This window comes from Neolamprologus multifasciatus, chromosome 10 (assembly GCF_963576455.1).
Source record: "Neolamprologus multifasciatus chromosome 10, fNeoMul1.2, whole genome shotgun sequence".
In the NCBI taxonomy this organism is placed as follows: Eukaryota; Metazoa; Chordata; class Actinopteri; order Cichliformes; family Cichlidae; genus Neolamprologus; species Neolamprologus multifasciatus.
This window is the reverse complement of record NC_140448.1, coordinates 8,865,153-8,937,040: the sequence shown is the minus strand read 5'-3', so window position 1 is coordinate 8,937,040 and position 71,888 is coordinate 8,865,153. Positions and strand designations below refer to the sequence as shown.

Below are 71,888 nucleotides of genomic sequence, written 5' to 3'. Positions count from 1 at the left end.
CAAATGTCCCCTTTTATTCATTCCTTACCCCATACTGTTGGTTTGATCACCATTAGAACAGGATTTTCGAAGGGTAGCTGCTATGAAGGGTACCATCCTCACCAACATCCGATGCACTTTGTTCTGAAAACAGGCCTGAAATAAGACAGAAAAAAGTTCAGAAAAGAACTCCAAAGATTAGTCAGAGTAGGAGGAAAGAGTTCAAACTTTCAGTCTCATAGGCAGATGCGGTTGCAGATTTAAGTGAAAACCTGAGTGATTTAGTGGAGAAGCTCCTATAAACAACTTGAAGCTCAAGCTTTTCTGGCAGCAATCAGTCCCCCAGTGGCTAGCAGACATTATTTATAATGTGATTTTCTTTAGTTTATTTCCCAAAGTCTTTCATGTGTGTACATAGTACAATCTACAACAAACATTTACATGTGCTTAGTAATCTTGCACTTCATTGTCATGTGTCACATGAAATTCCATTGATTAACTTAGACTTTTCCTCACCTGTCACCTTCACACTCTCACTAATTGACTTGTTTCTCTCCAAGTGTCCCGTCTCCTTCGGGCAGCATCTCAGCAGACCTTTAATGGCTTGCCCTGCGCCACTCTTGGGAGGCTCTAGAGTAAGTGTTATGACGAGAGAGACTTTTCCACATGATGTAAAATGACGTGCCCTCATTTTCTCCCCCTGGTCTCTCTCCAAACAATGTGTGCTGGATTGCATTCAAATACTGTTTGAAAGATAAAATGTGATCTTTTTACTAGTGTAAAAATTAGACTTGGATAGTTTTCCAGTTTTCCATAATAATTATATCCCAAAAGTCATCATTATTTGATTTATTCATCAGATGTCCTAAATTATTGCTGCTTTTTTAAGCCTGCTTAGTAGCTTTGTTTAAAGGCACTGTCCTATAAATCATAAAGTCTCCACTTATGCTTCTTAACTGTTCTTGATGATAGCTACTGAATAGTACCAGGCTCCAAAGTAATGCAGCTTAACTCGATGGACTGTGTTGTTGTACCTTTCCATTTGCACAATATGCACTTAAATCAGGCAGGAATCTTTCACTTTATTATTTTTTCCTTTTTCTTACAGTACCACCACACCTTCTTTTCGGTCATTCGCTCATACTGCAAACCCACCCAGGGAAAAGAGGGACCACAAGCCAGTGTACTCCTAGTGGTGGTCCCAAACTCCGATAAATGGGGAGGGTTGCATGAAGAAGAGCATCCAATGTAAAGGCTTTACCAAATCAAAAATGCTGATGAATTTGATTTTCAAACTGGGTCAGCAGGAGTCTGCATTAATTGAGACTTCATTTGGTGCTGTTGGCTAATAGGTTGCCAGTAGAAACTGTCCTACTAAAGACAAAGGAAGAGGAAAAGAGGGAATCCGTGTTCAGAGACCGCAAGAGAGAAGGGAAGGCAGAAGGGTGGAAATGAGGGTAGGGACTTTAAATGTATGGACTATGATTGCTTAAGCAATCAAACTACTCATTAACACAAATATCTAATCAACCAATCACATGGCATCAGTACAGTACATTTAGACACACTGACATGGTCAAGACAACCTTCTAAAGTTTAAAGTAAGCATGGTTTAAAAACTACAGTCTGCGTATTGTTGTGGCAGTGTTCATCCCTTTATGACCACAGCGTGTCCCTCTATCTTGCACTCACATGGCCTCCACATTCACCAGATCTCGATCCACTGGAGCATCTTTGGGATGCTGTCGAATGGTAAGTTTGCAACATGGATGTGGAGACCATGCACAAACCGTGTGGACTGAAATCTCTGAGAAATGTTTCCCGCACCTTGTTGAATCTTTGCCATGAAGAAATGGTCCAAATATGGTCCAAAATGGTACTGTCAAAGTGACTTTCTGGTAAGTGTAAATTTAAATTGCTTTTTGGGCAGCAATCAGTTTTTATTGTGCTTAAGAAGCACCACATTCCTAAAACAGCACAATAAAGCCCTATAAGCTGCTCAGTATGATGAACCTGCTTCATATTACAGACTTCAACACTTCTTACTTTACTTTATAAATCGAAAACCGAATCATCTTGGACAAAATGTTCAATGATGCTTCCTCTCAGGAAATTTGCATTAAAAGCTCATGGTTTATGATATAAAACAAACAAAAAACACCAAAAAATGGCTAAATTAAATCAATTTAGCAAATAAGAGTGGGCCTAAATTCCTCGACACTGAGGTGAATGACTCACTTCCAGGTGTTGCAAAGGCTTGATTGCAGTTCTGGCTGCCAAGGGTGGCACAACCACTTATTAACTTTAGGTGAAATTACCTTTTCATATAGGGCCAGGTAGGTTTAATAAAAGAAATCATCATTCTAAAACTGTATTTTCTATTTATTCAAGTTACTTTCTCTAATATTAAAATTTGTTGGTGATATGATGCATGTAAGTGTGGCAAATATGCAAAGAAATAAGAAATCTGGGGTATGGGGTAAATACTTTTTTACAGCACTATATGAACTCACGTGGCTTACTCACTGTATCCTCAAACCCTCCAACCCTCCTGTTTTCCAGGAATAGGTGAACTGCTTGAGAAAGGTTTGCCTGTTGATCACAAAATCCATTTAACTCTGAGCCAGGTGTCAATGTGCCCAAGTGTCCAAATATAATGAATAATGCTCCATCACATTATGAGCAGACAGGCTTTGGCTAAAGTCAGCGAGACAACATACTACACCAAATTCTGATGGATAGAAATACTTTGACATATCATTACTATGATATGCTTTATGTTTTAAATATAAAATGTTAGTTAAAAAAGAAATACATTTAGAAAAAAAAACTATTTATGCATTAATTACTTCATTTCTCAAGACAGGCTTTCTGACTTGGGAAACACATGTGTAAATAATAACACTTATTATATTCCATTTTCCTGCTGTGATCTGTCACAGTGTCTAGACTGTTGAACTTGCCGCAACAGACAATTTGAAATTACAGCCAGCTTGGGAGTAAGTGATGTATGGTGAGGTTAAGATTCTTAACTGTCTCTAAGTCCTTTGATTGTTTCCCTGTAAAATCTTTTTCACCTCACACACATTACGAGCAGTTTGAAGGCAGATTGACTTGCCCAGGTACAAGGTCGGGTTTAGTAACGTATCGCTGTCTGGGAAAATATTTTCAGAATGTCTGTGGTTTTTGTTTACTGGAGAATTGTTGCAAAAAACAGCACAATCATTAAAATCTGTCTATAAGAATTGTTCATATTTAAGTAAAGGACACACTAGCTATCAAACCAAAGTGCTCTCACAGAGATAGCCCACCAAAACACAACCTGCTGATGAGCTTTTGCCATCCACGGGAAGTAAACTCCTTTTTGTGGTGGTTTTTTGGTAACCACATGTTACCACAGAGCCGAATGGCGTTTAATCCTCCACTAATGTGTCCTCACAAGTCATTCTTGTTTGAGACATCAATCTGACCTCCGATCTCTTATAAGGTTCTTACTGTGATCAAACCTCTGAAGCTTGGATTATAACGCCATAGAGGGTCATCACTGTCGAAGCAGAGGTGAGAAGTGTTGACACCCAGCATGGGCACTCCAGCTGACCTGATTAAACAGTGTGCAGATCTTAAGCTTATAAATCTGTGACCACATATGCTAATGTAATAGAAAATGTGACGGGTTTTATTTTAGTGTTCGCTTTTAGTTTGCTTTTAATATGATACCCATGCTGTGTAGGATTTGACTCCCATTAATTTAATATTCCCAAAGTTAAGACATGTGCTCTCAACAAACTGCTTATCTTTATGGCTAATCTGTCTTTATACCTCAAAATAAAGCCCAGGGGTCAATTCAGATAATCCAAGCATTAGCCAGTTAATCTTTTCTGCTGGAGAAGATAGGCCAGGCAATATGGACTCAGGCTGCACATAAACCCTGTTTCACCAAACCCTGATTTGGCTGGGGGCATTGCTGGAGGCAGAGTGGCTGCAAGATAGGTGTATGCATGGGGACGTCCACAAATATCCCATAGTGCTACTGCAAATTAAATATAAGGTCAAAACACATAGAGTAAAGGCAGCAGTTGGTACGCGTCTAACTGATCTCTTAATTTCGGAAACAGATTAGCCAGAGTTTAATGACCTGTCTGGACCTTGTGTGGGGATGCGTTCATGACCTTTAGTGGCGTGCAGTCTCTGAGTTTGTAGTTTGAGCGTGTAGTCTCAGCTCTGACAAAGGGTTGTGCGACGCTGACTGTGGGGAGGAAGAGACAGGCCTTCTCGTGATGCCCTGCTGGCTCCAGTAATTCACTCCATGGAAGATTTTCCACTAGAGCAGTCTCGTGATGACACCCCACCCTCAGCCTTTGACCAAGTGAAAAAAATTGATGGTGACATGGTGCACCATGATACAGCCCTGACCTACCCGCATTTTGTATTGGTCAAAGAGAGGCTTTATTGAGTGAGTCGTGACACTCTCACAGAAGAGGAACACATCCAGTTGTTGGTGCCTAAAAACCACTGGGAAATTATTTTCCAGGCGGCTCATTATAACCCTCTTTTAAGTTTGTACTCCGTAACGCACTGATGTTTCTATGTGTCTGCAAGTGGCTCTTTGTCCTGATTTTGACACCAAGCTTCTAGTTTGGACTGATTTGTTTTTAAAGAACTTTAACGCAAAGATAAAATACTGTGACTCTGGAAGGACAAATGGACATATTTTAATTCCTAAAGTTCTCGTCCAATAAAAACTTTTTCCAAAGTTTATACAACAGGAGCATCTCCCTTGCTGTTTGTCCTTCACTGTTTTCGCTCATTGTTTCTGACACATCTTAGTACATGCTCACATACAGATGCCCACAGATGCCAAACCATAGAGAGAATTGAAAAGGAATCGTTGACTCATCTCATTCCTGATTTCTTGCTGGCAACAAAAGCGGCACACCACTGACTGAATGTGTGTCGCTAGACTATGTTGTCTTTTCACTTTGGCTTAGGGTGAAAGCAAAGGCGGGAGGACATGTCGGGAGTGCGAGAGCTGTCAAACACCTCCTCTGTCACTGCTAGTGCTTTTAGCACCAACAGTTTCACATACTCAGCACAACCTCCTGTAAAGAAAAGCAGACTTCAAGAGCCAAACAGGGTCTTACACACACACACACAGACAGTTCTAACCTGACCTAAAGACTGTTAAAGCTGGGCTAGGCAACATGTTTTAGACAAAAAACATCTCTCATACCTTTATAGCATATTAGAATTTAAGTGGTCTTATAGGGAACCAGAAATCTGGCCTATCTTTTGGGGCCTAGGCTTGTTTAGTGGATTTACCCATGGGAGAATAGAATTGTGTATTTGTGCACAAATGGCAATTGATAAAATACTCTGCATTTCAAAGACTGACTGAATAGAATAATTTTCTTCCCCCCCCCCCCCCCCCCCTCAATAAAATGTAAGATAAGCTTATTAAGGATGTACTGTAGGGTCAGCAGTAGAGCACTGGTGCACCCTGTAACTTAAACAATTAAGATGGGACTTAATGGGACAGAAATTAAGCCTGACAAGACCCTGACAAGACACAAGTAATCTGGTAAAGTATTTAGAAGTCATTTTATTAAAAAAAAAAAATTCCTCAAAGATGACAATAAGCCATTCATTCATGCATATACTTAAATGCATAAGGCATCTTATATAGACGACAAACATGTGATACATTTTGATCTTACTGTCCACATAACCTTATATCCCGGAGAGATGATGTGGAGATGATCCTATGTCTAAGCCTAGACTGGACTAGATGTAAGGGATTTTTGCATCACATATGTGTGATATGCATCACATGTGTGTCCAAGACTGTGGTGAACTTTGGATGGGCATCATGGACTTTGGCCATAGTTATCAGTTAAGAGTGTGAAGAAGTGCCACCTCTAGCTTGTTGTGTTTGGATGGCCAGATAAAAATTATGGATGAGCATCTTGGGTGAGACTAGAGTGGCTGACCAGTAACCAGATGACTGTTTTGTGTCCTTGTACAGATTTCCCTCATGACCAACCAGTCTGAGATTGCGATTTTGTTTTGTACAAAACAGAATAAAAAGGAACTAAATTAATATCAAACAAATGGTAATTTAATACAAACTGACCAAATTAAGTGTTTCAAGTGTCTCAATTTAAGATCTATTCAAAAGATAAAGAACCTAAAGATAAAAATCACCGTTTGGGTTTTGAAAAAGTAAATTTTTGCTAAGGATACAAGCATTCTTCGATGGTGGATGGGCTCTCCCTTTGAGATGGGATGAGGAGCTCGGTCATTCAAAAGGGACTCAGAGTAAACCTGCTTCTCCTCCACTTTAAAAGGAGCCAGCTGAAGTGGTTTGGGCATCTGATAAGGATGCCTCCTGGATGCATTCTGGGTGAGGTGTTTTGGGCATGTCCTACAAGAAGGAGGCCCCCGGTCAGACCCAGGATTTGCTGGAGAGATTATACTTCTTGGCTGACCTGGCAACAACTGGAAGGCGTGGTCAGGGTGATGTAAGTCGAACCTTCTCTGCTTAGACTGCTGCCCCCATGACCCAAACCTACATAAATGGTAGAAAGTGAACTGGTGGATTGATTTTAAAGGCTCAAGGCACACCATGAGTGATAGGTGGATGCTCAAAACCAGTTATAATATGAAAGGTTTTTGTATGTGTGAGGGAGATGATCTTTTCTTCCGCACAGTGAGCTTTTCTCTTTTGGGTCTTGGGTATTTACGACTAAAGCCTCAGTTATCCTGACATTATATAAATTGCAAAGCTGATTTTACAATAATCATCACTTGTATATATGTTAGGAATTACATGATTGAGCATTGGGATGTATGCGACACACACACACACACACCGTTTTTGCTCACGATCACGTTTTTATTTATAATAACAATGCGCTGTGACAGCTCGTCCCGGTCCAGCCTGCCTCCGCTTGACTCTGCCGTCACTATATAGACATACAGAAGGAAAACACTCATGACACAATCGCCACCACCTGTGGCTCACCTGCCTCCCGGTACCACCCCCCTGAGCTCACCGCTCCACCCCTCCCCTGCAGCTACGCCAGGGACCACACCTCCGCCACAAGTAAGGATGTAAGGATGTAAGGATCCTATTAGGAAGGATCTCAGATGAAATCTAAATACACTCTGATAGAAGAGGTCTCATACAGTAGCTGAGAGATGACTGTCCATCCCCCACCATGGCCTGCATCACTGCAGTTCTAATCTCAGTTATTCTCTGATGGGATATTAATGCTCCTGAGTAGCTCTTCTACCCATTTATATAAGCAACACCCCTAACATTTGATGCTGTAAAGCAACAAACATAACCATTTTTACAAAATTAAATTATTTAAGTCTGGAACAGTTAATCTTTGATCATTGCTAGCAATAAAGCAATATCATGGATGTCTGTAATTAATTATTATATTCCATATTCTATAATATTACAATACCACAATACTAACTGTACAAAACAATACTTTTAACCAATATGAGTTGAGACTAATTCAAATATGTTGCTCCCCTATAAGTCATGTAATAGAAACACGAGTATAAAGTTTGGTATAGATTATTCAGTAAAAGTTCACAGGATGTCAATACCTTAAGATAGTTTAGTGGGTAAGCCTAGAGAGAGATTAGCAAATTAAGCCGTTCGGAGCAGGCACGATCCGTTTTGCTTAACTAATTTTAAATCCCGGTAGCACTGCAACCATGTAAGCTAGCGCAATAATTTTTTTTGCATATGAAACCGGAGGAGTTGTACTTACATCTTATGCCATCAGCTTGTCCTAGGTCACGGTTTCCTTCCACATATAGCTTTGCAAAAATTGCATAAAAAGCGCTTGCAGCAACAAAAACATAATATTCCAGAAACACGATTTGCCGATCCGATCAGCTGTTCGTAACACTCCCTACGTCCATCAGCGCGAACTATCGCATATCCGCAATGACCTGCCTGAAGCCGGAAGTGGCGTCAATTTCGCGGAAATGTAGTTTTTTACCATCAGGGCCTTATGATCCTATACTGGTGTTTTTAAAAGTTATGTTTGACTTTATGACTTTCTGTGTTGTTTCTGGGATGCTTAGAAGTCACATTGCAATGCTGGAAATTTATTATTTTTTTTTTTTGCAAATTTGCATTATAATACTTATTTTCGTTTTTCCTGCAGTATATAAAAATTGGTGAATTTCAAAAATAAAACTATGAAGACACTCAAAATAAATTTCCTGTGGTGGGAAACTATTTTGTACCTATAGTTTTGAGGGATAAGCCTCTCAAATTTCTCTAACTAGAAATATATGTTAAAGAAACCAAAATGATTTTAAATTTTTTGTAGTTTATTGCACTTTTTTGCAATTTATGTAATTACTATGCTCTTAATGCATACATATTATTAAAATTTGGGCTATAATGGTTGTATTGGTGTACAGCAACTTGAAATGCTCCCAAAAATGGCTCTACAGCATGTAAAAATATAATATAAGCTCTGGCGGACTTGGTTCTATGGTAGGTCTTAAAGGGTTAAATTGAAATTCAAGGAAATGTAAGGACAAGCGTTTGACTCGGCTCACCCACTTAGTCACTTAGTCACATCTGATCGACCCCTCCCCAAATGCTCACACTGGTTCAGTTTTCTCACCCATAGGCGCATGCAGTTCCAGACTTTTCTGGCTCACTATAATCCCTTCCTATTGCACAGATGGTAACTTTATGCATACCCCTATTACATAAATACACACAGCAGCACGCAAACAAGGCAATATGTAAAGGAGCATATAGATTTCTTTTTTCTTTAACTGTGATTTTGACTTCCATGCTACTAGCAGGGTTTTATTCTAACATATATGCAGGCCAGATCTGGGAGGGGTAAGCCAGAATTTTCTCGTCACTCACCATGGGGTGAATCCAGTTTTGTTAACTGGATTAAAAACAGGCCAACTTTACGGATTTAAATCAGCTTTGAGCAGATAGCACAAAAGGTTCTGTATACGTGGCCTGCTTGTAAAACAAAAGTTTGCCTTAGCAATATTTCTTATATTCAGTAGAGGAGAAATAGAATTAGAATTCATAAACAAATTCAGAAATGAACAAATACAAAAGAGAAGCTCAGACTAAATTTTCCTATATTGGCTCCATTTAACCGACCTGGCTAAACTGGAGACAATCACTGGGGTTATAGTGGAGATTTTCATGCCCCTGTGCCCCTGCTTGGACCAATGCCATCAGCTCATCTACTAATATGGCTAGGGCAGACAGACAACCTTAGCCTGAGTTACACGCTCCCAGATAAACAATACAGATTTAACATTTAGTAAAGTAGCTATGAGTGGTGTGAATAATGTCTCCTACATGGTACTAGAACTTTAGTGCAGTAAAAATATTGATAAAGGACAAAGCATGCATTAATAAATATGTCTATAATCTACCAATTACTTAATATTATACCTAATATTTTATACACACATACACTTTGTTCCAGTCTATGACTTAAATCACTTTTTGTTATGATAAATTGCCATGGTAAACTTGGTAGAGTGCAGAGTATTTTTGCCATGTAAAAATAGTCTGGATGGCATTACCGTGGCCTCCAGTAACACTGTGAGGAACCTTTTTGACCAGGATATGTCCTTCAATGCACCTATTAAACAAATACGTAGGACTGCTTTCTTCCATTGCACAATATTTGCCCTGTATTGGCTTCCCTTCATTGGATCCATGTTAAATCCAGAATTGAATTCAGAATCCTGCTCCTCACATACAAGGTCTTAAATAATCAGGCCCCATCTTATCTTAATGACCTTGTAGTACCATATCAACCCATTAGAGCACTTCGTTCTCACACTGCAGGCTTACTTGTTGTTCCTAGAGTATTTAAAAGTAGAATGGGAGGCAGAGCCTTCAGTTTTCAGGCCCCTCTTCTATGGAACCAGCTTCCAGTTTGGATTTGGGAGACAGACACTATCTCTACTTTTAAGATTAGGCTTAAAACTTTCCTTTTTGCTAAAGCATATAGTTAGGGCTGGATCAGGTGACCCTGAATCCTCCCTTAGTTATGCTGCAATAGGTGTAGGCTGCTGGGGGACTCCCATGATGCATTGAGTTTTTCCTTTTTAGTCACCTTTTTCACTCACTGTGTGTTAATAGATCTCTCTGCATTAAATCGTACTTGTTATTAATCTCTGTTTCTCTTCCACAGCATGTCTTCTATCCTGTCTTCCTTCTCTCACCCCAACCGGTCAATAATAAGGTCTGACAGAAAATCCCTCACAAAGGTAGAAAAAAGACCCCTACGAATTCCTCACGACCCTAATCTTTTCCTCCTGTTTGGTAGCAGAATGCTGATCCAAAAACATTTATGAAAAGCTTAAGAATAACCAAACATTACTTGGACCTCCAACTTAAAACAGAAAATAATGGAACTAATGACATAAATAGAACTACAGAGCTGGTGTTTGCATTCAGTGCACCCTTTCCTCATTTCATTTAGCTATTTTACATATTTCTATTTCTGTCAGAGGTAAATATTCTGTAGATCAGAGGTTGACGAGGACTGAGACAACCCTGAATGCAAATCTGACACCATCTATTAATAAGTCATTACATTTGTTATGCTGTTTAACCAGTTTCTTTTTTATATGCACTGCTTTGAGGTAATGCCATAGAGATATTACCTGTTGAAATCAGTGTCATCCGACGCTCTCTTACACTCTTAACATACTCAATAACATGGGTTCATGTATGCAGATGTTGTCTGCCTAGCTAAGAAGGCATCACAAACAGGCATCACAAAAGCAGTGATTACGAGGCAGTCTTGTAGCATTAGCCTCCATTCTGCTTCTACTTGTTTCCACCGTAGAATCTGTACATTTTAGTGTGAAGTGCGCTTTGGACTGAATTTCACCAACTTTACTGTCAAGCTTTTTTGTCTTTAACACTTGTGTGTTCCCATTAGAGATTTGTGTTAATATATTTGACTTTCCTTTGGTTGTAATGTTAATTGACATTATATGACAGTGCATCTCAGGCCATGTTGCAATTACCTCAAAAATAACGTAACAAATTACTTTCTACAGGGAGTAAATAAGTAATTTAACACAATACTTACAAAAAACCGAGGATTTTGTGTAATACATTATTAGTAAAAACACTGATGCTGTTTCTAAGTGAGTTATTTCATCCAGTCCTACACATGATTGTAGGTTTACCAACCCACCAGTTCCCACTTTCACTCATGCTGTCACTTATATACTGTATACTAGTATACTATAAACCAGCATTTATTAACCTGGAAAGTAGACCATAGAGTTAGTCAAATGATCTTGGAAAGTGTCTGGACTTCTTTAAGAGCTACCCAATTGTTGATATATAAATGATGATCATAAAACTGACCAAAAATGCATATCTGGTCACGGTAAGGGTTTGAACCTCTTCGTTGCGAGTTTTTGCACGTCTGCAGTTTTTTTTTTAGCTAACACTTCCTTTGTCAAATTGTTGTATTTGTACAAATTCTGTCAACGCAGGCTCTGTAAGTCACTAATAACGTCTAAATGTACAACAATTAAATGCATCAATATTGCCAAATGTACAGAACAATCAGAGGCTGCAACACTGTAGCTATTCTATGCACTTGGGTACTGCACAGCATTGTCATGTAATATTGAGTACCGTTGCGACCTCTTGTCCTGTCAGGTTCCATCTACCTCTGTCATAAGCACATAGGGAAGCTTATGTAGCTATGAAAGTTCCCTGCTTTAGAGACAAAACAACACAACAACAAAAATAATCAAATTGAAAAAACACACACATGGAGAAACAGTTGAAAATATTTTACACAGATCACACTAAGAGTTCTAAAAGAACTGGAAGATAAGGTTTGACCAACCTGAAGCAGAACAGAGATAAGTTAAAATACAGCTCTAGCCTTCTGCTGTCTTCCTCTTATGGGATTTGTGACACTTACAGATCCCAGAAAATGCACAAGAGTGGCAGGCTTGACGAGATGAGGGGTTAATGATTTAACAACCAAGTTAACACAGCAAGGCAATACGAAAGCTCCAGAATGCAAAAAGGACCAGCCCTTTGTAACTTATGTCTCTGCTCAAATATGACCTGTTTTTGACTATACAACCCTGAAGTATCATTATCATAAGTTATATTTTTATCTAAGATGAGAATTCGAGTGTAGTTTGTTTCACTCTGGAAATGCACTGCCCTCCAATTTTCAGAGTTGTGACAGTAAAACGCTGGTTTCTCAATTAAAAACCAGTTACTTCGGTGCCATAGAAAGGTCATCAATGGGCCAATCACTGCTGTGTGTTAGATTTACGCTGCTGTCAAGCTGTGCAGCCGGAAAAGGGTTATTTTAAGTGGCCAGTGCTCTCTTGTTTTTGACACACCTAAGACATGTTTACTAGGGGTGCAACGATACACAAAATTCACGGTTCGGTTCGGTTTGATACTTTGGTGTCACGGTTCGATATTTTTTCGATACAAAAAAAATGTTCATGCCTTTTTAATTTGTCATTTATTAAAATTATAAATCATCAGAATATATATTTTAACTCAAAAGTAAAGTTTTTAAATTTAATGTTGCTAAAACAACAAAGTAATAAAAAAAAATATCTGATCGAGGAATCACTCATCTTTGGAAAAGAATGTTTATTACAGAGAAATGGCTCTTTCCAAAATAAAAGCTATACTATACGCTTCTTCTGGGGTATATTCTCAGCAGCATATTAAACATATCAGGTCCCCATAAGGAGAATCACGTGCTAACAGCTGTCTAAATGACTCAGGTAAAGTTTGTAGCATGCCTGCTTGTTGTTTTTGTCTGCTTCCACTTGTCTTTGCACTAGGATGATGTTGGCGTAAATGTGCAGTCATATTCGTTGTGTTCCCACTAGTGCTGTCAGCGTTAATCTGAAATGACATTAACGCCACAACACGGCAAATCTCCGTTAACGAGCTACTGCGTGGGGCTGGATGGCCAACACGTTAACGAGCTGACTATGCTAACGCACTAGTTCCCACCCATGTAATTGAGCATTGCGTGGCACATCCGACATACTGTTTTACTTTTGTCCATGACGCGCTTACCTTCAGGGTCATACATCACATGAAAACCAAAATAGTTCCAAACGCCACATCTGAATTAGGGTGGGGGAGGTTCAATTTGCCATGTTGCAACAAGAGCTTAACTTCTGTCTCGCTAGCTTGCCCTGCGCTCAGTGAATCTGCGTTCGACTACTCCGCCTAGGCTGCACTGTCAAGCGCAGATCCACTGAGCGCTCAACACAGACAGCATCGTCAGAAGAAAAGTTGATCAAATAAATTAAAAATTTTGTATTGTTCGATACATATGCCTACCGAACCGAAAGCACTGTATCGAACGGTTCAATATCGATACGAATATTGTTGCACCCCTAATGTTTACCCATCAGTAAAGGGAGGACCATGCTTAACCTTAACACACAATAGCTGCATGGACACTGATGCAACATTATGCAATGAAATGTTATACAGTCCTATGAAAAACAAAGCACACTCTTAAGGCTTCAATAGAATTTAAGTAGGTAAGTAGCAACCAGGTGCTGCTAATCACTTGATTGTGTGAGCACCTCCATAAAGCAGACGTTTTGTCAATTTGCTGGTCTAGAACTCCAAAGAACAACTAAGAGCTACATCTGAAATTCTACAGGCCTCAGTTAGCATGGTAAATGTTAATGTTAGAAACAGTGCAATTAGAAAAAAGACTGAACATGTACGGCTTATTTGGAAGGGCTGCCAGAAGAAAACATCTTCTTTCCAAATAGGACATAGCAGCTGGGCTTTATAATAATTTGTTGCCACAAAATAGAGAAGAGCACTTGATACATGTCCCTTTGAAGAGTTAAATGTCCCAGCCAGTTATGTTATATTATAAAAAATAGAACATTTACAATTTTTTGTCTTCTTAAGAAGGCTGAGATATGCTAAACTATACAAGAACTGGACAGGAAAAAAGGGCATTGGTGACAAATCCTAACTTTTAATTTTTGGTTCAAATTCTCATCAGTAGTCAATCAATATTCTGAAACACACCATCAATGAGAAAGATATCCAGATAGAAAAACATGCAATGGAAGGCTATTAGTAATGGATTTGGCCTCCCAAGAGACTGGACCTCAACATTATTGAAGTAGTATGGTATCATCTTCACAGAGAACAGAACAAAAGGCAGGCAGCATCCAAAATACAGCTCTGCATGCCCTTTAAAGGCAATTCAATTCCAGACTAAAACAAAGTGGACAGTTTAGTGTAATATAAAACTAGTGATGTCTTTGATGTAACACCAAAGTGAGAAAGCCAAATCATAAATGCTATAACTGAAATTCTCAAGATTAAAAATCCACTGTCGTAGTAATTTGCTAGTTAGGCTGAAAGTCTCTCTGAAAGCCCCCTAAATGAATTTGTAGGAAAGCAGAGCTTACTGCTAATCAAGTCTAAATAAACAAAAATGGTGTGACAGTGCCTCAACAGGGAGTCAATTCTGCTAGGAATTCTAACATAAGAAGTCTTCCTGCTATGCCACTCATTTAATTTGTGTAGAAAGTAAAATTAATTCTTAATTCTATTGAACGAACAAGCTTTTTATAGTGCCCATTAGAAATTTCGCAGCTACTGCCACTTTGATGTAGAGGTTCGTGAGACTAAAATAGTTGTCTGTTAGCATATGTCTGTTAGGCTTTAATTAAATCTGGGGGCAAAACATTTATAGCCTCTGCAGCAAAAACAATAACTTGGCCTCTCTTTATACCTGTTTGTGTGTCTAGTTTAAGATCATTGGATTAAGTTGGAATCTCAGATGCTCAAAGTCTGTGCTTGAAGCACCCCTGTAAATGGGTTAATGTAACCTAAAATTAATTACTCCGGCATTAGGTTTACAAAGTGTCTGTGTCAGAAGTAAGTTGGTCTATTCACAAGTCATTCACATTATATGTCACACAAATCCTATGTCATATAAACCATATCAATAACCAGTGGGACTTGATTTCTATTTTCAGCCTGATTAAGATGGATTTTGGTATGACGGTAGATTTTGGGAAGAGCCTTCATCCCACATAAAAAGAGGAATCATCAGATTTTTCTGGGCTTAACAATACTTAAGGCTCCCAAACTAGGAGATAGTTGAGAACTGCATCAAGTTTCTAGTAACCAAAATTGAGCCACACAGCAAGAAGGTCCTGGATTTGAATATACCATCTGGCGTTTCTTGTGGAGTTTGCATGTTCTCTCTGCTACTTTGCATAGTTTCTCTCTGGGTACTCTGCCTTCCACCCACAGTCCAAAGACATGCAGTTTGTAGAGCTACATTAATTTGTGATTCTAAATTGCCCATAGGTATGAATGTGAGTGTGAATGGTTGTCTTTCTCTTTGTTTTAGACCTACGACAGACTGGCGTCATACCCGTTGTGTATTCTGGATGGATCTCAGAAAATGCTGTATTCAACTAAAAGACACTGTCAACACTTACTTTTTCCTCTTCTCAGAGTGGATTGTAAAATCCTCTGTGGTGGCCTTTGTTTTTTAATTGCTGAGAAATCCAGCACAAACCTGTAACTTACAGAACAGTTTGTTGATTTTATCATTATTGTCTCATTATCATTATTCTTTTCTGTTCTAGTCTCTTTTCTGTACACTTTTCTGCAAATTGAAAGAAAAAACAGGTTTAGGTACAATCCAAGAATCTCTTTCCACACCAATAAGTCATTTAACAGGACGGAAAGGCCTTGCATCTCTCCCTCTTACTCCACTCATCACAGCTGGCCTGAAGTGTCCTGAATCATGGTGGGTCATGGCTCCAGGCCCACTGTGCAGCCTAAAACATTTGAATTTACTTGTTTGTGATTGCATAGAGGTAGCTTCACTGATACATACCATCTCTATGGAAAATGTTCTGCTTTATTTAAGCCACCTTGAGGATTCTATTATTGGGACAGTTGGTCCTTTGGTGAAATTCCAGTTTACGAGATTAATTACTCTAAGTCTGAGGCAACGCCCTCGACCTAATGTATCCCGGACTTCAACCTGCTCTGATCTATTTAGCTAGTCCCTGTCACTTTTACTTCCCCGGGTATACAAATTACCCTCTCCTTCTTTGACCTGCACAAAGCTAATTTCATGCTGCTAAACCACAAGATTAGGAAAGACCTTGCTTACTGGACAGAGTTGGTGTTGTCTGTCTTGAAGAGTGAACCTCTTTAAGATAAACATGCCTCTGTGGTTTTGTACCCCTTTGAAATAATTTTAACTGAAAGCAAATATCTTCTTTCTTCATTAATATGCAGATTGTCATTACCATTGATCAACAACCACTGATCAAAGACCATTGATCACTGGTCAAAAACTACTGATCAGAGACCATTGATCAATGGCCATGAGTAACATTCACAGATAGTTGGGTAATGACTGCAATCACAGCATTGCAAGATGGAGAAAGATGTACCCTTAGGCCCCCTCCTTGATTTAGAGATGGTCTTTCCCTTTTCACATAAATGGCCTCCTCGAATCCCCGCTCAAGGCATTCCTCCCTGTCCAGGATGTGTACATCCTCATCACTGAAATAGTGTCCACTGGCTTGTAGGTGTGACTAGACTGCTGATTCAATAAATTCAATAAAGTAAAACACACCAGACAGTACTTAAACCTGTGTTTTAAAGCTGAGGACTTTATTCTACAACTTTTGAACATCACATTTGGAATCTGTTTCTCTCTTTGAGCGTGCGTGCGTGTGTGTGGAGGGGGGGGTGTTGTTTTCAAATTTCAGTTTGACGCAAGACGCAAAACTGTTTGTTTATATGCCATATGCTAAAAAGCTCTTGCTAAAAGAATGTTTCATTCACGTTCATCTCTGGTGGGGCTCTGGCAAAACTTTCAGTGAATCATGCCTCTCTAAACTCTTTTATGGTTAAGATTTCAAGTTGTTACCATTTACAATCTTGTGTCATCCATCATTTGTGAGTGAATCACTTCCACTTTCGAGCTTTCCTGTCTCGTAACTAGTTTATTCAATAAGGTAAAGTGACTCCAGACATCCTGAACTGCGTAAATGATGTATTCATTGGATTTCTGTTATCAGTAACACGCGCTGATTTGTAATTTTCATTTTTTTTTACATATCATAGAATATTTAAAAAAAAATTACATTATTATTATTGTTATTGTTTTGTTATTGTTATTATCATTATGCGTGTTTGGTAATTGGTAAGCTACGTGTAACGAGGCTCGTTAGTGTACCTTGTGCATGGGAAAGCAGACGTGTGACAGCGCAAACACAGTCTCTTTCCCTCCCTCTGTTCTCATCCTCGGTACCAGTTGTTTTCAACAAGCTTGTGCAGTCACAGCGTGCACAGCTGCTCTCTCCCCGTTTGCGATTTACAAGCGGATTCTTCTCTCTGTCTCAGTATTTCAAGAGTGGGGAATTTTGCATTCCCTCGTAAGACCAATTATGCCACACAATTCATAAACTTTTAAAATCGGAGTTGCTGTTTGGATGTACGCCATGCGCCTGCAACCTGCGCGGGCTGGCTGGGACTTTTCTGATAGGATGCTGTGCTGAGAAATGCAGTTGGCGCCGTTGTTCCCATGGCTTATTATCCTTTCCAAATTCGCGGACCCGGTGCCTTGTCCTTATCAGCCTTCCTTACCAGCGCACAGCCTTCTTTTCCCGCCGCGCCGACTTTTCCGGACGTCGCGTCCTTCTCCAAGCCTCTGTCAGAGCAGGCACCCCCTGACGCAGGGCTGCACGCAGGTCTGGGGTGCCAAAATGAGGCCGTTCAGCAACGTTCCTTGAAGAGACTTGAGCCAGAAGAATGGTTGGACGAGGACCCGAAAGTTACGCTGGAATCAAAGAACTTGTGGAGTGAATTTCACAAAATAGGAACCGAAATGGTTATCACAAAATCAGGAAGGCAAGTGCAATGCGCATTTAAGTAGTCTACTGAGAATTTTGTGTAGTGTCTTTGTCGTTTCAAATATAGCTTTATTGTAAATAGCCTGTAAAAGCGCGCATAAATGCTATGTTCACGCTTTAACGGGGAAAACAGCGAATAATCTAGTTTTGCTGATGGTCGGAAGTTTAAAAAATGTCACAAGGGGGGACCTCCATAGACAAATAGAAGCTCTATGAGAAAAAAGAGACGAAAAAACAAAAATAACACTGTTAATTATTACATATACAACAATTTCTTTTTTTCTTCATTAACTATCAGGAGGATGTTTCCCCCTTTCAAAGTGCAAGTAGAAGGGCTGAATGAAACAGCCAAGTACATCTTGCTGATGGACATTGTCGCTGTTGACGACTGTCGCTACAAGTTTCACAACTCCCGCTGGATGGTGGCTGGAAAAGCTGACCCAGAGATGCCAAAGCGCATGTACATCCACCCGGACAGTCCGTCTAAAGGAGAACAATGGATGAGCAAGCCTGTTGCCTTTCATAAACTCAAACTCACCAATAACATGTCCGATAAACATGGGTTTGTAAGTAACACTCACTGAAAAGTTGCTTTTGTTCCTCATTACGCATGGTTATGCTGGGTGACTGGGTGCACTGCTTTAAAGCTTGTATTATGGTTGTAGTTGTAGTAATTAATTACCCAAATACCAGTAATTCCAACTCTATTTTTCTAATTTGCAGACAATTTTGAATTCCATGCACAAGTACCAACCCAGATTTCATATTGTGAAGGCGAATGACATAATGAAGCTTCCTTATAGCACCTTCCGGACTTATGTTTTCCCAGAGACAGAGTTCATCGCTGTCACTGCTTATCAAAATGAAAAGGTAACATCATCCTTTAGCCCCTCATACACAAATGACAAATATTCACATGGATTATACAGTGTGTACTACTGTTGTGCCTGTTTGTCACTGCACAATGAATTTTGGATTGATTAATCTGCAGACCTTTCCTTCTTTTCCATCAAGATTACACAACTAAAAATTGACAACAATCCCTTTGCCAAAGGATTCAGAGATACAGGAAATGGGAGACGTGAAAAGAGGTATACATTTTGAAAACAGAATACATCTTTAGGCCATATGTGCATGGTCTCATGCAATCTCGATTTGTGATCCCCAGAAATAAACAGTTAAACATTTCTTCACTGAATGGAAACCAAAGCAAAGCAGACCAGGACTTTGCTGATTCTGATGATTCCTATGAGCAGCCCAGTACCAGTGAGCCTTTTTATTCCCCACAACTAACGAGCAGCCCTCTGATGTCCACATCAACTTGTCAAGGTGGGTTCATTTAGAGTTCATTATGTTATTAGGCAGCCACTGTTGACCTGTGTTCATGAAGTGATAATCTAACTTAAGATCTACTGCATAGTCACTACACTGGAGCAGCTTGAATATATTTTTCTTTTGTTTTTAGTACGTGTTTTCCTTTTAATGACATATTCTCAAGCCAATAATTGCTGTTTGTAGTTTGGGGATCTGCTTTTGTTTTTACTTTAAAAAAAATATTTATTTGATGCAAAATTAACAAAGCATTTTAAACTGTGTTTCAAAAGCACATGGGCTAATAATATGATGGCTCATTCAATTTGACTGCAAAGTATTCCATGACACAGTGTCTGACAGTGTTTTCTTCACGGTTCAAAATGTTTGAAGTGTTTGTGTTTTTTCTCACAGATGAGACCAACGTTGTCAGTGATTCAGACGTTGATCCACTAGATGACTGCAACGCTGAAGGCAGCTGCTCCAGGAGAGAGCACACATTGGGTTTAAGTCTGAGAAGTGAAGAGATACTGTGGAACAAGTGTGATCTCAGAAAGAACAAACAGGATGCAACAAAAGCAAGAACATCAAGCAGCGCTTCACGTGATAGACATTCTATAGGTACGGGTTTAGAAGAGCAAATGAGTGAAATCAAAGATGGGGTCGTGCCTATGATGTTACAGTCATGGAGCACATCATCCTTCAGTGCTGGTCAGCAACCCACTTTGGATTTCTCAAGTGCACACAGCCAATTCTCTAGTAGGCGTGGGACACCTTTGTCATTTCAGTCTGGACAGCTATCAATGAAGCCAGAGGTTTTTTCCAATATGGGTATGGAGAATATGTTTCCCACTTCATCTGGTATAAATGGATTAAGAAATGGAAGCCTGTTTTCTGAAAGCATCACCTCTTCAGCTCCCTTCAAACGTCAACTGTCACAGCAAATGCTAGCATCTCAGGTACGCTTCCCCAGGTTTACTATATTAAGTTATTGAATATATTTTCATCCATTCATTTAATTGTAAGTGCTGTATACAGCAGTAACAGTTACTTAACTTCAGTAGCATCTTTAAAGTCTTTGAGCACTAACAAAGGACTTCACACTGGGCAGCTGCAGAATTTTTACAGTTAAAGAAACTCTCAGCGAGTAAAGCTGAAATAAGTTATATGTTTCGTGCCAATATGTTTCATAGCAAGCTCTGTTTGTAATTTGGAGAACATACTTTTAGATCTTACTTTATGTTTCGTCCTACTGTTTGTGCAATCCTACAAGCCTTCATGCTATATTTTTTTTTAAAAAAACCAAAGGTTCTTTGTAAACCAATTTTCCACTAAAAAACAGAAAAACCTTTGATCACTACTTGGTGTATTATGTGTTGAAACAAAATATAAAAACATTAAATGAATATATACAATATGAAAAACAATGAATATCTTGTTTTTCATTAAACAACTACTGAATAAAGTAAAACAATAGTTGGAATGTATTACTTGAGTAGTGGTACTTCATTATAAGCCTTTGTGAATTCTTTATGAATGGCTTAGAGATCTTTATAGTGTGCAGGTCATTTTCAGTGTAAAGTAAAGCATAGGTGTCAATCCTCTTGTTGTTTAATGGGACTGGATTGATTACCCTTACTGACTTCCTTTCCTAATGCCTTGGATTTCCCCCATAATATGAGTTAAAGACAAAACAAATCTGATGTATTCAGTTGCTGGTTAATAATGTTTAATTTTACAGAGCTGTTTATATAAAGGAAGATGACAAGATCTGTACAAATCTTAACAACTCTACTTTTTAATGCAGGGGATTTCACCATCACCCTATGGAGGACTTTTCTCATATCCATACCGCTACATGGCAGCACCAGGTTCAGTCACACCAGCCCTTTCATTCTGCACTGCAACCTCGTCGCACTCCAGAAACCAACGTTACAGCAACTCTCGACCATGGGTGCGATTCAGCCCTTATCAGATTCCCACATCGATCACCTCAAGCCAAAATCTGCTAACATCCAGACTTCCTGGTAGATCATATTTACAATCTGAGCGAGAGTCAACTCTGGTGTTTGACAATAACAGCTATCTAGTCATAAGACCTAATAAACCAAATCCTCCGTAATAGACTATTCTACAAGTGAAGTCACATATGACAGTCATTTAAAATGTTTTGGCAGAAAGTCTATATTATTGCTTCTCTTTAAATTGATCATATTATCATAAACTTAATAAAGACAGACTTGGTGGTCCAATGACAGCCAGTATATTATACTAGCCTTGGATATGCATGTTTAATTTAATAATTAAAATAAATATTGTACTAGATTCTACTAAAAGCTACTCAATGGAATCCCCAGAACATGTGCTATGCAAAAGTCGGTGCCCAGGGTGGAATTCTTTAGAGGATGATATGATGTAATGTGCTTTAAACATAAATAAAAACACATTTTTACTGCTTTATTCTATGTAAATGTGTAAATAGTTTTTCTCTTGCATTTTGTTTCACAAGAAAGTGACTAAATGAAGCCTTTTTTCAGAATGTTTTATATTTGTTTCACACTTTCACATTCTGATATACCAAAAATGTGCAGTGAGCTTGAAAAAACTCAGGACCTTTTGTTTATCTTCTTTTAAACCAGCACTTAAGAAATTTCCAGGAGATGTGATGTTGTGTATGAAATTATGCAAGTATATTTTGTGTTGTGTGTGTGTGTTTTCAAAATTTACATAAAGATGTTGTTCTAATCTGTAATATTTGACTGAATTATTTAACCTTAATTTTGCTTATTTTGTTTGTTTGTTTGTTTTTGGGCAGGGTCATCTTTTGGTGAGTTTTTGTGCATTGCAACCCTACAATTCGTAAAAATAAACCAACAACAAACAACAAAAAAACAAAAAAAAAAACTTTTGGATGTGGTGCTGTCTATCACTGTTCTTAAATGCCAGGATATTTAATATTGATTTAAGAAGGGATTTTTCCCTTATTTCTTTCTCTAATGGTGATCAGTTTTATTTATGTAGTTTATTTTTTTTAAAAAAAGCTTTACATTTTATTTCTGTACTTCTGTTTTCTATTTCAGAAAAGGTCAGCCTATGTGGCTTCTCCTTATGACCCATCCTTCTTTGTACTTATTTCTAGGCAACTGTGGCATTGGTTGCCCTTTAGACCTTATAGAACATTTTTGTCATCTTCTATTTTAAGTCACAGTCAGATGCATTAGAAGAAAAGGGGAGCTCTTGAACTTATGGTCTTAATTCTAAACAAATTCTTGTGGCAACACATCTTTGCACTTTTGCTCCCCTCATCCAACACCCACACCCTTCCAGGAACAAACACTATCAAGGCAAGAGACCGATTTTAAATTGGACCGTTAGCTGCAGTGCCCTCATTTTACTGCCTGCATATTTTACATCTGTCCGCACACAGCATTACAATAGTCATAAAGCATTTGCAAATTTATAATGGATAAAGGATAAAGGTCTATGGCATATGTTAGCTCAATCGTGTGAAAAAAAATTAGCTGGACAGTGACACTATTTGTAAAGTGACAGTGGTTCACATAAAGTTGAACCACTGTCACTTGGTGACAGTAAAGTTGGCGTTTAATGACAGGGACAAATTTGAAGACACTAAATCATACTGGGAGAGTGTAAAAAAGGTCATATCAGTGTAGGACACACCTATTTGCATGTATACAAACAAATGTAGATAGCTGACTGTGTATTCAAACAAGATGATTCACACTGTTTTTACTCTGAGGTTTGCTGGGGCACACTGACAAATGGCAAAATAAATGTTGTCACTAGTTGTCTTGAGACTTAAAAAAGGAATACTTAAGTCTTCTTAATACATTTGTGTGTTAGTGAATGTTTAGTTTCATTTTCTTCTGCAAACCTAAGTTATTAAAGCATAGAAAGAAAATGTCTTTTTAAAAATCCTAAATCTCGTTTGTGATTGCGATAATGTCAATATTTAATCCTGTCACTTGCATGTTTAGTATTACACTAATTAATTCTACCAATACTTAAAAGAATAATTTTGGTTATGTTAAAATAGACCAACAGTGCACTGAAATATCATGTTTCTGGAGGCATGTGCTAACCTACTCTGAACACTGGGAGAGAAGCATCTATTTCACACTTCACAGTGTGCAGAATATTAGCTAAAAGACTGTTGACTTACAAATACTTCAGTTTTTCAACATCACTGTGTCAAGAGAAGGCAATGCGGGCTCTATGATTGGATTTTTAAATCAATCCTTATCATCACTATGAGCTAAGATAAAAATGTTAACACAGATGGCTTAAATAGATGAGATCGCCTAATGCAGTCATTCACTTAACATGGAAACAATTTAAAAGCTTTTGTTAATATAAATTAAGCTTTTGGCATGTATCTTTATGTTAAAGTCAAGAAATAGAAAGACAAACGTTGCTTCTGCTGAAATGCCATAAATTCAGAACCACTTTGAGTGGTGAATGGTGGCTGCACATTAAGGCCTCTGAAGCCACCTAGTGGATCTAAGGTGCAATAATAATATATTTACACCTTTAATGTAAACTGGTAATCGAGGTTATTTCACTAAGGTTAACTGTCAAATCCTGCTCCTCACATACAAGGTCTTAAATAATCAGGCCCCATCTTATCTTAATGACCTTGTAGTACCATATCACCCTATTAGAGCACTTCGCTCTCGCTCTGCAGGCCTACTTGTTGTTCCTAGAGTATTTAAAAGTAGAATGGGAGGGAGAGCCTTCAGTTTTCAGGCCCCTCTTCTGTGGAACCAGCTTCCAGTTTGGATTCAGGAGACAGACACTATCTCTACTTTTAAGATTAGGCTTAAAACCTTCCTTTTTGCTAAAGCATATAGTTAGGGCTGGACCAGGTGACCCTGAATCCTCCCTTAGTTATGCTGCAATAGATGTAGGCTGCCGGGGGATTCCCATGATGCATTGAGTTTTTCCTTTCCAGTCACCTTTCTCACTCACTATGTATTAACAGACCTCTCTGTGTTGAATCGTATCTGTTATTAATCTCTGTCTCTCTTCCACAGCATGTCTTTATCCTGTCTTCCTTCTCTCACCCCAACCGGTCGCAGCAGATGGCCGCCCCTCCCTGAGCCTGGTTCTGCCGGAGGTTTCTTCCTGTTAAAAGGGAGTTTTTCCTTCCCACTGTCGCCAAAGTGCTTGCTCATAGGGGGTCATATGATTGTTGGGCTTTTCTCTGTATCTATGAAGCGCCTTGAGGCGACATTTGTTGTGATTTGGCGCTATATAAATAAAATTGAATTGAATTGAATTGAATTGAAATTGAATTGAACTGTCATAGTTTATCACAGGTATCCTGTTTTATTTTAACAACTGGGTTAAAGTGGTGTAGACTCTAACTAAAAGATGTACATTTAATGAACCAAATCACGTTTTGAATGAGCTGGTATTTAATTCAACACTGGTATATTCTAATTTGATTTCATTCTCTTTCAGTCTTTTAGGGCTTAGTTTTAGGACTCTTAGCCTGACGACCTGCATTTACACTTTCATATCATCAGAAACCTCAGCAAGCTGTTACTGTCTACACATGAATAGACAAAGTTTTATGCGTTTTTACGTGGCTATCCACCTGTCCTACACGAGTACGGTAAAAAAAAAAAAAAAAAATATCAATGTTTAATTCGTCACGTTAAGTATGAACATTACTTTGAATAATTGTCTTTGTAAAACAGTTTCACAGAGAGAATATTTGAATTCAAGTCTCTTTATTTAAATACGATCAATCCTAATTGCTTCTCGTTTGTGATTAGAAGCGGGATTTCGCCGGAACCAGTTTGAAAGCAGACAGGCCAGTTTCTCAGCTTTCAAACGACACAGCTAACGTGAGCCAAACGGGATATGAAATAACTCTTCCGTTGACTACATCGTCTGCAGTCTATACACTCCACTTGCCTGCACTGAAGTGATGAATAAACATATTTAATATACTGCACACTGGACGCATTTTTTTCTTAATTTTTGACATTCCCAGTTTGCATACGTAGTCCTCAAACTACCCGTCGTGAAAGAAGTGTACAACAGACTTGTTAAATGTAGTCTAATCTTAGCGGGCTCACAGCATGCTTCAGCTGCACGCAGTCTACTCAACAACGACGAAGACCTGTAACCGCGAAACTGTGTGTTCATCACAGATTCAGCACACCGAATGTTCAGTTCTGCTACATATATGTAGCTGTGTACATTGACAGCACATGCTCAAGCACCACCTCTTCCGGGTGTCTCCCAGTCCCTCTACTGCCTTAAACACGCCCACATAGATTAACTGCAATTTGATTGGAGCTTTGCGAGCGAAATCAGCATAGATCTAGCTGAACTAGACAGAAAGGATTCAGCGCTAACGTGTCGTTTACTGATATTTGATTACTAAGACCTTATTATATTGACTGGATAGAAGAAAAAACAAAACAAAAGCAAAAAAACATTTTTTCTTTTCTTTTTTTTCTTTCTGTTTTTGGAATGTTCATATATATTTTTAATCATAAGAATTCAGCAGATATATTATCGAGCACCTTGGATGGATGTTACAAAAACACTAGCGTTTCGTTTGATTTCAGCTAGTGTAGCAGCTGTGATTATCTTGACTCCACCGTTTTCTTTCTTTTTTAAAATTTACAGTTAATTACAAGTTGTACATAAATTCTAACATACAATATCTTTTCTGTTTTTTTTTTTTACGTCATTCCCTTATAAGCGGAAGAATAGATAGACAGCCTGAACACCTAATGCTGAAGTCGTTAATATACCGGCTTGGGTGTGATGTCTTTACTATCTAAACTAGTTCTATAGCGGAAGCTGCTGTCAGAGGTCAATGCCCAGGAATAACCTGCCTGCGCGTCATCACATCACCCCACTCTCTGCTGTTTAAGCATCTGATGGTGATGTGTGACCTCATCATGATGTGATGTTTTCATCATCACTCGAAAGAGAGATGTCTGGCAGATACAATTAATTTATCGATCTTTTTAATTCAACTTTTTTTCAGGATTACGTGTCGGTTTATCTCCACCGGTGAGTCGCTAGCATACCTGCAAGTGTTTATCACTTATTACTTCGTGTCTGCACCCAGGTTTTCACCCACACTGCAGTACAGTACACCGGTAGCCAGTACAGTACAGTCCGTGCTACTGTAATAGTGCCGTTACTGTGGAATTATAATTGTATTAGCGCCTGCCGGTAAGCTAGCGTTATTAGCACCTGCGCCTCAGCTTATCTGGGGTTGCTGGGTAAAGAAGCTAGCCTTCACCGGACAGGTAACCTTAACTAGTCGACTCAGCCTTAGTTCTTGTTTTTCCCCCCTATCTTTCTTTTTCTAGAAGGCGGTTCCAGAGCTAAAATTATGTCATTAAATAACGTTCATTGCGGAAAACAGAAATATGGATCTATTAACAAGCTAAACACAGCTATCATTTCGTGATGTTCTCCTGGCTCACTTTTACAGCGTGCCTGTTTGCGGTGCTCGGCTTGTTTTTCTGGTCCCGCAAGCGCCTGCCGAGAGGTAAGGTGTGCCTTACCCGAGAGTCTACTCTTTCCATTTGCTCTGACAGGTGTTTTTTTTTTTTTTTAACAGTTGTGGCAACTGGACAGGTAGGGCGACAGCAACATATCAGTTAAGTAACGTCTTATCGTTTCCGCACGTGGCTGTTAATTAACGTTTTTTCGAGCCTTCATGGTAAATTAACAAGGGGGAGAAGAAAGGGAATGTCAGTATTACTGTAGCAGATGCTAGGGTTTTGAGGAAAAACAGGAGTTTTAATCAAGCAATTGTCTTAATTGTTTTGCTTTTGTCCACTCTTTTAAATAGCAGATGCAAAGTGTACATAGGACAACTGATGATTACAGTGCAACTCTGGCAAATAGCAAATTTGATTATATGGCTGTTTGCCTGTCTATATGATTGCTGGTGACAATATAGCAATCATTGCATTCAGGTGTTATTGTTTAATGTTTTGTCATTAATATTTTATTCTAAGCAACTGTTTTGGCAGATCATAAAGTGGCATTTTTTTTTCCAGAGTGTGCACAAAAATGATGCAATATCAATTGCACTATCAAGAAACTTAAGTTCATGTAACCCACTTTTGCAATAATGACAAACAGCCTTGTGTTCCAGCCAAAGCAATCTGTGTCACACTGTACTCTGTGGCTCCTTTATAAATGTTGCAACCACTGCTCCGCTTCTTGTCAGTGTTTGGAGCCTGCTCCTGTCGCCCGACCATGGCACAACAGGACGGTGCTGCCAAGAAGATTCCGGCTGTTGCGGAATTGCACTCTCGCTTCATTGTGGGATCTGTGTCAGAGGAGAACTCCGAGGATGAAAACCAAGGAAAGGTGGACATGCAGCTGGACGAGAAGGAGACTCGCTCCTTGTCTCCATCTTCCGGGAGTTCGGACAGCACCTATGAAATGGGCTTTGACCACATCGATGGTCCCATGCACAATTTAAGGTTAGCCTCTAAACCTTCTTTGTCTGTCTGGTAATGCAACAGAAATATACATTTTATTCAAACATTTGTAAATGTCCTTCTAATAGCTATATATAGCAAATGAGTGATAGGGATAGGGATCCTGCAACTTTCTGTGCTGTCTTTGTGAAACTAGCCAACATCTGTAGCCTAAAATAACACGCAGCATGCTCTGCTCAGATTATGTAGTTTTCCATGGCTTCATAACCCTTTGAGCAACTTGTGAAAAATGCGGTTTCTCTAGTTGCACTCTACCTAAAGGTTCCTCTGTGCCCTCACTGTGTGAGATTGTCCTGGAGAGCAGTCATCTTGACTGCAGAATGTTTTTTTGGAAAAATGGTCAAATGATTTTTTACAGACAGGAATTCCCAAACAACTTTTGAAAGGAGCTATTCATGATAGTAGTTTTTAGCCTCTCTGACAATCGTGGTTTTTTTTGGGTTTTTTTGGGGGTTTTTTTTTTGGGGGGGGGGTTCCTACTGGGCTCCCTGATCTCCTGTGTTTTGTTATTTAAAGTTTTCGTTTTAAATAGAAGTTAAAAAAAATCTTAAAAAAACAGTGCGCGTGTGTTTTTATGTGTATTTGACCTTTAAGTATAATTACTTGCAAAAACACTTGGGACCTTAATTATTATCATTTCTTGCATGCTGACTTTCTTTCTGCCATAATCAGCAAGTTTACTTTTATTTGTGGCTGGTTTTGATGTGATCAGTTTCAATGAGGGTAAACCGAAAGACACTGGGAGACACTACCATTGTCAGAACTGGAAATACTGGATGAACGGGGGTTATGCCCCCCCACCCCCCACCCACACACACAATCGCTTCCACATCTGGACAGAGTTGTTCCACGTCAAGATCTTTACAGTGATGCAACCATCCAGTGTCATGTCATATAGAAGCCAGCCAGCTAAACGGGCCCAGGCTCTGCCACACCCTGTCACGTTCCTCCACCCATAGTACCCAACTGTCCCAACTCCTCCTCTTTGGGTGGAGCTTTGATTTACAGGGCTCTGCAGTTTCTGTTGGAAGCACTTGCCCCAACATGTAAACATGTTTGAACAAGAAATTCTACTCTTTTTAACAATTTCTTCCATTATTTTGTTTTTAGGTTGTTGGGGTTTTTTTGTGTTTTTTTTTTTTTTTCCTACTGTTGTCATAGATTTTTATTTATGGTTAGACATTCTGACCATTTCACCAACTTATCCAGAAGTTGCATAACCAAAGGGACATTATATTTATATTCTTTGTTTTTTTGGTTTTTTTTTTAAAATTAAAACAGATCAAGCATGTCAGGCCTGCACCTGGTGAAACAAGGACGAGATCGCAGGCGTATTGACCTCCAGAGGGACTTCACTGTTGCTTCTCCTGCTGAATTTGTCACACGCTTTGGTGGTAACAGGGTCATTGAAAAGGTAAGAAATTCTGATTTAAAAAAAAAAAAAAAAAAAACCTCCAAAAACCCCCAACTTGTTATATAGGATCAATAATTTCAATCTCATTTATAAACTCTGCAATAATAACAAAAAACATGAAAAGATTCAAGTTCAAATTGTGATATTATGTCAGTCAAATGATTCACTGTATGTGCATTTCATAACTTTGCTGCTATATCGTGATTAGACTATGTTAACAATAGTAACTGATCTCCTTTTTCAGGTGCTCATTGCAAACAATGGCATTGCAGCAGTGAAATGCATGCGCTCCATCCGCCGCTGGGCCTATGAAATGTTTCGCAATGAAAGGGCAATCCGTTTTGTCGTCATGGTGACCCCAGAAGACCTGAAGGCCAATGCAGGTGAGCTAAAGTTTGGTTTCCCCAAACAGTAGACTCATTGTATGTGGTACCAGCTTCAGCAAATTTTGAGGCTTTTGAGACAAGTATATTGACTTCATGATTTCTACATACATTTCGACATGATTTCCCTAGGGATTAATAAAGTATGTTGATTCTGATTCTGATGATTCTAAAATGTGTGATTTTATTTCACACATTTTAGTTACATTTTAACTATCTTATAGCTAATATGACTGGCCTTTTTTGGTATTATTGACAGGACTGAGAATAATTGTTCATGTTTTGTCATCTTTTTTGTGCTTACAGAGTACATCAAGATGGCAGATCATTATGTGCCTGTACCTGGGGGGACTAATAACAACAACTATGCCAATGTTGAGCTCATCCTAGACATTGCTAAACGCATACCAGTTCAGGTATCACCAGAATATTTTTCAATAATTTCTTCTGTAATTACCTTTCTTTCTTTTTTTGCTTTTTTATTTATCATCTGGTGTTGTATTGTTTTATGTATTATAGGCAGTGTGGGCTGGATGGGGGCATGCCTCAGAAAACCCCAAACTCCCAGAGCTCCTTCAAAAGCATGGCATTGCTTTCATGGGTGAGGAGTGAGGGTCACTTTGTTGACCATCACCTGTTCTTCATTTGCCAGAGTAACGTAAGAGTAAAGTCTTTCTCTTTTCTTAGGTCCACCAAGTCAGGCTATGTGGGCGCTTGGAGATAAGATTGCTTCCTCCATCGTGGCTCAGACAGCTGGAATTCCAACACTGCCCTGGAGTGGAACAGGTAGGTCATAGATTCTGGTGTCTGAATATTGTAGCTGGTCAACATTCCTAACATTTCAGATGAAATAAAATATTAACAATGCACAGTGACACTGACAAGTTTCTATGCTGAGTACATTTTGGGATCTTCTTTTTCAGGTCTGACAGTGGACTGGCCAGAGAATAACCAAAAGAAGAAGGTCGTCAACGTTCCTCACGACTTGTATGAGCTCGGCTGCGTCCAGGATGTGGAGCATGGCATGAAAGTAAGCAATTCACGTAATAGTGTATAATGGAAAATGAGTGTTGCATGCACTCTTTCTAACATCTCTTTTTATCACAAGGCTGCAGAGAAAATTGGCTACCCTATAATGGTGAAGGCCTCTGAAGGTGGTGGAGGAAAAGGGATCCGTAAAGTCAACTCTGCTGATGACTTCCCTAACCTGTTCAGACAGGTAAGTGAACATGTACAGCTTTTCCTGCTTTTTGGTACGGTGGTATTTTATGTATTCTACGATTTCAAGAATATATTTGATCTTTTCTAGGTCCAGGCAGAAGTCCCAGGATCGCCCATTTTTGTCATGCAGCTAGCCAAGCATGCCCGTCACTTGGAGGTTCAGATTTTGGGTGATCAGTATGGCAATGCCATTTCCCTGTTTGGCAGAGACTGTTCTGTGCAGCGACGACACCAGAAAATTATAGAAGAGGCTCCTGCTACCATCGCCACTTCTGATGTGTTTGAGGATATGGAAAAGGTATTCCCCCTCTAGCATGATAAATGGAAATCGGTACCAACAAATTTCAAGCTCGAATTAACCTGAATTGTTCTCGCCTCTCAGTGTGCAGTGAAGCTGGCTAAGATGGTGGGTTATGTAAGTGCTGGTACAGTTGAGTACCTCTACAGCCAGGATGGCAGCTTCTATTTCCTGGAGCTCAACCCTCGTCTACAGGTGGAACACCCGTGCACTGAGATGGTGGCTGATGTCAACTTGCCTGCTGCCCAGCTGCAGGTTGGTCTCACTTATTCAGTAGCTCACAGTTACATCATACACATTGTCCACTACAGGACAGTCACAGACTCTAAAAATAAGCATGCTTCACCACGGTCGATGCTATGATGGGGCCTCTGGTTGCTATGGCAACCAACGGCAAATGCGCAATGTGCAGAAACTCTGAAGCAGATCACGGAGTAGCAGCGATGGGTCACGTGGTCTGCTCTGCAGTGTTTAGGATTGTGTGTAAATAGGTCAGTGGCAATGAAGCTGAAGGACTGCCCTTTGCATTGTAGGCAAGCTGATTGGGTGCTACTTGGGAGTGACACTATCTGATTCAGTGCTCATTATCTTGGTTGGTTGAAAGATGGATTGATAAGCTTCAAATAGGCATGACGAAGAAATCTTTATTAAAAAATGGGGGGGAAAGTAATCATGGTCTAATATATGCTATTTAGTCAGACTGTTATCAGTTCTCCATGCTAGTTTATGATCACCATGTGTTACGTTAATAATACTCTTTTTTTTTTTTTTTCCCTTTTTTTTCTTTCTTTGTTAGATTGCTATGGGTATTCCTCTTCATCGGATCAAAGACATTAGAATGCTTTATGGCGTTCAGCCCTGGGGGGATTCTCCCATTGATTTTGAGGCTCTGTCAACAGCCCCTTCCCCACGGGGCCATGTCATTGCTGCTCGTATCACCAGTGAGAACCCAGATGAGGTAAGATTCACTCATTCCTGCTGTGCAAAAGTTTTCCAGCCAAAGGTTACCCAACGATTCATATCTGCTGACAGTATTGTGTGACTGATATTACTTTTCAGTCTTTTTTTTTTTCTTTTCAATGAGGTACTATTAACAAGTACTATTATCACTACTGTTTAAATGTCCACTTTGCATCACTGTGTTTATGCTGTGTGATTGCAGGGTTTCAAGCCAAGCTCTGGAACAGTGCAAGAGCTGAATTTCCGCAGCAATAAGAATGTGTGGGGCTACTTCAGCGTTGCAGCGGCTGGAGGGCTGCATGAGTTTGCCGACTCCCAGTTTGGGCACTGCTTCTCATGGGGAGAGAATCGTGAAGAAGCCATCTCGTGAGTATACTCACTCTTATTATTTTTACTGCATTTTATTATATATACTTACCAATATGGATTATTTCTGTACAATGTCTAAACAGAGGTTATGGCTTCTTTTAGAAACATGGTGGTTGCGCTTAAGGAGCTGTCTATCAGGGGTGACTTCAGGACAACAGTGGAATACCTCATTAAGCTGCTGGAGACAGAAAGCTTCCAGCACAATAGTATCGACACAGGCTGGCTGGACAGACTTATCTCAGAGAAGATGCAGGTATGTGGAGATTATGCAGCTGTTGCCAATGGATGTTCTTAACTGTAATGACAGGTTATTTAATGTTTGACCTATATGTTAGTGTCTGCACTGAAACCACAATAAAACCAAATGTTGGGATGATAGTCTCTTTGGTTTATCCTCCTGATATCCACAGCATGTAATGCATGACTGTTTTTGTGTAAGTTGTAAAGTGTAATTTACATGCAGGCGGAGCGTCCTGATACCATGCTGGGAATTGTGAGCGGTGCACTGCATGTGGCAGATGTTAATCTCAGGAACAGTGTTTCCAACTTTTTGCACTCTCTGGAAAGGTAAAAATCGAATGCAAATAATATATGGTCAAATGCAGTACTGCACAAATTCTCTAGCCTCAATCCTTTATATATTGCTAGGAATGTGGGAAATGTGTGCAGTGGTCTTTTTTTTTTTTTAAACATACATAGGAATGCAGTATATAAGGCAAAAATTATTCTAATGAGCTTGAAAGTGAATATTTGGTATCACTACCTTTAGTCTTCAACACAGCCTGCCCACACTGAGGCAAGCTTTCTTTTCATTTCTTGAAGTCTTCAGGAATAGTTCTCCAGACTTGTTCCATTCTCTGTTGAGATGATAGTCAATGACTAAAGGTGTACCCCTGTGTGCATTTTCTATCCAGGTATGGTTTTATTGCTTTGACAGTGTCTTTGGGATCATCGCAATGCTGAGACACTTTCTGATGAGGCTTTAGAGAACTGTAGAGGATCATTTGATGTTAAATATATATAATTGTTTTAAGCCCACCATTTGTCCAGTTTCTTCATTTTTTTAAGGGCACACTGCATACTGTTGGTATTTTCCATAGATTTGGCTAAAGAAATGGGAACAGATGATTTGTTTTTGAGATGGGCTGCTAACAACAGAGATACGATTTGAACTTGTTTCTTTGCTAAACTGTTTCTTATGTGTAGAAGCAGTACTGGTAAATTAGTTTTGGCCATTATTTAATATGTAAACAAACGAATGAGTTGTAATCTGTTGTAAGCCGCAGTAGAAACAATCATTAAAAAAAACAGCATTTTGAATAGATAACATGAGACTGTACTCTCTGACCAGGGGGCAGGTGCTACCACCACACACGCTGCTCAACACTGTGGATGTGGAGCTGATCTATGAAGGTACTAAGTACGTTCTGACAGTGACTCGTCAGTCTCCCAACTCCTATGTGGTCATCATGAACAATTCTTCTGCTGAGGTGGATGTCCATCGGCTTAGTGATGGAGGTCTTTTGCTTTCCTATGATGGAAGCAGCTACACTACGTACATGAAAGAAGAGGTGGACAGGTAAACAAAACCATTAACTGTATGAAAGAATTGTTACTATTGTAACCGTAAGTTTACCACAGGACAACAATTAAAAAAAAACCAACAACAAAAAAACCCCCTGCAAATATTCTTATTGTTATTCTAATCTTAAATGAATAAAAATTCTTTATTCATTTAAGACAGGGGTCTCAAATTCAAATGAGCCGCAGGCCACTTCTGGCACCATCATCTCATTGGAGGGCCACTTTAGTGTCCAAGTAGTACAAAAAAACAAACACGAAAACACCCACTAATATTTCCTAAAATGTTGTGTTTTGTTTGTTTTATTTAATTCCAAATATTGTGTAACAAGACAAAATTGCAAACATGAACGCAATTTTTTTTTCTCACTCTCAACTATTTGAAGCCTTTCAGTTTCAGTTTCATTTGTCACATGCAAGTTAGCACAGGGTCAACATTGCAATGAAATGTATTTGACGAGCAGAAGACTCAGCAGTATAGTACAGTAGTTTCATTGAACTACCAAATAAACAGCTCTTTCTGGCCAGACACGTGGAAGCACTTTTGCTACAATTTTGTTTGAATTTAACAAAATAAAAATGCAGGCATAAGGGTACACATTAGTTTTCGACTGCAAGTGAAAATTGCTTTCTTTCCAAATAAATCTCTCACTGAACTAACACAGCCAATCCCTCAACATGTTTGCACTCTCTTGTTACCTCGGCCAGGTCTGCGGCTCCGAACCGTGGTAAGGAGACCTCTGGCTAATACTTTGGGTTCCGTGTCGGGCTCGTAGCCGGGAACTAGCTTTACTGTCTGGGTCAACTTTGCTAGCGAGAGACAGAAAGAGGCATTGAAAGGCTGCTCCAGCAGAACATTATTGTTTCGGAGGAAAACACGAACACATTGTAAAGTCGAGTCTTAATAGCTTACTGGGCTCGTCAGGCACTCTTTTTGGCTGTAGTGGTTATTTTTATATTTACATGCTTCATCTCCCGTTTCTGCTCGGTAGCACCTCGTACTTTTCGACTTTCCTTTTTCTCCCTCCCTCACGCTCATACAGTCTTAAAGGGCCATCCCTGTAACACTCTGCCGTCGTATTAAATCATTTTTCGTATAATAATTTTTAAAAAATATTTCTTCACATCAATATGCGGGCCGCAAGCAGAGGTGACGTGTGCCGCAAGTGGCCCGTGGGCCGCGAGTTTGAGACCGCTGATTTAAGGTCTTCAGATAAAACATGACACTGAAGTCTTCTAATTTCTGGTTTGTTAACACTGTTTTTGTTTTGTTTTTTTTGTTGGCAGGTATCGCATCACAATTGGGAACAAGACGTGTGTTTTTGAGAAGGAGAATGATCCCTCGCTGCTGCGGTCTCCTTCAGCAGGAAAACTCATTCAGTACACTATTGAGGATGGCGGGCATGTGTTTGCTGGCCAGTGCTATGCTGAAATAGAGGTACATTAGTTTAATGGTTAGTTGTGTGCAGTCCACTATAAAGATGGAATCTGTAAATATACATTATGGTTATTTGCAAATAAACAGGTGATGAAGATGGTCATGACCCTCACTGCAGCAGAGTCTGGTTGTATTCACTATGTGAAGAGGGCTGGAGCAGCATTGGAGCCTGGCTGTGTCATTGCCAAGTTGCAACTGGATGACCCAAGCAGAGTGCAGCAGGTACATTATGTCTCATCATTCCACTTTATTGTTGTCACAGATACAGTATTTGCTGTGCAGCAAGTAGGATTTTGTATAATGCAGAATGACGGTTAATGTAATATTTTTGTTTACATCAGGTTAAATTAGAGCATCGGTTTTAACTTTGATGTCATTTGGCCATGAAAAGTATCTTAGCAGGTATCTTGGTAACACTGAGTATTAGTTTGAATATGCATGTGTTTGCGTTTAATGATTAATCGCTTTATGGAGTTGAATGTTCAGCTATATGAGGGGAACCAATGTGCAAGAAGAGACGGACCGACAATTAAATCTAACGGATGTTAAACTCCAGCACAAGCGTCTCAAACTAAGACGAATAGATACGTCACTGACACATATGCTTGCTTTCTACAAGCCGTACCTGAACAACCCCCAGACATGAGAGAGCGTGCGCGTGCGCACACACACACACACACACACACACACACACACACACACACACACACACACAAATATCCAGCCTATAAGCATTTCTTTGCTCTACCATTGTATTATAATTACATATCATTATCTGCCATAGCAAACCAATGAGGAACCAAAATGAGGTTGAGCTCACCATCATCATGAGTCTATATTGCATCCATATGGTGAAGCAAAGAGCAAAACAGCAGTAGAGTTCCCAAGAAATTGTAAAATTACCAAAATCGAATAAATTAAAAAAATATAAAACTTAACACAACAAGTAAGCAGAGAATAAACTAAGCAGTGGATTAAGAATTGCTTATTTCACACCATAACCTCTACCTCCTACTAGAACACACCATTGACACTCTGATGTATTTTAAAAATCCACTGACATTAGTAATCGGTATTTGTATTGTCTCACAGGCTGAGCTCTACACAGGGACCCTGCCTTCTATCCAGGCAGTAGCTTTGAGAGGAGAGAAGCTGCACAGAGTTTTCCATAACACACTGGGTCATCTTGTTCACATGATGAATGGCTATTGTCTACCTGAGCCTTTCTTCAGTGCTAAGGTAAGAATTCATGTACACCAGTGTGCACACCAGCATTACTTTGCTTAGTCTTGAACAGTTTCTGACAAACACACTTCTTGTGTCTCTCCTAGTTGAAAGAATGGGTGGAAAGGTTAATGAAAACCATGCGCGATCCTTCTTTACCACTGTTGGAGCTTCAAGACATCATGACGAGTGTTTCAGGTCGCATCCCCCCTGCTGTGGAGAAGGCCATCAAGAAGGAGATGGCTCAGTATGCCAGCAACATAACTTCTGTGCTTTGCCAGTTCCCCAGCCAGCAGGTGCATCACAAACACTTGAACATGAACCACATATTTCTTACTACACATACCTCCTTCTTATACAGTTACAGCCCACTTTCATGTGACCATTTTTTAAAAATGTATTTTGAAAACAATGAACCCAGTGGCTTCCTGCAGAATGAAAGTACCATATCTAGGTGCGGGTGTGTGTGAGTGACAAATAGATTTGTGGTCCAGAATTTCATGTAGCTTTTAAATTTCTTTACATAGCCTGTAACACACACTTGTTAAGGAACGCGTTGTCAGTGCCAAAGGGATTAAATGCTTATCAGTCTCCACTGCTGGTGGGATTAAATGCTTATTGTTTCTTCCTTTGTTTCCAGATTGCAAACATACTGGACAGCCATGCAGCTACTCTTAACAAGAAATCAGAGAGAGAAGTCTTCTTTATGAACACACAAAGCATTGTTCAGCTGGTGCAGAAGTGAGCAACATCAAGTTTTAATCCTAGGGTTTAAAGTAAATGTGTGCTTTATCTGCACAACAGCATACATTTTTCTTGTAAGACCAGAATGTTTTTGTGTCTAACAGGTACCGCAGCGGCATCAGAGGTCACATGAAGGCTGTCGTGATGGACTTGCTTAGACAATATCTAAAAGTAGAGATCCAGTTTCAGAATGGTGAGAAACAGTGACTTGACACTTTCTTGCTTGGATAGCAGAAAAATTGCATTAGCATATTCTCACCACTTGATGGTGCTCTTAAACCTCAAGTTTCCTGTCCAGTTTTTACCAACGCTCTTATCTATCTGTTAACAGGACACTACGATAAGTGTGTCTTTGCACTGCGTGAGGAAAACAAGGGTGACATGGCCAATGTGCTCAATTATATCTTTTCCCATGCTCAAGTCACCAAGAAGAACCTACTTGTTACTATGCTGATTGTAAGTATCCATTCTTACTGATTTAGAAATCTCTATGAAAAAGTGATTTTCAGCAGTCGTGCCTTTATCATATTCTTCTTCTTCCTCTTCTTCTCCATGTAGGACCAGCTCTGTGGCCGTGATCCAACACTAACTGATGAATTGATGGCCATTTTGACTGAACTCACCCAGCTCAGCAAGACAACCAATGCAAAGGTGGCGCTGCGTGCTCGGCAGGTCAGAATTGAACTCCTAATCTTGTTTGACATACTACAATGAAATAACAAAATTTAAAAAAACAAAACAAAACTGTACAGCAATGAAGAATTACTATTCCAAAACTAAAAGAAGTTAGTTGAAAAAAAAAAAAAAGATCTAAAAGCCTGTTTGTTTAGCTGAAAAGCTTGTGGTACTACTTTTGAAGGCTGTGGATTGGCTCAGGTAATGCCTAATTGGTAGGACTGTGGATTTTTTAACCTCTGGCGTAGCACATGCACTTTTAAGATAATTTGCAGCAACATGGACCTTAAACTCTGTGATTGTTCTGTTGAGCAGTAATGTGCCCTGTAAACACAGTATGAAACAAAATGTCATAGTTTGTAGTTGTATCTAGCTTGCTCATTTTAGTAATGCAATAGCTAATATTCGTCCATACATCTCTGACAGTCTGTGTAGAGAGAAGTCTTTTCTCTTTGCTGTTTTATTAAAAGTAACTGTTTGTCAAAGTGCAACATCAAAGCTCAGAATCACCTGTGATCGCTGAGCGATACAGAAACACCAACACAACTATAAATGTAACTCACTACCAGACGTTGTTTATTTAGTATTTTCCCACCAGATGTCACTATATGCTCTCCACTGTGTGAGAGAGAAAATTTCTTTAAAAATAAATATAAAGTAAAACATGTGACACATTAGCAAAACAAAGTGTGTAGCTGAAACAGTGTAAAGGTTGACACTGTCAGAAAATGTAAAGGAAAGCATAATTAAGTATTGCTTGTTGTGCTATACCTGAAGAGCACATTTATCTTATTCTTCCAGGTGTTGATAGCTTCCCACCTTCCCTCTTATGAGCTACGACACAACCAGGTGGAGTCAATCTTTCTCTCTGCCATCGATATGTATGGGCACCAGTTCTGCATTGAGAACCTTCAGGTGAGCATTAAAGGGCAAGATCAGTAGTTGTGGCTGTACATGTATTTTTGAAAACAACAGACAAAATGTCCAAGGTGTATGATTATACTTTTTTTTTTCTTTGTTATTTTTCTTTCTCTAGAAACTGATCCTTTCAGAGACATCCATCTTTGACGTTCTCCCCAACTTCTTCTATCACAGTAATCAGGTAGTCAGGATGGCCGCCCTGGAGGTGAGAGGAATAAGAGTCTTGTTTATTAATCAGTTTCTCTGAATTTAAGTTGAACAAACTTTACAAGCACTTCACATATCTGACCAGCATTGCCTGTCTTCAATAATGTCAGGTGTATGTTCGGAGAGCATACATCGCCTACGAGCTCAACAGTGTTCAGCATCGACAACTGAAGGACAACACATGTATAGTAGAGTTTCAGTTCATGCTTCCCACTTCACATCCCAACAGGTATTGCTCATGAAAATAGCTGAAACGCGTACATGTGCATTACTATTCTGCTGTCCTGACCCCCTCCTTTCCCCAGGACGCTGTGCCATCAGTAATTCTACTCATACTCTCATGTTGAATTTTCCATTAAAAGTTAGCTTTTATCAAAATTGCTTGCAAGGTGACAACACAACAATAATAATATTAGTCTGCGTGTTAGCAGCGGGACCTGCAATGATGTGCTGCAGTTGCTGCATATGCCTGTGTTTCTAAATAGAGGAACCTGATTTTTTTCCTGTCTTACAGTTTTCTACAACATTTTATTATCTCTTTTTTTGAAATCCTAAGTGAAGGTGTAGCATGGCTGCACAAAATTTTCATGACCTATTATACTGTAACTGTTAAAAGATAAAGAATACGTATTATTAAGTACAGTGGATATAAATAGCATACTCACCCTAGTTAAAATGCCAAGCATCTGAGAAATAAAAATTAAAACCACAATAAATAATTCTCAACTTTTGGTACCTTTAATGTGACCTATAACCTGTACAATTCAATTGAAGAAACAAATCAGCATAATAAGCTGGTTGCATAAATGTGCACAACCTTTAATTCAGCTGTCTGCAAGAAACTTGAAGGGTTTCTTGTGACTGGTGGTAGAAATGTTTTGAGTTCTGTCCACTCCACTAACACAGCCAAAAAGTTCAACCTTCAGACCATATCACATTTTCCCACAAGCTTTTAGGAGACTTGTGTATGGATGTTGTCTTTGTCAGAATAGGCTTCAGTCTTGCAACACTAGCCCATAGTATAAACATAGACTGAGTAAATGTCAGGAAAATCCTATTAGGACAGCTGAACTTTATGCGAGGTTAACGAGAGTCTCTAATTGATGACAACTGTGTACTCAAGAAAACTGTATGCCACGATTAAATTAAAAGTTGCTTCAGTAATGTACTAGTTTTAGAGGTGTGCATTTTTATGCAGCCAGCTTATTGTACATTTTTTATGTTTACATTTTTATTCCCCATAACAGATTGGTTTGTTTTTCTCTTGAGTCGTACAAGTTATAGGTCACAATAAAGGTGGGAAGAATTTTTATAATGATTTATTGTTGTCTCATTATTTTTTTCCCCAGCAGGGATGTGTGCACTTTTTATATCCACGGTCCCTGCTTTTTTTTTTTTTTTTTTTCTTCCTACCTCTGTGTCACTGTTCGCCATTGTTTTTCCTGTAAATGTTGTCATGTGCAAAAAAAGAAGGTATTTTTCACCGCTGAAAATACTTTTCTTGGTTTGTTAAAACAGGACTGAGCAGTTAAGCAATTGAGAATCAAGAGTTTCAGGTCACGTGCTCTTGCTTAAGTTCTGAGGGAAAAAGAAAACATCTGGCACAAAAAAAGTCAGAAGTTATTGTACGTGCTCAGTATTTGAAAAGGTTTTTAACAGACACAGTACTGTGGCATTTCTGTTGCACTCACTCAGTTTCAGCAGCTGGGTTCAGTTCGTCCATGTGTGATTGCATGTTTTGTGTATTTTTTGTTGGTTTCAGTGCATTTGCTTGTGGTTACTAAGTAGTGCTTATTTTTTAAAATCCTTGCACTCATCCATCCGCATGCTTGTGTTTTACTTTGTATAAATTAACCTTCATTTTTGCATCATTATTTGTGACATACAGAACGGCATGAGAGTGTGACGTGATCCGCTCTTTGTTCAGAGTTAGTCTCTGAACAGGGTTGGTTTGTTTGTTTTTTTTGGATCACGTGGTGCATGTGTAGAGGAAGCAGTTAAGTAGCAAAATGTGTGTTTATTGTGAGAAAGAGTTATTTACCATAATTTTACCATTCATTACATCCGTTTCTATATGCAGTGGATGCATACAAGATTCTGAAACTACACCCATGAAATTTTCCAGTCTCCCCCCCCTCCAAACAAACACACACACACATACAGAGCACCAAGGATACAAATGTAATTGGCTGCATTTACATCAGATGTGTTTCTCGTTAATCTTTTTATGTGTGAAGTCACAGAATAATTTGATTGTTCCTGGTGCAAAAATATGTTAAGGGACACATAATCACATGCACACATTGCTACACCTTAAATGTCTTCCTTCTGATGCCTGTCACTAACCACTTGATAATCAATGTTATTTGATTGCAGAGGGAACATCCCCACTCTAAACAGGTAAAACATTCTTTTAATTGCATCAACTACCGGTGACTAGCTAGCTGGATGAATAAAGCTGTAATTCAAGTTGAGATTAATTATCTAGTTGTTGGTTATAAAGCTGTTTTATGTGTTTAGATTTAGTAACTTTGGTCTAGTCTGGTTGATAATTGCAGAGTAATTTAATTTTACTGACATCTGCATGGCCTATGGCATTCAACCTTTCTGCCAAAAAATGTCTTTACTGATGGGTGCCTGTTTCTGTTGAAATGACTGCTCTGTATCTAACTGCTGTGTGTATGTGCTTCAGTATTGTGCAAGTTTAAGATAACTTATGTATGTCATATAGTTTAAGATGATCACATAACATTTTGGTAGAAATCATATACTAATACGCATCTCCAAAACTGAAACCTCTGACTGTCCTGCCAGGAAAATGTTTCCTTCAGTCCTGGAAAATCTTAAAGTCATGGACACTAAATTAGAGGAAGCTAAACCCCAGGACCCTAAAGCACCAGAAAATGAATCACAGGATGATAATGCTGAGAAGAAAAATGCATCAGATTTGGATACTGTGGACAGGTTTGACACATAAGACCTCTCGAGTGCTTATACAAGCTGTAACTTTGGGGTTGCCTGCTTACAATCAAAGGACTAACACACATCAAAATGAAACTTGGATACTTGAGGGGTCATTCTGGTGGTTTTACGTTTTCTTGTTCTCTGCAAAGCGATGTTATCGTAACAGGATATATCTAAATGTCCTTGCCTACGGTATAGCTCTTTTCCTATGTTCACTCCTTGGTGGCGTTTTGTTACTACTTGTTTATTTTGTTTGTTTTGTTTTTTTAACATTCGAGCCTTTTTTAATATTTCTCTGTCTACACCTTAGGATGTCATTCTCATCCAACCTGAATCACTACGGCATGGTGCACATGGCCAGTGTGAGCGACGTTCTGCTTGACACGTCTTTTACACCACCCTGCCAGCGCATGGGAGCCATGGTGGCTTTCCGCAGCTTCCAGGAGTTCACCAAGTCAGTCCTTGTGTAAAAGAATTCTAAACTTGAGTGGTTTTTATTGGGAGGTAAAAGTATCACTAATTGTTTTTATTTATATTTTTAAATATTTTATAGGAACATAACGGATATGTTGAGCTGCTTCTCTGACTCTCCTCCACAAAGTCCAACCTTCCCAGAAGGAGGCAATCCCGTGCTGTACGGTGAAGAGGACAACAAGGTGAAGAGGGCAGACTTGTACTAGTCACTAGCCTGTCACTGACCCCTATAACTAAGGATTCAAATAAGATGTGTATTTGCTTTGTCACCCAGAGTATCCAGGATGAGCCTATCCATATCCTGAATGTTGCTATAAAGACTGACAGCGACATTGATGATGATGGCCTGGCAGCTATGTTCCGGGAATTCACTCAGTCAAAGGTGGGAGACATCTACAGCAAAAACCTTGTATCTTGTCAGTTAAGAAAATGGATTAGAATATATGAGATGACTTAGCTCGTTCTTATCATCCTGACTATAAATATATATATTCATTTATTTATTTATTTTTTTCTTATTCCAGAAATCTCTGCTGTTTGAACACGGCATCCGAAGGTTGACTTTCCTCGTGGCTCAAAAGGTGAGGCTTCTGATTTAAAACTTAAGACTTAGAAAACCATCCATCTTCACCATCAGCTGCCTTGCATGCCATCAGTTCGGCACTACTGAACCGCATGTACCAAAATATCAGAAATAAACTGAGCTTGCATCTGACCTTTTTGTTATCACTAATATTTTATTAATTTGTTATGTGTGGCAATACTGTAGTAATTGTGGTAATAATTTGCATTTGAAATTTAGCTGGTTTTCCTCTTTTGTCTCTGTATCTCCTTCTGCATGCCTTGCTTTTGCTGCATTTTTGATGACAGGATTTCAGGAAGCAAGTCAACTGTGAGGTGGACCAAAGGTTTCATGTAAGTAATGGAAGGCAGAAGAATTCTGTCGTCAACAGTGCATTTGTTTCACAACCAACACAAATTACATAGGAAAAAAATCACTGTAGATGTTGTTGGAAACGCCACCTACAGGAGGTAGATTAATGATAGTGTATTAACATGCATACACTAATTCTGTTTAGCACAGACTTTTTTAATCTTTGCCATCCTGCAGCTGCTTGTTTTTTTTTTCTTTGTTTTTTACAGCTCGGTTATACCAGTGATGGGACCACACATTTTAGCCACATAAGAGTTTGAACCCCCAGATGTGGCAGTTTTGTGATGTACCATTTGTCTTTCAGAGTTTGACATATTATCAAGAGACCAGTTGCATTTAGATGACAGGGATTTGAATAGAAAAGACAAAGTCATTGTCCTCGTCATAATAACAGATGTCCCTATCATTGTGGCCGCTACTGTTTTATGCATGCTCACTCTGAAAAGACTTTTCTTCAGTTCACTATATTGCAGTGGGTCATTTGCAATCAGTGTTAAATCATAGCTATGAAGGTTTACACTGTGTATACTTTTGCAGTCATCTGATTATTATGTAGCTTGTGGTGTGATGAGGGTGTCTCCAATCCATCTGGCATTATTTTGGCAAGTGGGAGACTTCATGTGATAACATCAGACAGGCCTACCAGGCATTATTCAGAGAATCACTGGATCTCTGAAAGGAGGACATGTTTTATGCATTAGAATGTAATGGGTGCTTATATGTTGAGCCCATTGCTATTATTATGTTAGCCCTCTGCTTTGGTGAATACATAGTGATTTCTTGATAGGTAAATTATCGCAGTAAAAGAACACAGGGGCCCCCTGCGTGTCGATTAAGGTCCTAATTGTGACTGTTCCTTTCCATATAGCTATTTCAGCAAAGATCATAATGGCTTTTTTTGAGCTGCTGTAATTAGGCACAGTTGGTGAAAGTCTAATTAATTTGTCATTCTTAACACAGAATTGCTGTCTTTATAGAAAATGTAATCTGTTATGTACAACATTTTGATTCATTTATTTCTTTGTCTTATGATTATTTACACAGAGGGAATTTCCCAAATTTTTCACATTCCGTGCCAGGGACAAGGTAGGTGCTCACATAACACAAATCCAAATCATCACTGTCATATAAAATGTATTTTTGCTTGAATGTCAAATTAATGTTGAGCCTATGGAGAAGGGACCTCTATTTGAAAGATGAATATACTGTGTATTTAATGCACATGTATGTCGGATTATTCCCATGACAATGAAACAGCCTGTTTAGGGAAAAAAACAGACTGACCACCCGTTCCAAGCAGTGTTAACTTTCATTCAGTTGCAGTCAGTGATGGCTCTTCATTTCTGCTACTCCTGATAGTTTCACTACAATGACATGACTAAAACTCATTAAACTAATGAACTCTTTAATTATGTCCCCCATTTAAGAGAAATGACACCCATTAGCAGCTTTCTGAGATTGATATTGCCCATGACTTAATTTACTTAATACAGTGTGTGGCTCATGGGCGTCTTTTTACACTTAAACCAACTGAGCAATCGTGAAATTGCCAATTTAAACTGTCTGTTAATGTTAGAGGTGCTAGTTAAGAAAAAAAAACTGAGGTGCTCAGTAAAATATTGAAACAAACTTGTCTCTGCAGGACTGTGTTACTGTTTGTTATTGTATCCTGTCTGTGTCTCAATAGTTTGAGGAGGACCGGATCTATCGTCATTTAGAGCCTGCATTAGCATTCCAGCTGGAGCTCAACCGCATGCGGAATTTCGCTCTCACTGCCATTCCATGTGCCAATCACAAGATGCACCTGTATCTGGGTGCAGCCCGAGTGGAGGTGGGCACAGAAGTTACGGACTACCGTTTCTTTGTCCGAGCCATTATCCGCCACTCTGATCTGGTAACAAAGGTAAGATTACAAGCTGGGTTTTGGATGAGAAACTTTCTTTTTTTGCCTTTAATTTTTAGCCCCCAAATTCTGCCGTGTTCAATGCTGTTGAGATTAATTTTTTCCTCCTCTTTTATTAGGAGGCCTCCTTTGAATACCTTCACAATGAAGCAGAGCGCCTGCTGCTGGAAGCTATGGATGAACTGGAGGTGGCTTTCAACAACACAACTGTGCGAACTGACTGTAACCATATCTTCCTCAACTTTGTCCCTACAGTCATCATGGACCCATCAAAGGTCTGGGAAAATATTACCCACAAATATCTGATTGACAGAGTAAATTACTGCCACTCTGTTTGCTTCCTGCTAATCTTTTACTGTAACCTTCAGATCGAGGAGTCTGTGCGCTCCATGGTGATGCGTTACGGCAGCCGTCTGTGGAAGCTTCGAGTCCTGCAGGCCGAGTTGAAGATTAACATCCGCTTGACTCCAACGGGGAAGCAAATTCCCATCCGCCTCTTCCTTACAAATGAATCTGGCTACTACCTGGATATCAGCCTCTACAAGGAGGTCACTGATTCCCGAACGGGACAGGTGGGGCCCAAAGACCGACAGGTGGGGCACTCATACATCATCCATCTCATCTCCTTATTGTCCATTCACTGGTAAAGGGCATCAGCTCCTTCCTGGAAACCTCAGCTTGTAGAGTGCAATTTACCAGACTCTGTTGTAAATTTTCAGTTGTATATATCATAATAGAAACTTCAAGTTTTTATTATTTGGAGTAGAGATCCAGTATGGTGTCTTGCCCATAGCCCATTGGACAATTCTTTTAGCAATATCTTTTTTCTAAACTCAGGTAAGATATGCGAGATTCATCAATCCAGCCGTCCATTCATGTTTCAGTGGTCACGGCCATCCATTCAGTAGTAAGGCAGTGCTGAAGAGATGAAAGCTACATGAAACAATGAAGGAAGATTTCTGTCATCTTCAACACATTTCATGTCTTATTTTTGTCTTTTTCTCATGTTTGCTCTGTGGTGGCTTTAATGGTTCCATAATATAAGAGATTCACAGTTTGTTTTTTATGTGAAGACTGTTATATGGTTACCAACAAAAGTGACAGCTCGAAGTGTTTTAGCTGTACTCATTTCATGCATTAAAATGTAATATTGTTGGGAGGATAAATAATCAAGTAATAACACATACCAAAGTTGCAACATAGTGAGAGCGCTACATGAGAGGAATTCTTTTGATGTCCATTAACTATGAGAAGTGCTTTTAATCATTATCACGTTTTTTTTAGTTGTTTTTTTTTTTCTGTCATGTGTTTTCATCTTGATTTCATCTTAATGCCAAGGTTGTTGAAGAGATCATTGTATCACTAAAGTGACCACTTTTTTCTTTTTTTCCAGATTATGTTCCAAGCATATGGAGACAAGCAGGGTCCCTTGCATGGCATGCTGATCAATACACCGTATGTTACCAAAGACCTGTTGCAGTCTAAACGCTTCCAAGCACAATCTCTGGGCACCACCTATGTCTATGACTTTCCAGAAATGTTCAGACAGGTACTGTACAAAAACGTGCCTATTATATTTAGCTTCTGCTTAGATGTACTAAATAATAACATATTAACATGCTGCCTATTTTATCCTATCTTCAGGCTCTGAAAAAGCTGTGGCATTCATGTCAGGCTTATGCCGACTTACCTCAGTGTCCTCTTCCTTCTGAGCTGCTCACATTCACAGAGCTGGTTCTTGATGCTCAAGGTCAGCTGGTACAGATGAATCGACTGCCAGGGGGCAACGAGGTCCGTGTTTAAGCTTGAAGCATGAAAACAAACCTTGAAAAGCAGGAATATTTGACATTGACATTTTTTGACACACTCGCCTCTTATTTCAGAATGTACACATTTTCTTTTGCTCTGATGCAATAAAGATGGTAGTATAGATAAATAGATGACTGTATATATTATACTTCTATTTATTCCAAGGATGTAAAGCTGCGTTCTGATTCTGTCTTGATTCAACAAATTCAAACAAAGTATTTCACACTTTTTATTCCACCTTTGAGCGAACATGGTCATGTTCAAAATCAGAAAAACAACTATGCAGCTAATGTGATTTATTTATTGTCTAATACTTACAGATATTCTGTATTTATTGGGTTAAAGTTTCCCTATTTGATCTCTCCAGATTGGCATGGTGGCATGGCGGATGACCCTGCGAACCCCAGAGTACCCAGCAGGACGTGAGATCATTGTCATAAGCAATGACATCACACACAAGATAGGCTCCTTTGGGCCCCAGGAGGACATGCTGTTCCTGCGAGCCTCAGAGATGGCTCGGGAAAGTGGCATCCCCCGACTCTATATTGCGGCCAACAGCGGTGCCCGCATCGGTCTGGCAGAGGAAATCAGACATATGTTTCATGTGGCCTGGCAAGATCCAGCTGATCCTTACAAGGTCAGCCAGCAGAGTCTCAGAGACATTAGGCTATACTTAAACTTAAATTTAAATTTGTATAGATTTTTTTTTATTATTTTAAGTGAAATCCACTAATCACTATTTGTAGATAATTATTGAGAATATCATAATATTCCTAATACTTTAGTAAGTTTTAGTTATTTAGTTTTCCATAATTCTAAAAGATTTTTTTGTTTCAGAATTGCTGTCATTATCTCAGTGTATTTGCATTTGAAGGTTTATTTTTATGTATTAAGTATTTCTTTTTTACTAAAGGTGTAGTATAGAAATTCTGAGACTAATCTATTCTCTCAATTATTTATTTATTTTTTTCTGTCTTTAAAAAAAGTTTCCTGACTTTTTGTCTCCTGCATCTTCATTTTTGTCTATTTTTAAGCTGTCAACATTATTTCATTTGCATGTTTTTTTTTTCCTACAGGGTTTCAAGTATCTCTACCTCACACCTCAGGATTACAAGAAGGTTTCAGCTCTAAACTCAGTGCATTGCGAACATGTGGAGGATGAGGGTGAATCGAGGTACTTTTTTTTTTTTTTTTAAGTATGCATTAATGCGTTAATTTTGTATGTGAGGATATGATTTTATAAGCTTGTTATCTTCAAGCTTCAAACACAAGATGTGACAGATGGAGACAAAGGTAAGAGGGGGTCATCGCATCTGGATTTGAGTGAATGTATGTGTTGTCACGCAGGTACAAGATCACTGACATTATAGGTAAAGATGAAGGGCTGGGTGTGGAGAATTTGAGAGGGTCGGGAATGATTGCTGGAGAATCCTCTCTGGCTTATGAGGAGATCATCACGATGAATCTGGTAAGATTCAAGTGCGCACTTGTGTGCAAACACACATTCATATATGTAGTCTGCTGCTTTGCCTTGAGTTTGTATGTTCTGTTAAGAAGAAAGACTTGCTGTATGTAAAGATGTGAAAAGCTGGATGGTTACTTATTGGAAGTCTTGCACTCGTCTTGTCCTCTAGGTCACATGCCGAGCCATAGGTATTGGAGCCTATCTGGTGAGGCTTGGACAGAGGACCATACAAGTGGACAACTCCCACATCATCCTTACTGGAGCTGGAGCCCTCAATAAGGTGAAATGGGTCATTTTTGTGTAATTTAGATACAGTAAAATACAGTGATGGTGCCTTTCTGCTGTTGTAGAAGAAAAACATGATTGTGTTGTACACATCTGCACTCTGCTTCTCCTGTAATGGGGAGTGAACACCAAATGAGCTGTTTCTAAATTCATATAATTAATGCATCTGCGCTTTAATGAGCAAACCAATATATATTCATTAGTTGACTTTTAAATTTTTCAGTTAATATGGGAGGAAGGTCAAATGGGTCTTTTGTGTTTTTTTTTGTTTTTTTTAATGTAACAGAAAACAGTGTGTGCTTTGATGATTTTATTTTTATTTTTCGGTTTATATGCCTTGTTCCCCCCTCCCTGTTTGAGCAATTTTGAAGCTCATTCCCTCCGCCTTGCTGTGTTCTACTGGGATTCCCTTTCCGATCCCAGCCACAGGCCTGGCTGCCACTCAAAGTGGAATAATTGAAAGCGCACCATGAAGTTGTATTTGCATAGAAATAGAGTGACATGCCAGAGGCTGCAGTGCAGGACACCCATATCATTTGTTTTTAATCAGAATGAAAAGTTTTGCTGATGCAGATTGTTCTTTGTTTTTTTTTCTCGCCTGTATACACTTGATTAGTGTGTGTCTGTGTGCATGTCTGCACGCATCGCTGCCTCCTTTTGGCTTGCTACCCATTCTCTGTCCTTGTCAGTGCATTAAGATGATTTCATTTCAAATTGGAAGACAGTTCACAACATGACAAGCCATGCAAATGGCCCAATGATGGTATATCTATTTGCTGGAAGCTCAATTGTTTTTAGATTGTCCCACTGTTTTGCTCCATTTGTAGGAGCAGCATCACAATAATGGTTACTGACAAATGTCCACGATATAGAGGTGATGAATAGCAACACATTTTTTTTGTTTTTATTTGGAGAAAATGATTTTAACCAGCAACACTGATTTAAGATTTTTTTTTTTTTTTTGGCCTGCTCATTTATCATGTGACTTCCTGGCTATTAACTGAAACTTAATAGAGAGCAGGAGGCTGCCACCCAGAGATCATCATTTCATTAACTGCTGGAAAGAACTCCTATTTTCATGGGGAATGGATAGTAACTACTAGCACAAATACCCCAGCGAGCTGTTGCTACCACTTGGTGCCTCGTTTTCTTCCTTCCAATCATCTCCCTTCGTTCCTCCTCCTTTGTCTCCTCCTCTTCTCTCCGCAGTGGAATCTTAATGAATCTGGCGATGGCCAGAGGCACAGGGGTTTTGTGTATGTCAAGGTGACTGCAATGTTTCTTGGGGCAGCCAGCTTTCCTGACAGCTTTAGGAGAGTGCCCTAGATTTGTAGCCAGATACATAACCATTAATGGTAATAAAAAAAGTAAATGATGGCTGAAAAGGTGAGAGCTGAGGGTAGGGATTGAGCTCCTCTCTGATTTTTATAGAAGCATGTCAGGGCCCTGCCACCTGTTCTGAGATGCTTATGAAAATAGGGTGGGCTGGAAGTGAGATTTTATGGCTTCAGTTTGGCAAAGGAACAACATGAAGATAAAATAAGTTTGGTGGCTCTAAATGTATACAGATACATTGGTTTCTGTTGCACACCAGAAATGGATGTAAGCCAGTATAATGAATTGGGTTTCCTTCTTAAGAAAGGGACGTGTTAATTCAAGCAATGTGTTAGGAAATCGGCTATGAAGAGAAGCAGGCGCTGTCCCTGAAAATGTGACTACTGTGAAAGAGGGGTATCGACAAGGCTGCCGTAACCTGGATACACAGACTAGAAACTTGTTTACAACACTTCCTGTTGTCAGCCAGTGTTGCGCAACACTATTCTGACTTAGTTTGAGACTAGTTTTTAAAGGGTAAATCCACATTCTGTTCAATTAAGCGGGAAACTAATGCTTCAGGTTTTGAAACATTGCCTTCTTTAGTTGCCTGATCTAAAATAAAATACCTTTGTCAAACATTTCCCCAGAAATCCATACATTTGTTCTTTTCCTACATTAGGTGCTGGGCAGAGAAGTGTATACATCCAACAACCAACTCGGTGGAGTTCAGATCATGCACAACAATGGTGTCACTCACTGCACTGTTTGCGATGACTTTGAGGGAGTCTTCACTCTTTTGCAGTGGCTGTCCTACATGCCCAAGGTAACAGCTAGATGTTTAGAACGTATGTAAATATAATAATGTAATGTACAATTTCATTTAATAATGTGATATCATGATCATAATGAGTGATCTTTTCCTCAGTGTAAATCTAGCCCAGTGCCCATCCTTAATGCCAAGGATCCCATAGATCGACCGGTAGAGTTTGTACCTACCAAGGCTCCTTATGACCCTCGCTGGATGTTGGCAGGACGCCCCAGTCAGAGTGAGTGCCTAATGTGGACGTATTTAAATTTGCTAGTCCAAACTTTTTCATAATCAAATCGATTCTCAAGTAATATTTGAAGAGTGTGTATTTAAAAAAAATGCAGACCTTCTATTCACTGTAGCTTCTTTGTTACTCTGTATTAAATGCTCAGTTTTATTTACTAGAAATCATCCTATTAATTATTAATGCTATTGATGTTATAATTCTGAACATAGTCAAAAAAGCTGTAGTGATTTGTTTAGCATCTAAGCTCTCAAATCTAAGCTTAGACTATAAAAATAATGTATACACTTCACTTTTCCTCTGATCATTAATATTGCTTCATCAGCAGTTGTTAAAAAGTCAAGCCACATTTTTTTTGTGTGTTATTTAAGGTAAATATAAAGATTTATTATTTCAGCCTGATAGCCTAAGAGTTAAAGGTTGGAATAATTCATTACAAGAGAAAGGCTATTAAGAAACTAAGCAAGAAACAGTGAAGCCTAACACCATGCTGCCAAAGGCCAGATCAGCACCAAAATTGATGCAGTGTGTTTTACACTGCAGGTCAGGACTGAGCAGGTTCCACATCAGTGTAATTACTGCTTGGGATGGCAAAGAGATCGGGGAACCGTGTGGGAAGCCAGTCAACGTCTGGTAGTGATGAGTGGCCAAGCTTAATTGAATGGTAACCTCTTAGGCTGGGCATGTTTCTTGGGGTGTACAGGCAGAAAAAGAGCTGAGCAAGTCTGCTTATACAGTCATCTATCACGGGCGGTGCCAAGATGACAGATCCTGCGAATATGCACGCTGAGTCTGCACACAGAAGAAAGCTAGGGATTTTAAAAATATCACGAGAAGAGAGAATGCTTTTTGGAAGTGGATCTGATTGTGTTGCATTTAGAATTTTCATTAATTAACTTCACTTTTTGCCTTTATTTACTCTGTGCATGTATTCTGCTCTCTCTCAATAAAGCTCCAAAGGGTTCCTGGCAGCTTGGCTTCTTCGACCATGGCTCTTTCATGGAGATCATGCAGCCGTGGGCTCAGAGTGTAGTGGTAGGCAGAGCCAGGTAAGTCCCAAATAAAACCAGGTTACATGTCACTAAACGTTATTGATTTACAAAACAAAACAAAAAATTGATTAGCTTTTAAAAATCATATCAAAGTATTTTGTAGATTTTAACAGTGGATGGCCTCTTTACAGACTCGGTGGGATACCGACTGGAGTTGTTGCTGTGGAAACCAGGTCAGTGGAACTGTCGATCCCAGCTGATCCAGCCAATTTAGACTCTGAGGCTAAGGTAAGGGTCACTGAGTGTGTGTATATATTCAAGAATGAACAGGCACACAACAGATTCACAGACACCTTTGTACTGATACCGCTTTCTTTCGTTTTTATTTTATATTTAGCTCATCCAACAGGCAGGACAGGTGTGGTTCCCAGATTCTGCTTTCAAAACTGCTCAGGCCATTAAGGACCTAAACCGGGAGGGCTTACCTCTCATTGTGTTTGCCAATTGGAGGGGCTTTTCTGGAGGGATGAAAGGTACTTCTGCCTCAGTCACCAACCAATTAGTGATTGAACCCTATCTTCATCTAATATGGTTTTATCCTCTTTAGATATGTACGACCAAGTGCTGAAATTCGGGGCCTACATTGTGGATGGGCTGAGAGAGTACAAGCAGCCAGTATTGGTTTATATCCCCCCGCAGGCTGAGCTGAGAGGAGGCTCCTGGGTCGTTATAGATCCCACCATCAACCTCCGGCACATGGAGATGTACGCCGACAAGGACAGCCGGTGAGCTTTGGAGAAAAGGAGGCAGAATTTTTATTCATTTATTTTTTAATACCTTGTCTTTCCTCACTTAAATCCTTTCTGTTTCCAGAGGTGGTGTGTTGGAGCCTGAAGGGACAGTCGAGATCAAGTTTAGAAGGAAGGATCTGGTCAAGACGATGAGAAGAGTAGATCCAGTCTACATGGGCTTGGCTGAAAAATTGGGTAAGCCCCACACTTGAAATCTGATTATTCCTCTTTAGGGCTATCTCTCTTCCTCCCCGTTTGGTCTTACCTTCATTTAAGGGAGAAGCAAAAGGTGTGAGCATATATGCTTCCCCTGTCATTCTTGATTTTGTGTCATCTTTTTTGCATTCCCCTGGGAGATGTGTCAGTCACAACCTGCTCAGATTAATCACTAGCTCTACTGTCTCTCCCATGCAGACTATTGATTTTTTTTCCCCTTGGACCAATGCTGCAATTGCTTGGAGCTTTCGGCATAGTGATGGTTTACTGTGAGGGTTTCGGGAGCTCATCTGTCTGCTCTGACAGAAGTGAGAGTTTGGGGGCGGTGCTAGAATAAAACACTATTAGCAGAAGTTGATTCCCAACTACATTCTCATAGAGAACCTGTGTTTATGTATGACATACCAAAAGGCAAATACAGGACTACCATGCAACTGCCTGCATAAAAAAAATAGGCTGATAGTACAGAGGTAAACAGAAAATACATTATACGTGCTCAGAAATGTAGATAAGCACATGCACTTTTGATTGCTGATCCCTAAATTCAACATTTTAGAATAATCCAGTGAAATATGCCTAATATGTTTCATGCTATTACTCTGAAACTTCCAACAGGAACCCCAGAGCTGAGCCCTCCTGATCGCAAAGAGCTGGAAACCAAACTTAAGGAGCGTGAGGAGTTTCTTTTGCCCATCTACCATCAGGTGGCTGTACAGTTTGCGGACCTCCATGACACCCCAGGTCGCATGCAAGAGAAGGGGGTCATCACGGTGAGAGCTAACACTATCACGTGTGCACATATGAAGGTGTAGTCTGTGAATAACCTGAAAAGCCCATAGGGGAGTATCAGTCTAGCTGCTGCTGCACCTGCCTAGTGAATAATGTTTGGTCTCAACAGGCTGCGAGATTCATCCTTATAATTATCTTCTGATGACCCTGGTCTATCACCTTAGCAACTACAGAGCAGCCTTAGGCAGACCCCATCTCATTCTGTGCCTTCACAGACCCATCTTTCACATACAAATGCACACAGATACACACTTTGCTCACATGACCAGAGGGGTGTTTTACAGATGGATGGCAGTCGGGGTGTTGTTTTTTTTTTGTTTTTTTTTTCTCTTCCCCTCTTTCCTGCCCTACATGCTATATACAGGAGAGGATTATTACCTATTCTAAAGTATACTAGCACGGAAAAGGAGAACAGACATCCTCAGACCATCAGTTCACTGTAATGTGAAGAACAGCATGTGTTATTAACACACCAATCCGCTTTACAACAATTACATTTTAAATGTGTCGAATTAGATTTTATTTTATTAAGGCTGAATGAAACCTATAAATTCATTGACATTTGTGTCAAAGCAGACAGTTTTTAAGCCAGGTAATACAGTGGTCTACTTAATTAGTGCTACCTGAGTGCCACACCTTTGGCTTCACTTGATACAGAAGGCAATGCTCCACATTAGAACTGGCATTCAGCAGGATTAAAACATAGCTCTTCATGCTACCAGCTCTTTGTAACGCTAGATGCTTGTCTTTTGCCTCTTCAGGATATCCTAGAATGGCAGACATCCCGTCAGTTCTTCTACTGGCGTCTGCGGCGTCTGCTGCTGGAGGAAACCGTAAAGAGGAAGATCCAGGTGGCCAACAGCGAGCTGACAGATGGGCAGATCCAGGCGATGTTGCGCCGCTGGTTTGTGGAGGCCGAGGGGGCTGTAAAGGTAAAAGCCAATGTTGGCGTTTTTAGGTTTTGTTGTAAAATCGTTCAATATGTATTGGCTCTGAGTGAAAAGTATGATAATATGGAAGGATGTGGTGGTTCATAAATTTAAAAGTTTGACTTTAGAGAGCGAAGGGATCGTGTAGAATTCATTCAGAGTACAAAATAAAAACTTTGAATATTTAAAATACTGGTAAATTCTAGTTATTTTCACAGTAGACTGAAACCAGAATTGTGGAATAACAAAATATCTGTCATGTAGTGAACCTTTTAATCATGAATTGTAGACATTTCTGCTTTTCAGTGCCTTTCATGTTAGATTTTTTAAAAATTTTTTTGTAAAGTCTCATTGTGTATCGCTCTGTGAAAGTCATCATCTTTCCTTCCTTCCTTCTGTGCTTCCTTGCTTCTAAGGCTCAGAGCTCCAGCCGCTGGGGTGACAGGAGTCGGCTCAGTGTTTGAGATCTCTTAAGAAGTGGCCTTCTTGTTAGCTAATACATTACCCTAATCAGGACTGGCTGTCTTAAGCCACAATTAATCACAGCCCTGGCACGTGCAGATAGGAGAGCAACACGCTGTTTCTTAATTAAAAGCAAACAGATTAAAAATGATTAATAAGGGCGTTAAATGTTCTTGTGGACCTCAAGCAGGACTGTTCATAAAAAGGCAAGAGCCCATTAAACCCCCAAATCTTCACTAAGCCCTCCAGCCTGGCTTTGTTTGGGAACAGAAAATGCCAGCACTCATGAATACTAATTTTTCCATCAGGTCCAGTCAGCAAGACATCAGGCCCCCACTTTGTGCCTGTCCATCTTTTTTGTTGTTGTTGTTGTTGTTGTTGTTGTTGATGTTGATATTTATTTGTTGATTCATGAGATTTTGCTAATTTTATCTTTTAATATGGTGTGTAACTTTTAATTGCTTTTACGTCCACTCATTGTTGCATCATGAAAAAAAGTGGGATTTTCAGGCTTTATATATGCTTAAATGCTTCATACAATGATTCATTTTCTGTCCTTTAACGCTGTCTGTGTTCTGCAGGCCTATCTGTGGGATAACAATGAAGAAGTGGTGGCATGGCTGGAGAGGCAGCTAGCTGAAGAAGAGGGTGCAAGATCAGTCATCGACGAGAACATCAAGTACATCCGCAGAGACCACATCCTCAAGCAGATTCGCAGGTGATCATTCAAAGCTGTGCAACAGTGCAAACTGCTGCTGAGTGCTGGAATTAAATAGCTCATTTTCTCCTTTCTTAACCTTCATTCGCCCACCTGACAGGCTCATTTTCTTTTGTTTCCCTCTCTTTTTTTTTTCTCCCAGCCTTGTTCAAGCCAATCCAGAGGTTGCCATGGATTCTATTGTGCACATGACCCAGCACATCTCACCTACTCAGAGAGCAGAAGTGGTACGTATCCTGTCCACTATGGAGACATCAGCATCCTCCTAGTGGGGGCCTGTCTTTGCCCATGCTTGGCTTAAAGCCCAGCTTAGGCCATAGTCAGACCTAAACAGAGCCTGGTTCAACCTGATCTGGAGATTGAGGCTAGAGGAGCCAGCGTGATGACCCCTGGCAGCAGCCACGTTGTTAATGAACCGCTGGCAATGATTCTCAGTAATCAAGAGTTGACTGACATCATTTATACCATTTTGTAAATGGCAGTACACATGGGCTAGTGTTTAAGATGAATTCATGTATTTTGTACTGAAGTGCAATTAAAAGAATGACAATGTAGAAATATCTAGTGAATTTAATTTAATAATACGTTTGGAGTTTACACAGATGACTCGAGAGGATGTCTATGCTTCCATGATAATCCATGCTTTTCAACTGGAGTGTTCCCAAGTATAAATTAAACGCGCTGTTCTTAAAAAGACACCTAGGTTTGTGACATACGCTTGCTAAGATTTGCAAGCGTTTTGATGACCAGCTCAACAGTGGCGACACATTGCTAGAGGAGTTTTTTTTTACACTCCTAAGCATGGAGCACTTAGTTACTGAACAAAGACAGAATTGAACAGGGGAGCTCAGCAGGGAGCAGCAGAAAGGTCCCTTTTAAACCCCAACTATTGCACAGTTACCCTGCAGTGAGCAATGGGCAGCTCGCCTCACAACAAAACCACAGCTGTCCCCTTCACACAGTAAATGCTGCTTTAGAGGCACTTTAGTGCTTACTGTTCCCTTACATTGCAGCCAGAATCAAGCCTGCATTTGAAATGTTGCATCTAGCATACGTGCAAACATAAATGCACAAAGTGAAACAAACAGTAACGCACGGAGAGTTGACGAAAGCTTGAATACGAAATGATAATGGCACTAGACGGAGTTTAAAACGTAAGCTTGCTCAGAAAGGTCTTTTTTTCCTCTTTTTTTGACAGCTGTTGAGTCTTAAGTTACGCTTGTTCTAAATTTATGTTTTATTTGTTTGAGTTTCTGTTTTTTTTCTAAAGAGATATATTTCAATTAACAATCAAATGGCCAATTTTTTAAAAAATGTCTGTGAAATGATAAAAGCTACTGTTCACATATACGTTACATTTTAACTGTAATCAACTGTTGCTGAAGTTTTTACATCTGGTGTATGAAATGTTGTTTATTTTTACCATTTAAACCAGTCTTCTGAATCACATATTCCACTGTATTTGTGTTATGATAGAAAGACAACCTGTTGTAAGGAACTGAGTACATAATGCTAAAAATAACAACAGCTAAAGGGCACTACATTGTTAAATTTAGACTTTTAGATCATTGTGTCATTATAATGCACTGCTGAATACCAATGTTGGCAATGTGAAATGGCTTTATAGTTATTGCTGTGCCTTTTCTGTGTGTGTGTGTTGACACCTGTACTGACAAGCTTCCCAGCTGCTTTCTAAGTAACTGGATGTTTCCTAATTGAAGACGGAAAATAATCTACACTGATGACGGTGTGCTCTAAATGTAACTTCAACTTTAAATAAAGCTTACCCAACTTAGTTTAAAGTTTTTTGATTTATTTATTTTTAACAAATGTCTTGTTTTCAAGAATTTATGCTAATTTAATTTGTCAATTATTTTTCTATATCGATGATTCCGGCGACTGATAATCACATCACTGGAAGCCTCATTAATTCCAGTAGTCAGAACAAAGTCTGTGACTCTGGAGAGACATTTTCTGATTATTTGAAAATGATAGTCTTCCCATTCCTCAATCCACAGATGATTAAAGTGCCATTTTTCTCTCTGGCTTTTAAACTTCAACAGTATTAAGGAGGATGAAGCAGATCAAACAAATATTGAGGGATCTAGCTCATCCTCCCCTTTTTTCTTCTTTTTTTTTTTTATTCCGGCTCTTTTTTCATATCATCCCCTTGGCTCTGTCAACTCTATTACCATGTTACCAACAAATATGTAAGACAAATTGAGTTGCATGCACCCAATACCCACCACAATTATAGACGGCCCAATAAAAGAAATGATTCATTTGGTAGTATAATTGGAAATGTGCCTTGCTTGGTCTTGCTGGTCTCCCAGAGGGTTCTTGCTCATTTGTAGTGGCATGCTAGGCCGATTAATTCTGCTTTTAATCACTGACAAACTGCGAAATCAGGTTCCTCGTCAGCCACTGGAGGGAAGAGGATCAGTAGGTGAAACTGACAGAAACTTGTAATGATCTTTCTCTAGTTAAGGATGCAAACCGGATCTGCTGATATATAGTTAGTAGCTTCTGGTGTCACGCAAAAAAAATGTGACAAAAACAGGAGGGGGCAGAAAGAAATATTAGTGAAAGAAAGGGGGAAAAATTCACATCTGTGATGAGACAGAAAAAGAGGCATTACGATGAGAAGACGCAATCATGCATCGGAGACAACCATAATTCCACATTCACGCGTCACAATGACTTGACAGCACTTGAGAGACAATGCCTGTGACCCAGTTGCAGGATTCCAATTAGCAGGGTGTATGCAACAGTTGAGATGAAAAGAGAACAGGGTCTTTACAGAGCCCCAGGGCTGTCTGATTACTGCCTGAAAACAAGAGTCTTTTGGCCATGACAAAGAGTAGACAGGCACAGAGGGAGTGCCAGGTCCCAGCTGTTCTCCCCTTTTTTCCAGGCAGAGGATTTTGAAGAGCTCATCTCATCTCTGCGTTCTTGCCTGTCTTTTTACATTTCAGACATACTGCAAATTTATAACAGGCCAGCGCACTACAATGCTATCAATTTTATGAGTATGTGGTCATTTTTAAATTAATTTTTCCCCCTACGGTATTGAAATAAATGTTGGTTTCAAACCTGTTTCTCTTACTTCAGGTCATATACTGAAAGCACACTGAGGAAAATATTTTTTTTCAATAACTGACAAAAAAACCAAAAAACATTTCACATTGCATCATGTGCAATTTTAAAAAGTGTGTTATCATACAATGCTGTTGGAAAGACACACTGCACACCATGGGGTGCAGTTTTAAGAAGCTGGACAAGTGGAGGAGAAACTTGTCCAGCCTAAGATAAAAGTCGTGATATGATGAAAAAAGATCCAGAAATGTCCTGACACAAGATCTGAGAGATGCATCTGGCCCTTCAGCGGATCCATCTACTGTTCAGTGAAGCCTCAATTGGAAATAATCTCAGTCGAAGGGTAGCAATCAAGAAGCCATTCTTGGAGAAGGAAGAAAGGCTGGACACAACTGGACTGAAAATCAGTGGCAACAAATCTTATTGAGTGATTAAAGTTTTTGTTTTTAGTTAAAAATGTCACTAAGTCTAAAAGTGTTCAGGAGAGAGGTCCAGCAGTCTACAGCCATTTATAAAACAGTCAGCGGTGTTGAGGATTTTGTGAAAACTTATGGTATTTTGAAATCATTAAAGTACCGTCACATTTTTACCCACGATGATGCAATACAAAATTGATTGGCAGCTGCTTCATTTTGTGCATGTCAATGATCCCAAGCACACTGCTAATGCAGTAAGCATACCTGGATACTTTTACATCCCTGCCAGTGAAAACACTCAGAATATACTTTGCTACTTATTGTAGGACCTACCTTACAATATAAAGCACCTTGAGGCAACTTGTGATTTGGAGCTGTATAAATAAAATTGAATTGATTTGAATTGAATTGAGCTTTGCAAAAGCACACAATGGAGCACTATCAGCATCACCAAATATTGACTTTCAGTCTCTTTTTGCACTTATACTGTATTTCCATTTATGCTTGTTGTTTCATATCACACATATTTCCCATGTTTCTAATAAACTATAAAGAAATGAGAGGTGGCTCCAAACTTTGCACAGTGCTATATATTGTGAATAATGCATATGAGAATATAAATGCAGTCTTGAAACTTCCAGTGAAGCTGAACCTATATCAGAAAGTAAAACATTGTTGTCACTCTGGTGGCTTTGTTTGAATTTAGTTTCATGATAGTGAGATTAGAACGATAGTGATATTTCCCCATGCATCCCAGGTTTTGTGATTTGTAATCTTTGATAGTGTCTCAACGCAAACTCAGTTCCTGAAATGCAAATCCACGTATAGATCAATATTTAAATAAATGGTTTAGAGCATCTTAAATGCAGGGTATACAGAGGTTGTGAACCTCTTTTGAGGGCAGAAAAGCAGCACTTCAGCCCTCTGCAGGAGTAAAAGCTTGCAACACTCTGTGATTGTCACTTCATAATGCTGGCATTTCCTCTGTACCCAAGCCTGGTAAAGACTGAAGTGAACTTTGGCACACATCAGCAGCAAATTTTTAAAATCTTGATTGCACCAAAATTACACAAAGATCAAATAGCAAAAAGTCATCCTTACATTTCGTATACAAAAGTGAAATTATTACAGCACATGGTTGGGGAGTGTGATTGCGACTCGTCCTGAAAATGCTGCTCACACACTTAATATTTCACACACATACTATAACGAGGAAAACATGGCTTAATCAATATGAACCGTAACACGGAAGAAGCTTCATATAGCTGTGCATTGCAGGCCAGGTAAAGTTGTTCCTTGTACCGTGCCTCCCTCCCCTCTCCTCTGCTCCTTTATCCCAGCATTAACATTCATGGAACCACTGGAGTGTTTCGGGCTTGGTACGTCGAGCCAACTACAATATGTACATGGCTGAGGAGGAGGGGAGAGGAAGGTTGGAGCCCCTGGAATATCTGTGGAAAATGGGGAGGGGCAAAGGAGGTCGATGGTAAAGGTTCCCCAGTATGAGATTGTGGAAAGGTCAGCAGCCAAGGTCCAGCACCTTTGGCCATACATCACAATTATCACTGTAGGTCATCAACTGGTATAGAAAATATGGAAGCAGCGATAGATCCTCACAGTATATTGGACGTGTTGGTAAGGGTGGGACGGGAAAAAGATGCTATCTACTGTTACCATGTCTCTCAGCAAATGCTACTACAAACATAATTGTTTGAGCCATTCTGACTACAGGGCTCTGTAGTCTACTCAGCCTGTTGGTCGGTCGCTTTGAGCCATAGACTGAAATCTAACCAGCTTTTAGGTTGATTGCAGTTGAATTTGTACAGATATTCAGATTCTCCAGGTGATGAATTAGTCACATTGTTGGATGCCCAGCTTCTCATTTAGATGCACGGTGTATTTGAATTTTTGGAAAGTCAAACATCTGTACAGTTATTCCTCAGACCGCCATCTGCTACAGACTTTTAAAGACTTAGAAGAATCAGTCACTAAAGGTGATCGAGTCTTTGCAGCCAGGACACCACAATTACTAAATTCCCTGCCTGAGGAGCTCAGGCAGGCAACACATTTTTATCATTTGGCTTTGTATAACTGCTAATGCCTTTATCACATTTTTTTCTTTCACTTTTAAGGCAGTTTTTCCTTCTTTTTTTCTGTTTATAATTTATTTTGTGTTATTATGATTTTTAAGTTTAACTTTTCATATTTGTTGCTTTTATTATTCTTTGAATCTTTGTTTTGAAGAAGCATTAAATAAATGCAAAAGTAAAAAGTTTTCTCCTTTCACACCATTTAGCACAAGACTCACAATATTGCTTGCTTTTATGTTGCTTTTTAGTCTGTGTACAGTGACCTTGAGTGTTTTGAAAGGCGCTTTCAAATAAAATGTATTATTATTATTAATACTTCCATAGAATGCACTGTAATACAAAATGAAGCTCTTTTTATTTTTTACTTTCCTGTGTTTTTTTTTTTGCCAACAAGCTATCAAATGAAAGGAAAACTGAACAACAATGAACAAAATAAAATAAAGAACAAATGAATAAAGTAGAAACTCTGAATCAAAATAACTATGCTATAACTATAGCTAATCCTCACTATATCCTATAAAAGGTACACCACACATTAGAGAAAAAATTACCAATAATCATCCCACAGATGTAATATTATCTACAGCTACTCTTAGTTCCATTGATGTTAAGTTAGACTCTTTTTCTCCAATCGATCTTTCTGAGTTAACTTCAATAATTACTTCCTCCAAACCATCAACGTGTCTTTTAGACCCCATTCCTACAAAACTGCTCAAAGAAGTCCTGCCATTGATTAATTCTTCGATCTTATATATGATCAACCTATCTCTAATAATCGGCTATGTACCACAGGCCTTCAAGGTGGCTGCAGTTAAACCTTTACTCAAAAAGCCATCTCTAGACCCAGCAGTCTTAGCTAATTATAGGCCAATCTCCAACCTTCCTTTCATATCAAAAATCCTTGAAAGAGTAGTTGTCAAACAGCTAACAGATCATCTGCAGAGGAATGGTTTATTTGAAGAGTTTCAGTCAGGTTTCAGAGTTCATCACAGCACAGAAACAGCTTTAGTGAAGGTTACAAATGATCTTCTTATGGCCTCTGACAGTGGACTCATCTCTGTGCTTGTCCTTCTTGACCTTAGTGCAGCATTCGATACTGTTGACCATAATATCCTATTAGAGCGATTAGAACATGCTGTAGGTATTACAGGTATTGCACTGCAGTGGTTTGTATCATATCTATCTAATAGACTCCAATTTGTGCATGTAAATGGAGAGTCCTCTTCACACACTGAGGTTAATTATGGAGTTCCACAGGGTTCAGTGCTAGGACCAATTCTGTTTACATTATACATGCTTCCCCTAGGCAGCATCATTAGAAGACATAGCATACATTTTCACTGCTATGCAGATGACACCCAGCTCTATCTGTCCATGAAGCCAGATAACACACACCAATTAGTTAAACTGCAGGAATGTCTTAAAGACATAAAGACTTGGATGGCCACTAACTTTCTGCTTCTTAACTCAGATAAAACTGAGGTCATTGTACTCGGTGCTGAAAAGATACTGTTAGATAGATACTTAGAAATATGGTATCTAACCAGATTCTTACTCTGGATGGCATTACCTTGGCCTCCAGTAACACTGTGAGGAACCTTGGAGTCATTTTTGACCAGGATATGTCCTTCAACGCACATATTAAACAAATATGTAAGACTGCGTTCTTCCATTTGCGCAACATCTCTAAAATTAGAAATATCCTGTCTCAGAGTGACGCTGAAAAACTAGTTCATGCATTTATTACTTCCAGGCTGGACTACTGCAATTCATTATTATCAGGATGTCCAAAAAACTCACTGAAAAGCCTTCAGTTAATCCAAAATGCTGCAGCAAGAGTACTGACAGGGACTAGAAAGAGAGAGCATATTTCTCCTGTTTTGGCTTCCCTTCATTGGCTTCCTGTTAAATCCAGAATTGAATTCAAAATCCTGCTCCTCACATACAAGGTCTTAAATAATCAGGCCCCATCTTATCTTAATGACCTTGTAGTACCATATTACCCTATTAGAGCACTTCGCTCCCACTCTGCAGGCCTACTTGTTGTTCCTAGAGTATTTAAAAGTAGAATGGGAGGGAGAGCCTTCAGTTTTCAGGCCCCTCTTCTGTGGAACCAGCTTCCAGTTTTGATTCGGGAGACAGACACTATCTCTACTTTTAAGATTAGGCTTAAAACTTTCCTTTTTGCTAAAGCATATAGTTAGGGCTGGACCAGGTGACCCTGAATCCTCCCTTAGTTATGCTGCAATAGATGTAGGCTGCCGGGGGATTCCCATGATGCATTGAGTTTTTCCTTTCCAGTCACCTTTCTCACTCACTATGTGTTAATAGACCTCTCTGTATTGAATCATATCTGTTATTAATCTCTGTCTCTCTTCCACAGCATGTCTTTTATCCTGTCTTCCTTCTCTCACCCCAACTGGTCGCAGCAGATGGCCGCCCCTCCCTGAGCCTGGTTCTGCCGGAGGTTTCTTCCTGTTAAAAGGGAGTTTTTCCTTCCCACTGTCGCCAAAGTGCTTGCTCATAGGGGGTCATATGATTGTTGGGCTTTTCTCTGTATCTATGAAGCGCCTTGAGGCGACATTTGTTGTGATTTGGCGCTATATAAATAAAATTGAATTGAATTGAATCAGATAGCCTAATATAAGTAAATAAACTTTAAAAAGTATAAATTACTCAATTACAGATTTACATTTAATGTAATTTAATTACATTTAATGAAATACTTATAGAACTATGTGTACTGTAGGTTCCTTGTGACTTAGTCACCTCATCTTATTACTATAGGAATGTGTACTTATTGTTGCTAATTTGACGTTATGAAGTCTAGTACAAGATGCACCATCAAAGAATCTGAAAGCCCGTCAAGCCAGAACTGAAGATACATTAATTAATATGTTCAAGTAAAGACAGCCTGCACTGAAGTGTATTGTGTGGCACTCATTATGGGTTATGATATGCACCGTTTAGCTGAATGCAAAGATCAGTCCAGTCCAGCAATGAGTCCATCTGAGAGATGTGTCACATTAAATTGCATACATTAAGGGCATATCAGTGGACCATAGAAAGCCAACTCCACATGGAACTGTTGGTTTACCGCATCTCATAATGCACGTCCTTTGGCTCTGAAGGACAAAGGCAGCCAACCAGTGAAATCCCTGTGCTTGACAAGCTAGCTTGTAGTAATGTCATGTATCAGCATTAGTTTACTACATCTAAATCCGACTGATAAAAGCCATCTAAGTTCTCAAGAATCTGTCCGGCCTCCAGATGAGTGCTGGTGTAAGTATAGATGAGAGAAGGAGGGTTGCTTTTGATTTTAGGCAAATTTGCCTCAACTGAAATTTTATAAGGTTTGAGTTTACATTTAATTAAAAAATGGGAGTGAATGTTAGCTACTTTATTATAACTGCTAAAGCTTGCACTAAACAAGAAACATTTTATGTCCCAAACTTGCTCAAACATTAGATGAAACGTTGAAACTGATCCATTGGAGCTGGAAAACTGCTCTACAGTCACCTCCATACTACACCCCATTACATGCACGTATGCACATATACCATATGCAGAGCAGAGTTTTTCACACTTGAGCATACAAGCTTACCATCTGATCAGCCATCAGTGTCATGTCTTTGTCTCAGTCTGCATTGTGCAGCAAAGCAATCTGAAGGAATTCAGTGTGCAAAAGCCTTTGCTATGCAGTGGAAACTCATGCTTTCAAAACATTTTTTATTATTCCATTCATGAACAGATGGATGCTGCTCGTAACATTATTCTGAACGATACAGCCACATACATGATCCAAAATAAATAGAAGAGGGGAAAGAAAAAGTTTTCCAAAGACCCATTAATAACTGAAAATAATCGCATTGTCATTAACTTTAGGAGCAAGTGACACATTGATTAAAATCTTAACAAGTGAATCTGCCTCTTTTTTTGTGAATGGTTGACTCCTCAGGCTCAATAACAGGCTGAAATCAGCTCTTGGCCTCACGGATTAAGCAGTGTAGGAAAGGAGAGTAGGTGGGGAACACTCGTGATTCTGTCCTCTTCAACTTTAATCAAAATTACACTGACGTGCTGCAGCCCCCCTCCATGTCTTTCATAATAATAGACCGCTAAAAATTCAGAAGGCAGGCTCCACATCAATCACTCGCCAGATTTGAGTCCAATGCAATAAATATGTAAATGAGGAGAAGCCAATGTCTCGTAGCTTTGAGATCAGTGCAAGGAGGGAAAAAAGGAGAAAACTGTATTAATTGCCCATGGCCAGAGGAATCCTATTACTGTGGGCATTGATTATAAAATTCTATGTGTGAATGATTTTCATGCAGAAACTGGAGTACCAAGCCTCAAGCATAAAGTGAAGAAAGAGTCAAATTTGTGAATTGGGCTAGATTGAGAAAGGGGCTAAAAAGAACAGCAATGAGAAAAATACTAAATTTAAGTTCAAATCAAATAAGGATCAGAAGGATTCATCTCAAATTGCAGTAGATTATTGGTACATGATAGCGTTTATCTTATTGTTGTTGTTTTTTTTGTTTGTTTGTTTTTATCTTTTCTCGGTTTTCAGGTGTTTACATTTTGATACACAGGATGTAAGATAGTTATATTTGTTCACGCTGAGTCTTCATGGGTCACTGTATTATGCTCCTTGAGAAGAGACTAAAAAAAACTTTTGGTAATTGGTCCAACAAATTATGCTGATTCTGTCTAAGAACATTGTCTAGTCTTGTGAAGAACAATAAAGATACTATAGCTGCAGGCATCTAACCAAGCTGCTGATACCCAGCTCAAGTGTCAGGACATAATAGAGTCAAACACTCCATCTAGTCAGCGGTAGGCAGCTAATTAGCCATTAGCTCTTTTGTGCATAAAACATACCCGATATATAAAATACAGTTCAGATTTCCTGGACACCAGGTTCCATGATTGCTTGCTTGATTTGCTATTTTTTCAGGACACTTGTGAAAGCAGTTAAATTGGTAGGTAAGTGCACAAATCAATGCTTAGAGGTCAATTAAGTCTTATTCCTCCCCCCCCCCCCTCATTGTCAGCGAGATTTAAATTGATTTGCTGGTTTCACGTTTGACTTGCAAATCTTTCTCTTCATCAAGGTATTTTGTTGAGATTATAGGGATTACGTTTCCAGCATAACATTATCTGCTACAACAAACGGGAACGTGTAAATGTTGTAAATTTCAGTTAATTAACAGAATTCAAAGATCAATATTAGCAAAAAATATATAATATTGTGTATTAGGGGCATTTTCAGACATGCTTTAAGTGGTAAACTTTCTACCAAATTACACTGAATGGCCAACTGATGTTAAGTTCACCATCATGATTAGAATTTCTTGCACACACAGTACGAGGGAGAGCAGAGCAGGCCAGCAAGAACAGCAGTACTATCTCTCATACTAAGCTGAAATGACACGAGAGCACATTTAAATGACATAAATAAACTCTGGATTGCATCTCAGAGCCCTCACACTGCAACATTCTCTGCTGAGGATTACATTTCTATATCAAGTAGCTGTACATTGCTACAGACAGGTAACAAATTAAAGGTAAGGTGCTGGGCTAGAGCAGCTTCAGTGCACCTGGCAATGCTTCTGCAACTCTCAGAATCCTTACTACAACACTATTCTTCTCTCATTTGGTGTTTTTAGTGTTTGGTGAACAGTACACTGGGCCACAATCTTCTACAGGTGTTCAGTTGGGGATAGCATATGTTTCAGCCCCTACTGCCCTGTGGAACATTGTCAATTCAATCGCTGATTCTGAGGGAGAATTCCCTTTACAAACTCAAACAGCACCAGGAAAACAAACCCCCAGTAGCATAACACTGCCACCAGTTAATATTACTGGAGAGGTCAAGAGTTCAGGTTTGTGCTACCACCTGCCTCTTCATCAGTGTCCTAAACTTCTTCACCTAAGGAAAATGTTATGACTGGAACAATTTCAATATTTTATAGGATTTTCACTGAATAATTCAAAATTTGAGTGTTATTAGAGGATATCACATGAACATTTTACTTTTTTGGGTTTTTTTTTCTCTGTTGTTATGATGCAAATAAAGTTACTTCATGGGATTCTACACTTGATAAAGGGTTATGGGTGAATAGGAAGTTAAGCATAAGTGAAAATACCATTTACCATTAACTTTACCAACTAGCAGCAGGCAACACTGATACTAACCTTGACAAGTTGCACATATTTATAAGAAAATCTTGATGAATATTGAACATTAGGATGTTATCTAGCTCTTTTAGCAGCTTGAGTTAAGCTCATCATCATAAGCTGGTATATACATGTGTCTGGTTAAGGAAAAAACATGCCCAGTTATGTCAAAGTCCATAGTTTTTATCACATCGTTTTAATAGTGTCTAAAAGCACAAGTTGCCTGCTATTAATTTTTGGGGGGAAAGGACGCTGAATGTCACTCTTTTACGGTAACATTTCCCAAGTTGTAAAGCAAAAGGGAGACTGAACTTTTTCAAACACATCAGTCTAATGCAAACCATATTAACAATTGTGCAACTCTCTTTTCCAGCTTCAGCTCCACATTTTCTCATATGTCTTTTTATAATATTTTGTGATCAGGTTGACATTTGTTAGCCACTGTCAAATCTAATTTTCAACTTATAAACATGCCTCTAGATACACAGGAGGTGGATGATCCATCCCCATGTTTTCCTGCAGTTTATGCCTTGTGACATTGCTCGTCTCCTCTACCCCTCCCCCAATCAGCTCCACTGATCTGCTCCTTCAGTCTCCCGCTTCACTGCTTACTGATCCACTATTCAGCGTCCTGTCCCCTTTTATGATGCTCTCACCTTTCCCTGGCTTGAAAATAGTCACTCTGTCATTAGCCTGTTAATGTTGCAACATGTCACTTAGCTGGCATTAGAGAAAGGCTCCAAATATGTGCTTGCAGCTCTTGAACTATCAAGAAAACACCTAGCAAAGTAACAAGTGCCAAAGATTTTATGAAGCTCCTTTGCATAACACAAGGAAAAACCAACATATATACAGTATGTAATGTGAGTTGATAACTTTGTACTTAAACATTGTGCCTTTGAAATGTCGCTTAGGCTCACTGAACATAACCGGGGAAAAGAAGATGTTCATATATTGACAATGCCAATTAGATAATGTTGCTATAAACACATTAGCACAACCGCTCTGATTTTGGTGAATCTATAGTAAAGTTTCAAAGAGACGTTTTGTATTTCCTCCTAGAATTTCACTTAGTCATAATTTTCCCGATTTAGCAGAACAGTGAGCACTCAGTGTCATGGCAAAAACCGTAAATTATGACAATGAGTAGCTCTTCACAATCAGTGTAACAGATTAAGCTAAGCAAATTTACAGTGTCTGTTACAAGTACTTTTGAGCTGAACTCTTTTAGCGGTTATGCATTATTGCCGATGTTATTTAGAACTTATTTCTAATCTTGCAGCAGTTTTTAAGCAGTTGCTGACACTTTGGCTTCTTCATCAGACTCCATAAGAGTGCGTTTATTAAAGGACAACAAAAATATTTTAAATGCACATTTGTACACTAAAAGGATTCCCTCTGGTAATCTTTTTGGTCTATTTAAAAATCTCAAAAGATGTTAACAAATCCGTGTTCAATAAACATTCACAAAATCAGGAAAGACTGAAAAAGGAATTCCCATCATTTCCCCCAAAAGTGATAAACAAATAACAATCATCAATAGGACTTTTATTATACAGCATTGTGATGCCTGTTTCACAAACCGGATAAGAAAGGTCAAGTATCTCATGGAAAAAAAGTCGTCTGTGGAAAAGTGAAATACTATTGTTATAAATAATTTGACATTTTAAAGACAAAAGCCGTTTAAGTCTTTAGAGGTGTTTTTTTTTTTTTTTTTTTACAACTGAAATGGCAGGATTTGCGATGTCCTTTCATTTGGCAACAGTTTATTGTGTTTTCAGTATTTTTTGAGGTATGCAAAATAGCATAGTGAAATAGTAGCATTAAATGGGTTGCCATTTAATTTCATTTATTTCATTCTGGCATTTCATTTAATGCCAGAATGAAGATGTTTAAAACAACTCAAAATCAACCCTCTGAACACTGGAGTGTCACATAAACAATTGACTCTTCCGTCCATTATTGCCCATTATTATACATACTGTCAGGTTGGACTCATATCATGTCACAGTCAAATCAATTTCTACTCGTGTAAATGTTCAGATTAAAATGGCAATACTTTGAAGGCAAACGCATGCTAAACAGCAAATTATTCATAAGAAAGGCATAGCGAAACAAAAAACAATGCAGTGTTTCCGCAGTCCTGAGAAATGTTTTTGGTCAGATGTGTCACGTTCATGATCTGTAATCAGCGGGTGGTTCGTGTGTAATACATGAACATGAATATTACACACAAACTCATACTTGGAATTTGTAAGTTGGCTGAAACACTGAAAGGTGATAAAACAAATACAATCACACACTTCACATTTGAATTTTAAGGTCAGTTTCATCATATACAGTGCTGTGCAAATTTTAAACATATCAAAATGTGAATGTTTTTAGAAATGACATTGAAATCTGACATTTTATCAATTAACTTTGCATAAAGTGCACTAAGCAGAAAAAAAGTTTCAAATTAATACTGCGTATGACCACCATTTTCCTTTGAAAAGCACAAATTCTTATGGGTGCACTTACCATTGCTTATCAGGGTACTCTTTTTTTTCTTTCTCCAAGCCATTTGGAATGTGTGGTCACAATTCTTCTTTGCATTTAGGCTGATCTCAGTTGTTTCAATCGCTTGTTGCTATCTTAGACTGATATAAATACAGTATAATGAGACAAGAGATCTCTGTGGGCCATAACATCTTGCAGAACTCCTTGTAGTTCTTGTCACTGAAGTTCTTTATGACTCTGTGTGAATGTTTGGGGATATCCATTGCCTTGTCCATCCATACATCCATCTTCTTAACTGTCTATTCCAGCTAGCATGGGCCAAAAAACTGAATACAGAATGGGCTTATGGCCAGTTGATATTCTTGTATAATGGATAAAGAATATACGCATCAAATGTGCTTAAAACCTTTGCACAGTACTGTACATGACAGAAAAGATTTTGTAAACACTAAAATACGATTCAGCAGTATTAATGTATTTGTTTATTGCTTAGTCAGTGATGCCCAGCACTGCGAACCTATTAACAAGCCAATTCACACAGATTATTCCAAACTATCTAATACGTGGCCCTTCAATAAATAACCAACATAAAAATTACAAAAAAGCATAATGAAATACAATAAATAAATAAATAAATAAATATTCATAAATAATAATAAATAAATAGCTGATATATGAAATAAAGTTAAGGGTTTGCCTTCAAACTGCATTCGTAGTATTTCGGTCTTAGCCTGATTACCAAACAGTGCCTTCACTCATTTCTGAAGAGGGCTGTGACAGCTGGTTGGTGTATCCGTTGTCACTGAGAGAAACAGTGGTGAAGGGCGTGCTGGGGCCACACATTTCACTGGAGATGCTGTGAATTGAACTTGGTCCATTGGGCTCCGGACTTGGTGAGTCCACGGGATGATGAGATAATGTATCAGAGAAACACTGAACCTCTCCGGGACAGTGGTGCCCAGGATGATGGTGGTCCATGGCTCCTAGTGGGGTGCCAGCCGGGACTGTGGAGGGCACAAAGCCCAGGTCTGCTGGAGTCTGTGCTTGCGATAATGGTGGGCCTTGAAAGTACTCATAATTCCCTCCTGAGCCATAGTATTCACCAGGATATTCTGCACTCATATGAACATAAGGATTAGTGCATTGTGTCAGAATTTAAAGAAAGAATAGTAGTGGCTTTTTTATGTAGCTTGAATTTTTACAATGTGATCAAAAACAGCATTGATTATAAGATTGTATAAGGTTGATTTTATTGATTATAGCTAATGCATCAACCTGAAGAAGCATAGATAC

The 71,888-nt window shown here is 39.1% G+C and overlaps 3 protein-coding genes and 1 long non-coding RNA gene across 15 annotated transcripts in view; 3 read left to right on the top strand and 1 right to left on the bottom strand.

Annotated features, from left to right (window-relative positions):
- The first annotated feature begins 17,234 nt into the window (after positions 1-17,234).
- LOC146509567 (T-box transcription factor TBX3-like) lies at positions 17,235-24,584 on the top strand. Its single transcript, XM_085174835.1, has 7 exons — positions 17,235-17,950; positions 18,251-18,518; positions 18,676-18,822; positions 18,967-19,043; positions 19,121-19,281; positions 19,678-20,222; positions 21,071-24,584. Exons 1-7 carry the CDS (start codon positions 17,625-17,627, stop codon positions 21,383-21,385), a joined length of 1,839 nt encoding a protein of 612 aa, XP_085030961.1. The 5' UTR covers positions 17,235-17,624; the 3' UTR covers positions 21,386-24,584.
- Positions 24,585-26,118: 1,534 nt separating this feature from the next.
- On the top strand, positions 26,119-58,106 carry acaca (acetyl-CoA carboxylase alpha). Of its 12 annotated transcripts, XM_085174828.1 has the most exons (56): positions 26,119-26,322; positions 26,753-26,809; positions 27,500-27,758; positions 29,058-29,190; positions 29,435-29,573; positions 29,880-29,989; positions 30,093-30,174; positions 30,261-30,359; positions 30,497-30,603; positions 30,682-30,792; positions 30,883-31,092; positions 31,177-31,347; positions 31,889-32,050; positions 32,255-32,418; positions 32,524-32,674; positions 32,885-32,988; positions 33,773-34,000; positions 35,290-35,440; positions 35,528-35,662; positions 36,533-36,679; positions 36,772-36,960; positions 37,305-37,405; positions 37,513-37,601; positions 37,740-37,864; positions 37,967-38,080; positions 38,885-38,998; positions 39,120-39,209; positions 39,322-39,440; positions 41,588-41,611; positions 42,026-42,175; positions 42,486-42,629; positions 42,729-42,831; positions 42,924-43,031; positions 43,174-43,230; positions 43,520-43,564; positions 44,628-44,669; positions 45,271-45,486; positions 45,606-45,761; positions 45,855-46,079; positions 46,880-47,035; positions 47,131-47,277; positions 47,663-47,932; positions 48,372-48,469; positions 48,643-48,763; positions 48,930-49,040; positions 51,042-51,185; positions 51,288-51,408; positions 52,367-52,463; positions 52,598-52,694; positions 52,804-52,939; positions 53,014-53,191; positions 53,280-53,392; positions 54,029-54,183; positions 54,964-55,134; positions 56,175-56,311; positions 56,454-58,106. In XM_085174828.1, the coding sequence occupies exons 3-56, from the start codon at positions 27,529-27,531 to the stop codon at positions 56,578-56,580; spliced, it is 7,224 nt and encodes a 2,407-aa protein (XP_085030954.1). In that variant the 5' UTR covers positions 26,119-26,322; positions 26,753-26,809; positions 27,500-27,528; the 3' UTR covers positions 56,581-58,106. The 12 variants fall into 12 exon arrangements, with proteins under 12 accessions (XP_085030954.1, XP_085030953.1, XP_085030950.1 ...); XM_085174827.1 differs by lacking the exon at positions 26,753-26,809; XM_085174824.1 differs by lacking the exon at positions 26,119-26,322 and having other exon boundaries at positions 26,366-26,809; positions 45,855-46,058.
- Positions 28,231-29,054, top strand: LOC146509566 (uncharacterized). The gene is made up of 2 exons (XR_014876460.1): positions 28,231-28,274; positions 28,309-29,054. It is a non-coding gene; the product is annotated as an uncharacterized LOC146509566 (long non-coding RNA).
- An 11,521-nt stretch (positions 58,107-69,627) lies between the features above and the next one.
- The window catches only part of LOC146509564 (LIM/homeobox protein Lhx1-like), a 5,031-nt gene continuing 2,770 nt past the window's right edge, over positions 69,628-71,888 (bottom strand). The window contains exon 5 of the mRNA XM_085175871.1: positions 69,628-71,707. Coding sequence (XP_085031997.1) covers positions 71,331-71,707 — 377 coding nt within the window. The 3' untranslated portion in view covers positions 69,628-71,330. The remainder of the gene's footprint in view (positions 71,708-71,888) is intronic.

What these genes read in the sequence shown, in the direction of transcription:
- acaca (XM_085174823.1), top strand. Translation starts at nt 26,728, where the DNA reads ATGTTCTCCTGGCTCACTTTTACAGCGTGCCTGTTTGCGGTGCTCGGC. An exon ending in AGCCTTTCTTCAGTGCTAAG is followed by an intron (nt 36,680 to 36,771) that starts GTAAGAATTCAT and finishes TGTCTCTCCTAG; the next exon opens with TTGAAAGAATGGGTGGAAAG. An exon ending in ATCCAGCTGATCCTTACAAG is followed by an intron (nt 47,933 to 48,371) that starts GTCAGCCAGCAG and finishes TTTTTCCTACAG; the next exon opens with GGTTTCAAGTATCTCTACCT.
- LOC146509567 (XM_085174835.1), top strand. Translation starts at nt 17,625, where the DNA reads ATGGCTTATTATCCTTTCCAAATTCGCGGACCCGGTGCCTTGTCCTTA. An exon ending in TGTCCGATAAACATGGGTTT is followed by an intron (nt 18,519 to 18,675) that starts GTAAGTAACACT and finishes TCTAATTTGCAG; the next exon opens with ACAATTTTGAATTCCATGCA. An exon ending in AATGGGAGACGTGAAAAGAG is followed by an intron (nt 19,044 to 19,120) that starts GTATACATTTTG and finishes TGTGATCCCCAG; the next exon opens with AAATAAACAGTTAAACATTT.